Source organism: Charadrius vociferus, unplaced genomic scaffold (genome assembly GCF_000708025.1).
Source record: "Charadrius vociferus isolate BGI_N301 unplaced genomic scaffold, ASM70802v2 scaffold111, whole genome shotgun sequence".
Taxonomy (NCBI): domain Eukaryota; kingdom Metazoa; phylum Chordata; class Aves; order Charadriiformes; family Charadriidae; genus Charadrius; species Charadrius vociferus.
In genome coordinates this window covers 2,571,350-2,643,438 of record NW_009647046.1, presented here as the reverse complement: position 1 = coordinate 2,643,438, position 72,089 = coordinate 2,571,350, and the positions used below count along the sequence as shown (strand labels likewise).

The window sequence follows — 72,089 nt, the reverse complement described above, 5'->3', positions numbered from 1 at the left end:
ATAACCTGTAATTTTTTTGTCGATTGTTAAAATTTTGTATTTAAACAAACCAATTAAAAAAAAAAATATCAGGCCTAAGATGCAGGCATTTTAGCTTAGGTCAGGTTAGGTTAGACTAGTTTTGATTTGATTTGCTTTTCAATAGTTAAGTTGAAAAGCTTGACACAGAATTCTGAAGGTTTACATTGAGATTCCCTCTGTGATCTCCATTGTGTGGACTTCTGACAGCTGGAAATGGGTGCCTTAGCCACAGGAAATGTATTCCTCAGCTTAATATTAATGAGTAGCTTCAAATAACTGGGCAAAACAGATGTAGTGCTAGTAGAGAAATTTTACAGTATTAAGTTAGGCTAATTTCCATGGACCTCATTCATGAAGTTTGCATGTGGGACTGGAAATACTGATGAAATTAGAATTGCATAGGGCACGCTGTACCTGGTTCCTTGACCTTGAGTTCAAATTTGACCTTGGAACTTCCAGCTATTACAGCATATATCACATCATCTTCTTTTCCTACATTATTGATTGTCAGTGAATGCTTGTTTCCTTCTGCCTTGATGACATATTTCTCACTTTCAGTAATTTCTGTGCCAGCTCGCTGCCACTTCACCTTGACGCCGGCTTTTTCTGTCTCTGCTTCAAACACAGCTGTGCTTCCGGCTGTCACCTCTGTTGTCTTCGGCTTCTTGGTAAATGCAGAAACTAAAAAAAGAGAGAGGGCTCACTAAAATCTGTTTTGCAGTTGTGGCATATCTGGTGTAGTCAGCTGTTGTGGCTGCAACAGCTGTCTCCTTTCTCTCCCCTCTGCCCATGCAAGATATAAATTACACTTTCCACAGAGAAGTTGTGGAATTGTCCATGTGTTTATCGAGCTCTGTCTCTGACTGAGATGTCATATCTTCTCCATATTGTCATGCAACAAAATGGAATGGATAGCAAACTCATCTCAGTGTCCATCTTCCTCTTTCTTCCCCCATAATGAGCTCTGATTTTTCATAAGTGAATGTTTTGATTGATGATGAGATGGCCTGATATTCTTACATATCAAGCTCACTACATTAATTTGCCATGTAGTTTTATTTAGAAATATTAATTCTGTCCCAACAGTTGCTTAACACAGTAGTTAAACAGGATCAGGATCTATTCCTCCAACAAAACTGTGGTTTGTGCAGTAACCTGTGTCCTAATATACCAGAATGAATTAATGCTGCTTCTTCAGTGCTGCTGTTATGACTGATCAAGGCTTTAGTGGAAAGGTATGCACGTTCTTACAATGATCCTTGTAATTTTATGCCAGCTAAGATAATATCAATTGTTTGCATTCAAATGTTTAGTTCAGCATTAAAAGTTAAAGTACTTGCCTATGTAGCACTCTATAACACCTAGTTTTCTAATTATTTTTACAAGGTGGATCAAAAATATTTCATCTGTGTGTCAAGAAGCACTTATGATGCTTATAATGAGAGCTGATGAAATTATTAATATATGGGGTGAACAAGCATAAACCAAATGATATTTTAGTTCACATGTGATCAAAGTAGCACAACAAATAGGAATTTGGAAAGCAAGCAACGTACTGTGATTTTGGTCCATAAGTATCCTAATATCTCTCAAGATTAGATTTTAATACGGTAACTTATTTTATTAATTTCTGTACCCTGATTTACTAATTTAGATTTCTTCAACTTTATTTTGAATCGTTTTTCATTTTATGCTCATGTTTTAGTCTTAATGAAATCTGTTATCTTTTTGCTAACTGCCATGAGCTATGTTCATGTATAAAAATACCGGTAATTAACATTCTGATTCATACAGTGAATGTTTTTTGTACATCATTATGTAATTTTTTCATTGACTTACCCCTTCATAACCATGCATTTATAAAATGTTAGTGATTTCGTCACACTTAATTATATCTGTCACCTCTGTGGCAAATTGTCTGTGGCTTCTCTACTTGTGCAGCAACAACTCTTCCAAACACCACAACAATGGTTATAATTAGCTTTAAACTTTTGATTCTGCTTTATAAAGATGAAGGGAACATGGCATGGAAATATTTTAAAAGAAATAGTTTAAGCCCATATTCAAGCAGGTGCTTTAGTTTAGTTTAGTAGTATAAATGGTAAATTACTAGTAATACCATCTGTTCATTGCACAAAATCCCTATTCCTGTAGCATGTCCTCACACTGAGTAAATTAATTAACCTCATCTACAAAGATTTCATCTGATGGTCTTTGGACTTTAGTCATAATAAAATTCACATTTTGCAAAAGATTCAAAGCTGCTTAAACATCAATTAAAGTATCAATTGCAAATACTTTTAGAATTTAGTATGTATCGTATTTTGCTTCTCTTTGTTACATAAAAAACATAAATTACATTTTTCTCTTTCTCCCTGCCGCCTCCCCCCCCCCCGCTTTTATATGTCTGATGAAAGAACAATTTTGGTTTGCACTGAGCCTATAGTAGCCTTGACTGAGCTCCTGTTGTATTCTTCTGCACCTTATGCTTTTTATCCATGTTAAGATATAAAGGTATGAAATTTCCTCTGGGAGTGGAATGTACCTGCATGCTTTCATTTGAGTTTTTTCTAGCCTCAGGACTGCAAGTGGTGTAACTGTCCTTAAACAGAATGTAGTACTGTATAGAATACAGGGCTCTCTACTGCAGCGTGATACTCAAATGCCTATTATCAGTTGCACATCTTTTGGTATAGTATTGTACTTCAGTAAATACCACAGCAGGGTATACTTTGATGCAGTGTATCACAAATAATTGTAAAGAGTTATTGTAGACATCAGGTTTGATGTACAGAATTCAAAAGAAACGTAAAGGCGTCCAGGTTATTGCACAGTGGGGAGCCAGGTCAGTTCTGGAACCCACTCCAGAAATACATACTAGCTGGCTCCCTTCCCTGTGACACTAGAGATAAAGAGGCAAAGAGGCATGTTTTTCGTCTCTGAATGCTATCATCATCACTCTTCTATTTAAGCACAAAAGAATCTATAAATATACTAATTACTTAACAGCAATGTGGTGTATAAAGGTTCCAGCCTACAAATGGCAGGGTTTCAAGACACGCATACTTGGAAGTAACTCTCTGATCTGCTGCATGCTCTGCAAAGTGATTAAGTTTCTTACATTTACTTTAGATGACTCAACAAAAACAGATTGTTGGCCAGAACTACATGCACAGTGAGAAAACTCCACCACCACATAGTATTTCTGACTTTTGGGAAATCTAAATACATATGTAGAAGTTTACAAGTAAGTGTTCTTGTCTTTTTTTTTCCTCTCTCTCCCTTTCCTGCCAAAAGACTCATTTCAATTCTGACTTAAAATGGTTGTGAATACTTCCACTAAAGCATAAAGTGGAAAAGCCCAAAATCTCCCATGTGAGTAAAAGCCTGCAAGAACAGTTGTTGAGAACACACTTTTTCACAGGTAAAGGAGACTCTAAGAGTCATTTTCCTGCACTTGAGATTCAGAGTCAGTGGGTGACTGTGTCCAAAGTAGTGTCTCTCTGTATCCATCTGTATTCCCTTTCATCTTTCACTGTTCATATTTGTGAAGGAAAAGTAGCAATGTATAGCTGGAGATTTCACAGCAAATTACTTTGTTGCAGAAGAGAGATTGCTGAACCAACATATGAAAAGAATGCCATCATTTTTAGTTCTGAGGGGAAAAACTAACCTATTTGAACTAACCTATTTTTCCTCTTAACAGAAGGAAGAGAAGAGAGAGATCAGGTATTCCCAGTCTCCTTCATTGTGGCTGCTACTTTAAGTAACATGTAGATCCAAATTCACCAGCAGGTTTTTCTTCTCATGCAGTTATGCCAATCTAATCCAGCTATTTCCTCATTAGAAGTGTTCCTAAACACCACCATTCAGAACTTCTTGTCTGTCCTGAGAACTTCACTTTTGCCTGCTTTCATGAGAAACGCATTCCCCATTTGGCAATCTCTCTCACTTCAACATTTGGGTTCTACCCAGGTACACCCCTCTGAGTTCCATATATCCATCCCATACTCAAAACACTCTTGGATACAACCACCACCATCAGGCTGTGGAAAACCCAAGAACTGTGACACCTCTTGTGATGTTGTGGAATGTCTTAGAGGTCTTGTGCCTGTCAGGCACTGACAGATCTCAGGCACTATTGCATGTTTATCCAGACTCCAGTCAAACATGGACTTAGAAGCCATTGGGCTGGGGCAGCTGATGACCAAGTAGCCCATGTCCTCTGCTGTCCACTTTGTTAACTCTCTGCTTCCCAGTAAATTCTAACCCACCCTGCACAAAGGGAGAGAAAGGTGACATTAGTACTAACATACTATAGCAACTCTGGAGAGAGGGCAGAGACGCATGTGAGTTACCAGTGTTGATGATGACAGGAATTATTTCAATAGTAGGAGAGCGATAGGTGCTGTCTCTGTGTGTGTGCGCATGTGTGTTTTGTGGGGATGGAACTGGAATTTCTGTGGGGAGTTTAGATGGGGAGAGAAGAGGGAAGTGGGGCTAATGAAAGAAAATGAGGCTAGACCCACTTTGAACTAACCTATTTTTCAGCACTTCACTTCTCACATCCCAGACCTTCCTAATGACTTCTAACTTCCATAATGTGAAGAACTTAATATAACTTCTGAGTTATAACAGCAAACAGTTAACCAGCAAATTTCTACCCCAGGCAGAAGAGGAAGCAGGTTGCGTGTGGTCTGCAATAGTGCTGCAGAAAACTTTTTGGTGGCTAATGCTGGTGCTAGCCAAACTTGCATGCAGCACCTATTCTTTAAAAGTCTTGTAACACCTGAATACGTACACATCAGCCATACAGTAATGTATGTTACATGAGTTACAGCTTCATTAATTAGTAATAAAAAGCTCTATTTGGAGGTTCATGATCGGATTGCATGTTGATAATAATTTATTAATAAGTCTTTCAATCAGAGACTGAAGAAATACAAAATACATTTGATTTTGGCCAAATTAAACTGGAATGAAATAATCTAAGTTTCAAACCTAATTTCCTTCACTTTTCACCTAAGTAAAATAATAAAACTAGTGTTCTGCCTTCCTACTGCTGCCATTTATTGTCTTCATACTAGCACCTTCACGCTTCCTCCCTTACTTTCTGACCTGCTTTGAACCAATCTCCTTCTAACATCCACCATCAACATAATTTACTGTTCTGCTTCAAAACTTTTTCATACTCTCCTATGCAAAACCCTAAAAAACAGCTAAGCTGCTACCCAGGTCACTATCTATTTTTTTAATCATTGTTTCTTTTGTGCTCTTGTTCATGTTCTGCTTCATTCATTATTTTTGATATGTACACAGAGAAGAGGGAGATAAGCTCTTAAGGAGAATGTGTGTTAGATAATGCTTTCAAATATATTTCTGCCTTTCTGAAATAAAAACTGTTAAAGGCATAAATGTCTTAGGAGAATCTAATGTATCTGGTTGAATGCACATGCTACAAGCTCCAGCAGAAATCTGTGATGGGTGTAAGTAGAAAAAATAGTCACAGGTTTTTTGCAACAAAGCCGAGTTATCTTACTGCACATTCTGTGTAGTTGGTATTAAAATATGTATCTGGACAATGGGTTGAATTAATATTAGAAAAGCAGAATTAGCTTTTGGAACTCCTTAATTTGTTAAGGCTGCATGTTAAAAATTTATCTTTGCTTTAGTACTTACACTTGGCACCTGGCTTTCCTTTTATAACATTTGCTCTTCCATTGAGTTAAAAGCCAAACTGTGGATAAGCAGACTTCAGCAGCAGAGCTTGTAAATTCCTTGCTGAGGAACTATATAAAGATGCTACGCATTCCTCGGTCAGGACCTAAGTGGCTTCTTGCAATTACAAGCTTAATCGTTCTGTGATCCAAAAGCTATTGAACTACTCAATCTTATCATTCCTTGCCTACTTCAGCAGCTGAGATTGTAAATTCCTGTAACATGAGCAAGAGGCAAGGAATAGTTTCACTAAGCAGAGTCACTTCTCTCTCTATGCTTCCACCATACTTTCTGTAAAATGGGGGTAATAATGTTTAGCTTGCTTTGAATCTTGACTTACAAAAGCAGAAAATACATCTATATGAATTATTATTTTTTTTATTACTGTAGTGCACAGAAGTTCATTATCATGGAGGAGTACTTTACTGTGCTAGGTGCTTGCAAATGTAGAATAATGAGTTTATATTCAAACCAAAATTCTACAATCTACTCTTCATTATGCAACATTGATTATTACTATTCATGCCAAAAGCCTCTGTGTACTTACAAGCCAGGTTATTTATAAACCCTTGATAAAATTTCCTAATCTGAACTGCAAAATCTAGACTCCTCAATCTATAAAATACACGAATAAGAATTGACGGATTTTCAGAGAAGTTAATACCAGACTTCTCCTTTTCTAGATATAGTAATGCACACGTTTCCCATTAAGTCCCATTTATCTACTAAATTTGGTGTTTAAAAGGTCAGCTGTTTCCTCTTAATGTCACAAAATATTGTTAGGGAAATGGCTGGGGTTTTTTTAACCTTTCTGAATTTTCATAACAAAAGAAGTGATCAAAGCTTTCCAAAAAGTGAGCCTTTGAACACAGATTAACTATGAAATGTTTAAATCAAAGGGAGGAGAACATAAAGTTTCTGCAACAGAACCCTGCAAAAAGTGATGCTTTTCAATGTTTGGTTGTTTGCTTTGACACTAAATTGCTACAGGTCTTCTAAATCCTGCAGCTCTCAGGGAATGTATGGATTTTCTAGAAAGCTATGACAGTTCTATTGGTATTCTGCAAATAAATAGGGCAGTGCCCTATCCTGAAGTATTTTAGTTGGATGGTTTAAAGTAAAAGAATGTCTGTTGGAAAATCTACTTCAGTGTTTTAGGTTTCGTGGGGTTTTTGTTTGTTTGTTGTGTTTGTTTTATAACAAGTTAAAAGATTTGTTAAAACAGCAGATATAGGCAGAATATCTCTGATCATTCTCTGACATGAAGCATTTTCCTTTCTGTGAATTGCTAGATGATTATTCAACCCTTCTGAGATTATGCTCAACATTATCCCATCTTGAAATGGATCGAACTACATAAACAACATGAAATAGAAAGCCAAAGGGATTAATGTCTCTTGGGAGAATGAGAAGATCCCCTCTAGAAGTCACGGGGCATGTGACTGGTTCTGTCTCAGTCAGAGTACTCAGTCAGTACAAGAGCTTTTCCTCCCCCTGCTGTGATAATCAGAGTGTTTGGGCTGGTTTGTCCATAAGAATTGTGTAGGACTAGTGATGTTAGACACCTGTTAGATTTCTCTGGAGAAATAAGCTGGAACAGAATTTCTCTTCACCATTAGCTAGCAGAGGTGGGCATCTTCACAAACAGAGAAGTTGCCTCTCGTCTACAGAGACTGAAAATGTTAATTTAAAGGCAGCTAAACCATTAGAAATCAAAAGTCACAATGCCTAGGTGATCACTGTTAAATACTGCCTACTCTGTCATATTTCTTTTTGCCACCAGTGTCAACCACAAGCATTAGACATTTCAATAAATCTAAAAAATCATGTGACTTTAAAGACAGAATATGATTATGAAAGTCCTGTTTTGGGGGTGATTGGTGAACCTTTACAGCTTATATTTTCAAGGTTTTCTCAACAATTACAAAGTCTGATATATACTTTTTTATACATGATTCTACTTCCATCTGATTTCAGAAACTTCAGGTTTAAGAACATCAAATGATATTATAGTTGTGAGAAAATTGAAGGATTGGTGACACCACTGTTGCTTTAGAGTTATAATACAGGGGGAACCTGAATCTTGTTGGAGTTAGTCATGCTTTAGTGCTTTGCAGTTCTTAATGGGAGATATGGGCTGGATTTTGCTCTGCCTCTAGCAGTGCCTGATTCCAAATATTTTGGCCAAAAGAAAAGTTCTTCTTGACAAGTTCTTCTTTTGTTGCGGTGATCACAGGAGACTTTCCCATTGACCAGCCTAACAGGAGACTGATGCCTGTTCAGTCCTTTGCGAAGCACACAGACCTACATTAATAAGTATCAACAACTATTATTGACTAACTCTGGAAACTGCATGTGTTTAAAAAAAGCATGCACCTTGTACTGTACATTCAGGTAGTATTGATTCTGGGTATACACTGGCATCAATGGAGTGAGAGCTCTAGAAGTGAAGAATCCCAGGTTTAGTACATTTTTCTCCAGCCCTGTGTATTTTATATGTGCACACTTTTAAAATAATCATAACTTCAGCTTTGACAACTTTTTTTCCAAACTTACTTGTGGACTCATAGTGCTCCTGAGACATCTTCCTCTACCTACACACAGGTGTTGAAGATAAACTCTCCCTACCTCTGCATCCCGGGTTCCCTTCCTCCTTCTCAGACAGATTCGTTGCACCTTACACCCCATGCTAGGCCTCCCCTTCTTTCCTATTTGGGCAGCCTATGAGTAATTCCTTATTTCTCAATTTTAAATTAGAATTTTCATAAATTTGAAATATTTTCCTGGTGTTCTTCTAGTGGGGCAGGACTTGCGTGGGGCTCTGTGACCTTGGCTTTCTGGAAATGGCTAGTAATCTTCTGGCTCAAGGGGAAAGGATGGAGGGGAGTGAGTGAAAAGAAATACTCATACATTCTTTACATTACAATGTTTTCTTTTTTTCCTAGAGCTCTACTATCACTGGCTGAAAGAACTAGAAAGAGTAAGCTCTGAATCAGGTGCCATTTGCTTCATTTTCACAGAGATTTCACTAACAAGAAATACTATCAAAGTTTGCCACTTACATAAAAACAAAACCAAACCAGGAGAGTTTTGTTAGTGCCTAACTGCCCAAGAGAGACACTACAAGTGTTTTTTCAGAGTCCTAAAGGTGACTGGGAAAGGAAATGAGAAATGAAAAGAATCTGAGAATTAAATGTATTTCACCTCTATTCTTTTCTCATCCAAAGTCTCTTGAGAAAATTCTGTGGCTGCGGGTTGCCAAACTGGTTACTGATTTCTCTGCAAGATCACTCAACATCTCTTATATTTATAACTTAATAAAATACGTTCTCTTTTTCCCCCTCTTTTTTTTTTTCCACTAAGGCATCTCATTTCTCCAGCATGCAAAAGCTACTCACATTTTTCTCTATCAAGCTGTTCTTAGGTTTTGTCTGTCAGTTATGATCCTTACCTGTTTTCTTTACAGGCTCTGGCATCTTCACTTTGTTTCTGATGAAGCTCCCAGTTGTATCTAGAAAGCAGGGTCTGAGCTAAGCAGGCATGAGACTTCAGGGCTTTTGAGACCCCCTAAAGAAACACTCGGTGGAAGCCCCCATCCTGCTCCTCCCCCTTGATCCCCCACTGTTGTCAACTACGGCACCTTATCAACAGCAGGACACACTTGACAGGCTACATCAGCTGGGATAAATATAGCCAAGTTCCAGGAGCCAGAGAGCTCAAACCATCCAAGACTGGCTACCACTGATCTGTTGGTACAAACCATAGCACAATCTGATGTTGCACATGCGTACAGTACATTTTCTAGCTTCATGAATGTATTGCATTAAGAATTCTGACACTGCCATGTTTATAGCACATTCAGCAAACTAGATCTGATAGCTACATCTCCTGTATGCTGGTTCTGTACTTATTCTAAGTATGTCTCTGCTTGCATTCTTGCTACCTATTTCAGTCTTTGTTACTCTTATAATTTGGTCAGAACTGAACAGCCCCTCAGAGAGCTTTGTTCTTGTTTCATTTTTTTTCTCTTCTACCGAAGACTGTGTTTGTACAACTAAATGTGAACCTTCAGGAAAAAACTTTCTTATACAGAGACACTTATACATTACTGACATCCACTGTCACAACTAGAAAGAATGACACTACTTAAATACTTTCAGTCCTCCCTCCCCATCCACCCATTTGATCCACAGCATACATTTCTTGAAAAGTGGCAAGTCTTTTTTTTTTTTCTTTTAAGCACCATTAAAAAAATAGTTCTAAGGTTCTATTTGATACCTCCAGAAGTTTTAATTTTGCTTAATCATATAGAAAAGATCTGGGGGAAACCTCACTAGAAAATTACTCTGGTACTGTCATTTCATGCACCAGTAATTGCTGCTTATTTATTCATACATTTAGTATATGTCAAAATAGTAACTGTGGACAATCATCCCTTTATTGACTTGGTGGTGTATCCATTTCCTGTCACTTTTATCTGTCTCATTTTGAGTTTTGAGCTTTATCAGAGAAACTCTGTATGCCAAGCATTTAGCACGTTTTAGCTAGCACTAGTACTGAAAAATTAATTTTAAAAAAATGTGGGTTTCAGTTTTTCCAGTTCTACTAGCCTGTAAAAACCTCAGTTTAAAGGATTTCTGCTTTTGGCAGGGAGCTCAGAATAGACGAGTGTGCACAAAACCATCAGTCACTGTACTTTGTGTCTGTCTTTCACATCAAACTCCCTGGGTAGACTGATAGGACAAATGCAAACATGTAAGAATGACTGCTGCTACTTCTCCTGATTTTGGGCCAATACTTCCTCTCCTTCCCCTGAAGGAATTTTTTACATATGAGTGATGATGGGCAAGATGTGACCTGCGTACATTGTCCATTGCCTCTGTTTCTAGTGGAGCACAAGTTTTTGACCTACTATCTTGTGCCTGAGGCATTTCACTGGGAGTCAGGAAATTTTTCCTTTGGCTTGAACTCTTTCAGAGAGCTTGGGTCCCACAGTATGAAAAATCTGTCACTCAACTAGTGAAGATCATTATTCCTTTCTTAAATGTTTCTGATAAAGAGCTGCCATGAACTCCCTCTTCTCTCCAGAGCTGATCCCCAACACACTGTTGGAACTGCCTCCAGATCCTTTCTGGGAAGAGAGTTGTCCCCCTGCAACCTTAGACAACAGAGGCCACAGAAGGCAGAGCTACCATGACTGATACGGAGAACGAAAAAAATCTCTGCAGATATCCAGACGTGGACTGTGATAAGAGCCATGCTTCTTTTGAACTTAGTTGTCTCTCTAGTATGTGTCCTTGAAGTAAAGTTTACAAAGAAAATTAGCTGAGTGGAAGTCACTTCTTCAGTATTTAGAACATGAGCCTGTCGTAATTGCCGTCAGAATACACTACTCTTCCTCAGGAATCATTTTGCATAGAGAATTTAGTTTTGCTTCTTCATCCTTTCTCCCTCACCTATTAGCAAATAATTATTTTTACTGAAAGCCTACATGCTATTTTTGGGGTACTTGGTTTGATAAAATACATAGTGTGCTGACATGTTAAATTAGAATTGGATTCAAAAGATTGTTCGGTTCTTAAGTTTTTTTACAGTTAGCACCATAGGCCTTTATTACCATTAATTAAATAGTTTAAGTGGAAATAAACCCATTTGTGTGTGTCTAAAGGAAAAATACACTTAGATACAAACTCTTTAACATGCAGGCATGTAGTATTTATCATATACTCCAAGCCTGTATTTGTTCTCTGTGAGTCTCCAGTGGGAGGTGCTTCAAAGCAAGAACTGAGAACCATGGTATAGTTAAATATGGGATAATGTATATCTAACACAGAACTTATTCTGAATGCTAATAGATATTGGCTCAAGTACGTCTTAAATATTACTTCTAAGTGTTTGGAACTCTTAATATTATTGATTTACCTACATACTCTTTTCTCTCTCAAATGGCATTAACTCCTTGGACTCAATATTTCCAGCTGAGGTGATTCCACTGTTGAAATGCACATTATAAAAATAAGAATTCTGTTATCAATTCGGAATTTTCCAAATTTTAATTTTAATATCCTCTTGTTCTGGGAGAACAGTAATTGCCATTCAGTGTCTGAACGTTGGTTGTTTTCTATGCTTTTGTCACAGCACCTCCAATTTTTTAGGACAGAAAGTATAACTGTGTAAATCTACATTAAAACACTTTTAAACTTGATTTTACATATGGTTTATTTGCTGATTTCTTATTGTCAGGTATTTGTAAAATTGTCAGGCATGTGTCTGACAATGACATGTCTGTAAGAGGTCTCTTCCATCACTTTGACGGCGATGGAAGGGTCCTGCTTCTGCCAGGACAAATGGGGAGTTCATCCTGCTATCACATGGCTAGCAGAATAATGGCGTTTGTATGGTTCTCTGGAAATTTATGGGATGATCTAAGCCGAGTTGCCATTCAAAGGAGATACAGTCACTCATTAGATTGAATTCTAAGGGTGTGTTGTTTGAGGGTAGTATCCCAGTAACTGTCTATGAGCCATTATTTCCCTGGGAACATGAAAGAAGTTTATGTTAATCTAAAAACTTGAATATGCTAGGGCAATAGGTCTCTCAAAATATATCATAAGATGATGAAGCATTCGCACTGTGTATTAGAAAGGAAAGCTAGACAATATACTCTGAATTTCTTTATTAATGTAGGCTGTACAGCCTGCAGGAGTTCATCTCAACGATGTTTGCTGGGATCAAGTAAACAAGTTTATTCTGTTTTGCACTGTTACCTGCTTATTTATCACAGGTCCTTAGAAACTATTTTAGACTCGAAGAATTATGGACTCTCATAAGTGCCTGGGAACCTTTTCCCAATGCATTTCATGTTTCCCAACCTTTATATGTGCTTTTTTTCTCTGTTTAAATGAATATTCCTTATTTAATGTGGTTGTAGCATTTTCCTTTTCATGAATGGATTTTCCACCTATGACAACACCTGACATCTTATTTTCTTTGGATCTCTTTCCTCAGGATTTCATTTTATCTATTCCATATCTTTCTCACTGTAGATTTGCGTCTTTCTGTAAAGGTTTAGTGGTATGGTTTTAATTCAGCAAGCTACCGAAGGACATGAATAACTTCAAAAGTGGACTTAATTCTAACTACTTGTGTGCTCAAAATCAGGCATATTTTATTCAAGTACTGTGGTGAGTCAGTCCCTTAGCTGGTTATTCTTCATAGACACTTTCCAGGATTCAGAATCAAGTTTAATCTGGGGAGGGCATGAGTTACTTCTTCCCCGTAATGAAATAGAGAATGATTTAATCTGAGGTAGTGAAATGATCGTATTCCAATTACAACTTTGTAGCTTTTGTGATTTTAAAATGTTATTTAAAATAGTGTCTGCATGTTTAAGGCAGAGCACAATGAATGTTTTCTCTGCTATTACACCTCTGGTTACCAGGTGGCAGCATTGTCGTAACAGTAAACTTTTTTCTAGCATTTTCTACGTTTTATTTATTTATTTATTTATGTGGCCATTTTTAATAACAAAACTGCTATGCAAATGGCATGTATGACAGCAATGGCTACACTGGCCCAAAACAGATGTGCAGTGGATTGTGGTAACTACTTACCAGTGCACCACAACACTAGGCAATTTTTTAGAAAGTGTGTAAAGTTTCATCCTGTATTCAAATGAAACTGATGTACAACCATAGCAAAGCAACACGTAATAAATGTCTTGGGGGCTTTGCTAAAAAGGTGAATGAAAGGGAAAAGGGTGTCCTTCCTTGTCAGAAGAATTATCTTGCAAGTCTGCGCCTCAGACAGTGACTTTCATCACGTAGTTCAAAATCAAGTTCAAAAATTACAGTAATAGGTGGCCTGCAGTGACAGGCCGTGTGATGTATCTTCCTGATTTTGGGTAGCTGCAGCATGGCTTGTGCAGAGAAACCCGAGGATTTATTATTTATAGACAAAGTTAGCAGCACCTCCTTCTAAAAAGACTATCCAACTTCCTATTAAAAGGCTATGTTTTTAGATGGTTATGACTTTGCCCAAAAGTAGCTATCCAGGTGGAAAATCTATATATTACTTTTCTACTTTGGGCTTTTTTTGCTTTTAGTTTCTGTCATGCCATTTGATTTCTTGTCTCTGTCTCTGTTTATTTCTCTCTCTGCCTCTTAGTTTTGTTTTGTGAAAATATCAACTCCTCCATGATTCAGCGGTTTCTGAGGACAAGGTAGTATAACTAACTCTCGGTTCCAGGGGCTGCAGGTTTACTGGTGTGAATGGTGGGACAGCTAAGGTGGCTCAGTGCAGAGCACAGGTCCAGCAGCAGTCATTCACTGAAGTGCTGCACCCATGAAACCAGGCAGACTGTTTTCTTTGTGCTTTTGAAACACAGAGCTCTGGGGTGTACGCTGCAAAGGCACTTGGCCTCACTGACAGAGCTTGAGTTTACAAGGGCTTACGAGATCTGGGTAACACTGGTCCTACTTATTTGAGCTTCCTTCTGCAAAACCATTTTGTATCCCTACACTTTACGCCCCATATTTGGGATCTTTCTGGATATTTGACAGTTAACTTGCTTTCATTTCAGGCACGTGCTTTCAACAGGCTTCATGATAACCAAGCTGAGTTGCTCCATATTCTAGACTATTGAAAAAAATGCAGTCTACATATGCTCAGTGAGAACTTTCTAGATTTTATCCTCTGAAGAAGTTTTGACTGTGTCAGTTTGGTCCAGGGGTCAGTAGAATTTTCTATGTGTTTGTTTCTGGGCTACTGTGGGGCTTGGACTGAATCCACACACTTGAACTAAGAGCAAACAGCATGTATGTCCTGTGTCCCAAATAGCATCTCCCTCAGGTGCATACAAAATGGAGGGGAGAGCTGTGGGGGGCAAAGAATTGGACCTTCAGAGAGAGAAGGGAAAACATCAAGTAGAGTGGAACAAGGAAATAAAAATACGTGATTGAAGGGTATGGGTGGGGAGAAGAAAAGGAGGCTAGGGTCGTGGGAAGGAGTTGAAGTAGATCCTGAAAGGACAAGAATATTGAATGGGGAGCTGGGTTACAAACGGGAGGGAGGGAAGAGAACTGGGAGTCAGTAGGTGATAAGACTGAAACTGTGAGAGGATGTGGGATGGGAAAAGTATAAATGGTTGAACAAATATATTGGAACTGAGAATCATTCGCATAAAGAGAGGCTGACTGGAGGTACATGTCAGAAAAGTTGATCTGAGAGGAAGAAAGCTGAAACCTGACATTGAGAATAAAGCAACTGGGATCTACTAAATATGGAGGCGTCTGGTGGCTGAGTCTAGAGATGGAGAAAAGCTGAACAAAGAGCTGGGAGTGGATAGCTGGGACTGGATGAGAAAAGAACACAGTACAGAGTGTTAGCGGGTGGGAAAAAGTGGAAGAGGGAATGTCTAAAGAATTCTAGAATTATTTTTCTAAAAGCAAACACTCAAAACTCAGAAAATTAGTAAGTTAAATCTAAGAGAAACCCACACTGATTTGTATATTCAAATGCCCAGCTCAGCACCCAAACATTCTTTGTTTTGCATAAGGCAGAGGCATCAGAGCATTCTGCGCAAAGGTGTCAGTGGTCAAAGGGCTTCTCATATGAAGAGCACTGCTGCTCTGCTGCTGGAGAGTTAAAACAAAAGCTCAGAGGGAGCCCTTAAAGCACAGAAACTGCATTCCTTCCTACCACAAAGCCGCTTCCCCAATCCTTTGCATAACCTTGGTCTCCCCAACACCTCCTCCCACCCTTCCTTCTCCTCCACCACCTCCTGCTAAACCTTATCTGCTCTACCACATCCTCATTCTCCTCCTGTCCATAGACTGCTCTGCTCATTCTCACGTACTGCTTTGACTCCCCAATGGTAAAAAGTAACACTGTGGGGAACTGAAGGCATGAAGAAGAGGGATGTGGCTGTATGAGTGGAGAGAATGGAAAGAAACAGAGAATGGAAAGAAAGTTGCCCTGAGAAACCTGTTCTAACTGGCCAGCTTTGAGTAGGAGGTTGGATGAGGTGACCTCCAGAGGTCCCTTCCAATCTAAATACTCTGTCATCCTGTGAGGTGTTGTGAGAGAAATAAATGGGGCTAAAGCAGACACAGATGAGTTATGAGTGAGAAAAAATCTGCAGCCTACTGCTGTTTTCATGTTCCTTGGAAGAAGTTCACATTCCCCATCTCTTGGAATAGGACTCTGATGATTTGGATTATATACAGACCTCCCTAATACCACAGCTCAAATGAACCAACGGAATTGCAACATGCAAATTTGTTAGAGAGGAAAGGTGAAATTTGGTGACATTTTAGCTGTGTTACAGTTGCTTCAAAAAACAAAGCTCTTTGTCTACTTGCCTGTATTATGGTATTAGGGGATTCATTACAGTAGCTTTGTTTATTACAAGCTTTACACTTTTAGTGTTTTACATATACAGGTATGCAAAATTGCGTGAATCTGGTTTGAGTATTGCTTAGAATAAGAAATGGTGGTGAGACAGCAAGTTAACACACAAAGTAAATTAAAAATAAATGCAAATTCTTGGAATTGGTACCCACAGAGTGCTGTAGTCTGTGTCATATCATAGTCTTTTCTACCAGTAATCCATGCATTTTAAATACACAAGAGGGGCATGCCCATAGAGAAGATACTGTTCTGGGCTTTGTCAAAGAAAAAATACTTATTGTATTGTCATCAGTGATAAAGTCTCTGCTATGAATATACAATGTGCAGTTAGAGTATAAGCAAAATTAGAACAATAGAGTAAATAAACTGAATTGAACTGTCATGTGGTATATGTACTTGTTATGAAGTTGGCACTATAGTTTGAATTATTCAAGCTTGATGATTATGAAGTGACTTTTGTTGTGCAGAAATTTGAATGGAGAAAAGAAAACAGAAAGAAATGGAAGAAAGAAAAGATTAAGGGATACAAATAGAAAAAGTAAACTGAGGCAGAAGGTTTACCGAGGTAAAAAAAACTTGGCAAAGTACAGAGCCTAAGCCCTGTTCTAATCGAAAATGAAGACAATATAAGACTCTGGCAGTGTATGGATCTCAAAATGAGGTTATGGAGATAAAATTTAATGAAAGAGGAGACAAAACCCCAGTAAATATATTAGGATATGTATATGTGCATTTTTCAGGAAGTTTGGGGGATTCAATAAATGTGGATTGTCAGGCAAAACCAAATGATAGCACCTTTAACTGTATGCAGTTCTGTCTGATGTAGGTGAGTAGCAGCTCAGATCTAGAAATGACTAAAACTTTCTTTGACTAGGTAGAATTAAAAAATATATGCTATGTCCGTAAATATCTATTATAAGAAGATTATCCCTCAGTACAGCCAGTGCAATTTTTCAATCTTCTACACCTCTGATATATGGCTGGAGGGAGTCTAAAACATTGTAGGAAGTTCAGTATATTGGATTTAGCTTAACAATAGTTTTCTGAATAATATATTTCCACAAGAACTGATTAGGAACAGCTAATAAAGGTGGTTGATTTTTTAAAGCAGGCTGCAAAGGTCGTATGTAAGTTGACTATCCAGCTGTAGTATGAATGCTTGCTTTGAAAAAGGATTGATGATCTCTAACAGCAGTGGGCCACAAAATGTTCCAATAAACTTGTGCTAATCATGGGTCATCTCTCCAGATAATGACCTGACCTACCTTTTCCCAGCACTTCTGCCTGTCTGGTACTTGGCCACTTTCAGAGAAAATAGAATGCTTGCTTCTCTGTAATTTTCCTGAACCAGTGATTTTGTCACATTAATTTTGGTATTTTTCTCTAAAACAGCCAAAGACCTTCTGCTTGCATGTGCAACTGAATGGCGATAATTCAGCTTGATTAGACAGCCTACTATCCAGACCAGTTTGATTGGAGGAGATACAAACGGTACTGTGGCGGACAAGCATCATCATTTGGCCTCCTTCACAGCTGCAACACATGATTATTCAGACTCTTTATGCCACAGATGAAAAACCTAACCAGAAACAGATGGGGAGTGAATATTTTTAGAAACAGTATTTCAAAGCATTAACAAGAGGAAGAGAAAAAGATTTCAACTTTGGAGATAAAGAAATTTTTAAACCTGCTTATTAAAGTATATTCAAGAGTATTTTTTAAAATGTTTTAATTATAAATAATAATGTCTCCAGAAATATTTTCCTCAGATTCTTCCATTTCCATGTTACTTCTGGCCAAAACCAACGTAAAATGCAAATTCTTCAATTCAAGTACAAGTAACTGCTCTAAAATAATATTTCATAGTAATGCACAGTGCTCAAATCTCTCATTTAAAGGTTCTTGTTGGTGTTGTTTGAATGTTTATTTTAATTTTGTATTATTTCTCCAGTGTCTAATTGTTTTCTATGCAAGACTTGCTAGGAAAATGGAAAACTAGGTCTCTGAGATGTAAGAAGGCTTTTTGACAAGCTTGAAATTGCTTTTGTGATATCCTAAACATCTCCACAGTTAGCTCACCAGTTAGCTATTTTCTGTCATCATAGTTTTCCTGCAAGAGGAAATGATCCTTCTCCTCCAAATTATAGTGTCAGAGAACGATCAGATCTGCTTTTCAAGCTGTGTTTGCAATAAAGATATTTTTATGAATCCTCTAGTTTTCTTGAATATCAAGTCTACAAGTCTGATGAGGGCAAATATCTTTTATCTCTTTCTAGTAGCAAGTCAGTGGTGGAGAGTCATCATCAGTACCAAGCAGAAAAGTCCTGAGTTTCTAGCTCAGCATTGAAGAAACCCTAATTATGTCAGTATTGAATGTTGTTCTAGTCTTCTGAAAGCTACCTTCAGGGTCTTCAGCTTCCACCCTGCAATTGCAATATGGATGCAGATGGAGTTTATATGAGTCTAATTTAATAAGTACCACATTGTGTCCCATAGGAAGTAAATTCTTACACTACGATTTTAGAAAAAAATTCTCTTCTTAAATTGTTTTATAGCTTTGACATATCCTAACCCTAATTGAATAAAAAGTGTTTGACCAGGAGTATATACATGATCCTTAAAGAACAGTAACTAAAAGTTGGGTTGCAAGATTAGTTATAAGACTCTAAGATAATTTCTTTTTATTATTCTTGTCTTGGATAAAGTTCTGAAGCCCTCCCCTGCTTTTAACTCTCAGTTGATTTCTGACATTGACTGATGTATTTATCATGTTCATGAACTGGGAAGAAGAATTGAGAAATACTACATTGTGATTTTTTTTGAAGCAGAAGCTTATTTCTGTTTAGCTCCACGGAGACACTGTAGCCCAGTGATGTCACCAGACTTTTCACTTCCACCGTGAGATTATTAGTTTAGATACAACTGACTACATTTACATATAATTTTGAGAATTCAAGTCTGTAAGAAGCTCATTGTTTTCAACTATTTCTGGTTTCAGTGAGGAGCAATCTCTGGAAAGCTTCAAGTTAGTTAGTTAGGATACTTAGTTATGAATCCAAAATGTCATATTTGGCATGTTCTACTGCATTTTAATATTGTTAAACAAAACCCTTCTCTTCATTACAGACCTGTCTCATTTCAATTCATCTATTTTGGAAGAGTTGTGATAATATTTCCTGATTTCTGAGTGCTTGAACACAGCTGAGATATGTTAAATAATGTTAAAAGTTAAAATGGTAATTTTCTTAGTGTTAGTTGACTTGGGTTTTCTTTTCTGTGTTTAGATGTACTGGGTAACTTTACCACTGCTTCTCAGGTGTTGAATTATCTTTTGTTTTGCATTTTGAGTGCAATCTATACAATGCAGTTGTTTTTAGTTACTATTAATTTTTTTACAGTAGGGACTAAAGTCCACAGTTAAACGCTTGAAAACCTTTTATACTAGAATTCTGCAAAGACATGATTAAATGCAACTTATTTCCCAGAAAGGTTCATAAGCTAAAATCAAGATCTGACTGTGGCAGTAAGCCAGCAAGAGGAAAGAACAGGAGCAGGAAAATGAGTGAAACCACAGAATAACATGGTTAATTGTTATGTTCTAAACTGGATAGAGCTATAAATGCCATTCTTGGTATCAGTGAATAGAAATCATTCATCTGGCGGGGCTTTATTTGCACAGGAAAAAGTAATGATGTGTGTATATAGCTTTTTTTAAAATTTACTTCAGCACTGTAGTCTCCTTCACAGTAATATATCTCACCTATTATCTTTGTTACTTAGTTTGACAGCATTGATGATCTTTCTAAGTAAATTAAAAAGTAATGACAGATGGATGAGGCCCTATAACTCAGTGTGCGTTTTGTTCAGATGAGCTGTATCGGCATAATTGAATGCACATGAGATTTGTTTGTGAAGTAATCATTTATTATGCAAACACCAGAACTTCATTATATCAAATTTTATTAAATATGTACATGTTATTACTATTTAAAAGAACAGGTATCATTCCAAGATCTGCAAACTTCTCTCTTGCTTTGAGAGCTGCGGCAGAGCCTGTATTAATGCTAGTTTGAAAGCTGTAAGCTAATGCAGTGTCACTGCAAATGACACAGCACCACCTTTGAAGGCAAAACTTCATCAGCTGTATTCTTTAGTTACAATACAATCAAAAAAAATCTTTCCTTACAATAATATATTTGTACATTGTTTAAATTTCCCAACTCTGTCCAACTGGTAGGATGGAAGCAAAGTATTCTGTCACATCTAGGACTCTCAGATGCTGAAGAAGGGAATTCGTACCAGAAACATCTGACGGTAAAGGCCCTTTAAAGGCAGAGAAGGGGGCACAGGAAGCAAAGAGAAAGATGCGTCCATCATCTCCTCTGCTGGTATCCAGCCAGGAGGTCTTAATATTTTTCTTGCTCAGGGTCCCATGGCCTCAGTGAGGATAATGCTTCCTATCGGTGACCCCCCTTCCCATCACCTCTCCACTAAACTGGTAGGTCAGCTTCTTCTTGACTTTCTTGACCTCCCCTGTCTTGCCATAGTTTCTCAAAGCCCGTGCCATCTTCTGGTAGGTCATTTTCTTGCGATTGCCTTTCTGGATGCCCCAGCGATGTGCCAATGCTTCTTTGTGTTTGGAGGAGAACTGGAAAGTACCTTTTTCCTTGTCCACCCACCAGATGCTGTCCTTCATGTCTCCACTGCGAAGAAGGTCCAGAAGGAACTGATACAGACGTATCTTTTTCTTGCTGCCTGTGTGAGAGTCAGAGAAGAAAGGCAGTGGAGCGTTAGGATTAGCATGTAGTTCCTAGGGAAATAGCAGAACGTATATAATTCATATAACTGTTTCGGCTAGTTTGTCAGTCATGTAACTTCTTCAGTTTGCAACATTTATAACAATAGACAGTGTTACAATGTGAGGACATAATGTGGATTGATGTACCAAGAAGAAAAGAATAAGGAATTCTGAAGGCCCAAGCCTTGTTTTGAAATTAGATTGCTAATTTGAAGCTAACTGAAAAACATTGCTAACTTGAAACCAATCTGAAGCTAATTTCGGTAGGTAATACAGAACCTGACTTTCAGGTACTGAGCAAACAGAGCTAAATATTTTTAAAAAACAGTTCCTTGACCTTCTTGCCTTGGTTTTCCCATATGTTAATGGAAATGGGAGTAGAAATGGCAAAAGCCATTTCCATTAAGGAAATGTGAATAGGCAAGGCAGAAGGATGAAGTGAGAGTATGTAAAGAAATGAGATTTGAGATACAGACACAGTTATGGTGATAAAAGATTCAGAGGACAGGAGAGTGCAAGAAGTCAGGGAAAGTGAATCTTTGGCAGTGGGATAAAATACTAGCACAGCAGTTCTACAGTTTTATTCATTATCATCATGGTACTGTAACAGCTGCTCAGTACATAGCTTGATGTCTTCACTGACCTGTTTCTCCATGCATAATTCCAGGCCCAGGGTCCACACCATCAGTCTCCCCATCTGATACCTCCAGTGGGGGGCTCTGCCTCTCTATGTCTTCCTCATCAGAACTGGGCTGCGGTGGAGAGGAGTACTGTAGGCACATCCGGGGCAAATAGGACACCTTTGGAAGAAAAGAGTAGTAGAGGGAGGAGGTAGTTATAGAGAGTGGGGCATCAAGATAAAAATAGGAAATGTCATGGAGACAGTTACAGAGAAAAGGGGTGGGGAGAAAGTAAGAGGTATATGAGTTTATTTAGGGTAATACTGACTTAGTTGTTGACATTTATAATAAATACTGTGCAATTAAGAAACAATTCCAGCTAACAGGCAACACTTCCACATGTACAAAGCTGCATCTTTGCAAGATGGAAAGAGAAATAAGGTTGTGAAAGTCAGAACTTTCCCATATGTTATATTTTATGCAAGTGATATTGCCCCTCTTCTCCCACATCTCCCCAAAGCTATCATTCTTCCTAATGAATTTCTGATCCCTGTTGTCCATCCCCTGTGTAAAACTGCTTTTGAGAACAAGTCTTTTTTCTAACATAGACCTTCTGGAACTACTCTTTTAAATTTGAAAGAGCTGAACAGTTCTGCTCTAGCATGGTTGGTTTGACTGGCTTTGGCTCTGTTGTCCTCTTTGTTTCTCAGGCATAGTACCTTCCGACAGCACCGAATGCCTACAGGACTGCATTCAGCTCTTGGAGAAGGGGTTACATGGGGCTGCCAGCTTCCTGTCCTGAATTTCCCCTGTGAGGAGGGGAACAGCCTTAGCACTAAGATAAAGGATACATCATATTGGCTCACATTCTCTTTTCCTAAGTGGCTATCTGAAAATTCCCCATTAATGGGGATTTCTCATCTGCAAAGCTAGCAAGCCAGTTTTTGTGCTAAATTTTGTTGCCCTTATATAGAGGTCTTGTCAGGAGCAGCATGGAATATACCTCAGCTCTGTAAATTCTCAGTTGCCATCTGGTTTGTTAGGTATCATGACCAGTTGCCATGAATTATTGCAGCTTCTTGTTTAAGAATGAGAAACAGATCAGACTGAGAGGCAGGGAGTAAGAACCCAATTCCTACATTAAAAGAAAAACAACCAATATCTCCCAAACTCAGCAGAATGTGGTTTTCATGAAATGGGCCAGATTGATGGTCCTGGAAGGTGAACTCCTTTTGAATTGCTCTTCCTTCCCTCCACCAAGAAAGGACATCTTGAGCCTGATTCCCTTCCCAGGGCACCTTAGGCACTGAAGCGGAGAGCATGTGTTCACTTCATGTGTCACACCACCCACCCCGTGTTGGGCTTTGCCGAGTGGTGCTTTTCAGATGAGTTTTGCACCAGCTTAAAATGTCCCAACGACGAGTGTGCAAAGGGCTGGTTTTGGGGTGCAGCAGCTGGCGGTTAATGAGTTGGCAGATTGGCTGGAGGCGATCTGGCAGGAAGGCCAGGATTGGGTAAGAGTATGTGTAAGCTTCCTGTCAGATCCCCAAGAGCGAAACTTCAGCCCTCACCACAGAGTCACCTTTAGCTTTTTACAGTTAAGAAAGCTGTGGCCTCAGGGGTAGGAAGGAAGGGAGAGACTTCGCCATGGGGGAAGGGGAATGAGAAGGTGGGACAATGTCTTATGGGGGAGGGAAACAGAGATTGGTGCCCCTGTAAAGAAAAAGGCTGTGGAAACCTGGAGTACGTTGGGGGATGAAGTAGAAGTAAGGAAACTGCTTCTCTAGGGCTGGAGGGCTACGGTGGGAGAGGGCTCTGGAGAAGGGAGGGGGAACAGTGTCTCACAAGCAACGGGACTTGCAGAGACCAACCTGGGGAGTTGAGCAAGCTTCCCCCACGCTGTCCCCGCTTTCCCTATCATCTGCTGTATTTTTGCTTACACTTACTTTACGCCTGAAACTCAGTGTAGGTCAACACATACAGTGTCCCATAATTATGTTACACAGAGTCGCAGAGGACCTGCTAGTGTGTTTGAAACAACCAGGTTGCTAATAGAGTTCTGGAGAGAGAAGGCTCAAGAAACTGCTAGCTACTTTCCATGTTCTGATGTTGTCTCAGGGTCTGTGGCATCCATTTGTGATTTTCCTCTTTCTAAAGCTCTTCACAGTTTCCCAACCTTTTCTTTCATTCTCCCTTCAGAATGACTATTCTTTTCTTAATTTATTATTTGGTGAGACCACCTGTTGGCAGGCTAACAGAACTTTTTAAAGAAATCTTGCCCAAGACCAGCCTGAGCCTCAAATTTGATTTCACAAAATAATGTGATATCAACAGAAAATTAGAGAAATATCTTTGCATGTTCTTCCTTTATTTGCAAACTGTAACGCTATATTGCACGACATGGATGGGTGCAGTTAGTAACTGGCAAATTCAGCGGAGGATTAAAGCTTGTTTCCTGCTTCTGTTTCTTTGAAAATACCTTGAATAATAGTATGTGTTGCCTAGGACTGTGGCTGAAACACATCAGAGTGAACCTCAGAGCACGCTGAGTACCACTCGCATGAGCTACTGTAGTTTTAATTAAAAAGCCAAAGATGCCCAGCTGCTAAGGAAGAGGAGGGCAGTAGTGAATTCTGCCTACTAATATCTTCTGCAGCTTGTTATGGGGTGGGGCAGAGAGAGCACAGTGCTCTTTATCAAAAGTTGCAATAAACTTAATTCTCTGCCTTTTGTCCTGAAATGAAAGTTGATAACTGAGTAGAAAGAAGTGGGATAAGCAGGAACACCCTCTCTTGTGTTTCAGTGGTACTTCCAAAGACATCCATAATGGGGCTCATTTTTATTTTTTTCCTTTGGTTGGAGGTAACAGTTGGTCATTATGTTTTAGCAGTTGCAGTGAGCAACTGAAACGACTTGAAGCTTCCCACAGACTGCTGTCCCATTAAGCATTTTTTTTTATTTGTAAGTTTCTGTTCCTAATTCTTTGTTTAAATCTACGTCTTATATTCTATTCCTGATTTTTTTCTGAGTAGTAGGTGAGAAGTTTGATGGCTTTCAGTCAGTCAGTTTCCTGTTGACAGTGTTAACTTATTCACTCAATTTTTTTCCTGCTTTGTTTTTGATTAATACTGTATTTGTACACAATTCCAGTTTGCTTTGAACAAAGAAGCCCAAAACGTCAATGCCATGCATGCAGTTTCTCTCACAAAACTTCAGCAATGGCATCATTATATGCAGTACTGTAATCACCAAACACTCTTCTCTGACCTTAGTCCTACTCTGTCTTGTATTCAGCACATTGTAAGTAGCTTGCCTGCCTTGGGAAACTCCTTAGCACAAGATCACCCAGCTTTCGTATTGCTCCCAGTAATGACTTTGGGCATATTCTTGTAGGATCAGGACTTAAAAGTGATCACCACACCTATGTTGCTTAGTGTCTTTGCGGTACCATGGAACCTCTTATAATTTCAGCTTTAGTGAGAACTTACTGGCACTTTGGTGACTATCTTTACTGTACAATGGAGTATCTTTTTCTACAGGGAGATGACTGGCTTCATGTAAAATCTGAGCACAGACAAGACTGTGTTTTGGCTCTTGGCTTATTTGCTTTCAGATAAAAAGACAAGTAGGTTGTCCTCAGCCTGTTTCACTGTGGTAAAATTGCCAATGACTTATTTTTGTTAGCATTTCTTGTACAGGTCATGTAAAATTGTCAGGGTTGCTTGGAAATATTTAAAACTGTCCTACTACTTTGAGGTTCAGAATACTTCCCAGTAGTCACGGATAGCCTTGCTATGACAATGCATGGCTTCTCAGGTCCAGTTCCTCTGCAGGATTTCAAACCAGTTGATTTTCATTCCAAATTTAACAAAATTTTGAAATTTTAAAAGCCTCCACTAAATCAAATTATCTTTTTAGGCACAGTTTGAGGAACATGACTCCAGATAAAAAGAATGCTTAAACCACACTGGCCTGAGAATGAAGTTTTATATCAAGTGCTTCTGCAGTAAAAGCTTGTGTAATTTGTTTCAGCAATCTCTTTCATATAAAACTATGCATTCCTTGATGCATTATTTTCCCTACCCTTAACTATCATTCTAAATTCTGAGTAAGGGTTTATGACCATACCTGATGGTTGAGTCCGATGTGCGTGGTTGGGATTGCAGAATCCAAAACATGCATTTGTTCAATCTCCATGTGCCTGTACAGCTGCTGCAGCTGGGGAGGCTGTACGCTCTGCAGTTCCGTGAAGTGATTGTCTCCAAAGGTCTCAAACTCACTGTGCATGTGGTGTGGATGATATTCCCAGTAATGATCTAAAGAAAATAAAAACAGATTGTCTGTCATTACAAGATTAAGAAACATGGCATTTACCTGTCCTTCTTTGGTTCCTACTACTGTCACTGTCCTTTCCACTCTCCCCACATCATCCCTGTTGACCTGTCTGTCTCTTGTGACAATCTATATAGGTCCCTGTCAAGTTTCTTTTCCTAGTCTCATAAATGCCTGTGGCTGGCAAGTAATACTTAGGCCACTTTAGTTAGGAGAATACTCTTAGATGGAGAGATGGATTTCAATGATAATTTTGCACAAGGTGCAAAAGACACTAATGCTACCACATTTCCCAAGAAGAGACCATAACAATCTTACACTTTCATTCAGGCAGCAAATTCTACTGATTTACATGTTGTCATATTCTCATTACACTCTTCCTCATGGCATAGAAATGAGGAGATAGAGAAAAATTACAGATCATTCTGCAATTATCCTCAGACTTTATTTTAAACTGCTAGCAAAATCTCAGGAATGCTGCAGAAAAGGCACGGTGCTTTCCTAGGTATTTCTTGTAATAATGCGTTGGTATGTCACACGTTTTTCAGTACCATTACTAGACAATAAAAAGACAAACCGTTGTGGCAGTCTTGTGTACACTGTTTACAGTGAGGCTTAATTCTGATGCAGACCCTTTCTCAGCCTTTTTTATCTCTTTAGTAAGTTTCTGTGATAATTTATATTTTTCAAAAAACCATAAAAAGTACTCAGATAATCACTATACTGTTTCCTGATTTATTTACTTTTGAAATTAAATTCCATATAATTCTCATTTTTAGATGTCTGATTTTTTAATAAAAGCCTCCGTAAGTTTTAGAATTTCATATCTGCTGCTCAGAATTTAAAATCTGCTAGAGGAAATGTGAAGCATCGCAAATTCTATTTCTTTCTTACATACAGTAGCTGCATGCATAACTATGCACATATTTGTGTGCACTCTGTTTTTAAAATCAAAGTTAACATCATGTCCTCTGCTCTAATTGAGCTAATCTTCCTTAGTTTAACTTTTCCTGCAACATTTTATTCATGGTCGTAATTTCTTTATGATATTTAGCGCAACAGTTCTAATTTATATCTTACAGTTGCAAGTTTTCTTCCCTTGTATTATTATAAATAATTTCTGTCCTACTCTTCATGTGTTTTCAGGTTGCTATAATGTACCCTTACAAGGTACTCCTAATTACCACTTAACCCAGCTGCATGTATTTAGCACTCAGTCTTTCAACATAAATCACTATATTCACCCCCCTAATCATACTTGTGCACTTCTCCAAGCTCCCTCCCAGCAGTTGACATCCTTCCGATAAAGTGATGGACAGAACTGAACATTTTGTTCCAAGTGTAGTTGTACTGAATTTATAGAGGAGCAATTGTCTCATTCTGAAATATGATGTTATTGCCTATGACATTATCTGAATACTAATGTGCTGTGAATATTTTTTCCTAAATATCAGTTTTATTCTTTCACTCAGCTTCTGTCTCATCCTTCCCCACTTATGTTTCAAACAATTAGGTCTAATCTCATTGAGGATTTTAAATCTGGGATAGTGACTTTGAACGTGGCTTCCTTTAGAGCAAACCCAGTGATTTGTTTGTACCAAATAGAGTTGTACCTGAGAAGTTACTTTTAGCTGCTGTTATGGCTCAGGTCTGTAGAAATTTATCTGGGGGCTCCATCAGACCATTTACCACACCAGTGCTTACTTTTTTTGTCCTTCCTGCTTTTCTGATTCATGGATAAACTACATCACTGCATGTGAAAGGGAAGAAAAGGTGCTTATAAAAGCACCCAGGGAGCTGCTGCATTACTTTGTAATTTCTTTGCTTTGTTGTATAGTGCTTTTTGTGGGCTATGTATAGATTTTATAGCCTAAAGTTGTAATTATAATGCGCAGCAGCACGTCTTCGTGTTGCAGTGTTAGGGGAAAAGTTTTTCTCTGGTAAAAAAGTGGTTTTTATGGGTGCAAAGTAACCAGGTACTTCTACATTTACATCTGCCCCAACCCAGGAGTGTAGAGTGTGTGAGAGTTTGAATCCACAGGTCATCTAAGGCTGTGTCCAGGTAGGAGGCTTTGGGCACTTTCAATCTGAAACTTTTTTGTTTACTTGTAAGTCTGAGCCACACTAACTCATGCTTTCTCTGGACTAAATTACTGCAGATTTCTCTAAGTGGAGCTAATAATTGAGGGCCCATATACCCGTAATCTGTGCTCTTGTTCCTTAGAATGATCTGACTCTGCTCCTTGTGCAGAAGATCCTCTGTCAGATGGCAATCTCAAAAGACCCCTTGCCTTTGATAATCTACTACAGCATATGAGATCAATGAATAATTGTGAGTATGTCAAAGCCCAGGCAAAACTCTGAGGCTGTCAGTTGCGGGTCTTCAGCTGTGGAATGCCTTACTAGTAGTAACTATGGTGATTAAGAGAGAAGAAAATACATTTCCACCATGCACAGCCACGAGTATCTGTGCATGCCCCAAGCAGTCTACTTTTGATTCTTCTTAAATATTTTTTATCAGCAGTCACGTTTTTATAATGCAAGATACCTCTTAGTTTTTTGGAGCCTATGACAAGGTTCCTGCTGCCTCCAGAAGTGTTCTTTTAAACTCTTTCTTGGCAAAAAAATTAACCTATGGAACACTATTTCTGCATATTCATGTTAATCACTATGTAACATTTAGCTTAGTTGTTACTGAATTATTTTCTTATGGAATTAGGTGCTGCTGTAAAAATACTATAGTAGAATAGTACTAATAGCACAGCATTTAGGGACTTAGTATGTTACAAAATAAATCTATGTCAGAAATTACTTCAACACAAACTTATGTCCAAATATTCAAGTTGTGACAGGAGGAAAAGTCCTTATTTCTTTCTAAATTACCTATAATGTCACAGTGACGCTTAGGAAAAACAATATTGTTTTACTTGCATTAAAAGAGAGATTCTGTCTCCACAAGCCCCTCTGCAGTTAACCATTCTGGCTAAGTTATTGCACATGAAAATATTAAAAAATTCTAAATGTCTGTGTCTGCAGATTAGAGTTATCAGCAGCTATTTACTTCTATGTTCTTTGTTAGTGTTACGTCAGTAACGCATAGCAATTCTGTTGTTTTCTTAAAAATGTAAAGGTGGAAGGAAGAAAAAAGAAATAAGAGAAAAATTCTAGAAATGGAAAGTGTCTATTCTTTGGGTAAAGGAAAATGTCATTAAAAGCCAAGCTATAGCTACACAATGGAGTCATTATGAGAAATTTCATGTGAAGTGAAAGAGGATGTGAAAAAAATTCTCTCTTATAGAGACATGGAGATCATGTTTGTTTTGGTGTTTTATGTAGTGAAAGGTTAGAGGAAGGACAATAATGAATTTTGAACTCCCTCCCATGACAGAGAGGATGTTAGCCTGTTGGGAAGCAATAGTGGACTTAAAGGTTTTGTGTTAATATTCACCAGAGAAGTAGATTCTCACTCTGCAAGTCAGAAAACATTTCTGAACTTTCTCAGTCATCTTCTGACCAATATAAATTGCTTTGCTCCTGTTTTAATAGATGAATAATGTTAGAACCAGCAGTTAGAATATGAAATAGGCTTAAGGAAAGTATTTATTATAAAGTGGAGTAACAGACTAAATCTGCATTACACAGTGCAAAACCAGTGCAGAAATTCATGAGCCAGCGTTTGAACCGGAAACGTGACAGCTCTGTCAGCACAGCACTCTGCCCGCTCTAAGGAGATGACTGTGTTGACATGGCTGTACTTATGAGGTCCGAGCTAGTGTCTCTGAGTGGTGCTGCTCTGTGCTGTACAGGTTTTCCAACTCATTTTGAACTAGGAGAGGGTTTCTTACACAGTGTCACATTGCACAGTTCCCACTAAGCTTTGCTCATCTGAAAAAGCAATTCAAGAAAAAGCCCATAGAGGAAATGAGAAAAATATTGAAGGACACTGGAAAACGAATGTCTTGACTCCCTACAGAATCGATCTCTGTTGAGTGAAATGCTGTGCTCCTAAGCAGTACAGCAGCCTTGTCTATAATGACAGTAGGATCTCATTAGCTCTCACTTTACAAAAGTCATGATTTTAATAATGCCAAATGTTCGAAAATCTATGAGTCAGGCCCCAGCAAATCATGAGAATGGCTTTGAAGCAAGGGGATTTTTTAACAAAGTTTGGAGTTCTTTCTATTTGCCATATAGCATTTGAGACTAAGGTTCACATGTTTGGACTTTCCTCAACTTCTATGTGGGTTAAAATCCTAACAGAATTCTTAAACAGTTTCCTAAATGATCATATGATGAAAATGAAATCTCAAATCATGAAGGCTAGAAACAAAGTGAACAAGGGTCAGCATTCAGCTTTATACAAAAAGTGATTTTTACTAAACCAATAATGTTTAGTAATAACTTAAAGACAAAGCTCCAGTGGCATTTTGTAATTACTAATATTGCATTAGTGTTACAAAATATGCTGTATTACATTTACAAACTTACTAGCATACAAGCTCAGGGTGGGGTAATGGACTAATACATGATCACTTGAAGTAGCTTCTGTCCTGCATGACTGTGTCTCTCTGTTGATTACAATATTTACAAAATAGTTAAGCTACGGTATACAAAATAAATGCATGTTGTGATGAACATATGGATATTCTTCTGGTGTGTTTTTGCTTCTTGAATTTAGTGTCCGCTTATTGGCAATGATCTCCTACATATTAAATTAGTGACAAACTATTATGTGCACTTTACTACTTGCTCACGTACCCATAAAGTAAGGGTTGCCTTCAGCATTATGTTCTAGAAAAGTGACAGTAATGCACGTACCACAGATCTACAGATTAAGCTATTGCCATTTCCCTTTCATGGAACTTATTTGCTAGCAATGAGAGAGAGGTAGTCTGACACTTGAGAGAGACTTTCTTTCTCTTTAGCAGTCCCTTATCAGCAAAGTCAGAAGTATTATTCTGTCTTGTGGTATCTATTTACTTTGTCTGGTAGCTTTTCTTTGAGGTCCATAGTGTTATCAAGTAGACCTGCAAAATTGTTTTTTATATATTGCCAAACATCTCACTGTACCTCACATTGAACACCTCTCTTAAAATTCTGCTTACTTATTTCTTCTTTTTTCTTACCTAATCATGTTCTGAGCTCTTTCACTTCACTGCTATCACTGCAGCACCTTATTTATGTGTTTTCCCTGTCATTTTTCCATCATTATGCTTTTATCCACATTGTTCTGAACACTTAGTACATATTTCTTAAAGTAGTTAGTGACGTCTCTTTCCTGCTCTTCTGCATAGCTCTTCTCAAGACCCACTAGTTTTGTCATGTTAACAAAACAAAAGCTAAAGTTGGGTTAGTAAATGTTTATAGGAATGAAGCAAAATGTGTTAATTTGTGTTTTTCACTCCCCTTTGTATTCTTTGGTTGTTCATTGCTCTTTTGGACTCTGAGCAATTCAGGAAAGCATAGGGCATATTAGATATTTAGACAGAACCAACTACATTACAGGTGCTTTCATAAAAAAAAAAAAAAAAGATTGAAATGTGCAGGCTGGGATTAAGTTTCGTCTTCCATAACCACTGACTGTAGGAGTTAAAGCATTGAAAAAAAAATTTTGGTGTCTTTAGGACAAGTGCAACACAGGTTTAGGAAGAGACAAATTTCTGTTCAAAGCGGGTGTTTAGGTACTGTTAGGCCATAACCCATACAGGTGACTTCGGAGTTTTTGTTGTGTTCATTATGATGAGTAAAAAATGTTAATGATCTGAGCAGTGTAGCCTAGGAACAGCCTTCCAACAGAAAAGTGGGCAGTAAACCAGATGGGATGATAAGATTATGAAAGATAAAGGGATGTTGTTGCTTGAGGTAGCCCAGATTTAATGACAGAAAAGTTATTTCCCAGTGCATTTTCCTACATGTCTTCTTTTGTATTTATTGTTTAATTGCCACAATTGCCTTTTGAGATAATAAATGTTATCCTCATTTTATGGGTGTGTAAACAGGTACAGGTTATAATGTAAAAACCCTGAATTTCCACGTGGAATTTGCTGGGTTTGATTAATATGACTTGACAGATGCCATGAGATAACTTATAAAAACTGAATTAATTCTTTGTCTCCAGGTGTTAAGAATAATATAGGTGTTTCTTGAATGCAATGTAGAAAACAAATTTAGGTAGGACTCTTTCTGTTAAACACCCAGAACAATCCTATTCTGTAACTTGCTGTCCCTTAAGGTAGCTTCTGTTGCCACAGATAAAAGAGTGCTATGTGAAGTTGTTAGATGTCTTAAATTAAGCAGTGATGGGTCCAGTTGCTATATCAGTGGGAGTCTTTTAGGGAAACTCCAGGATCTGAAGGGACTGCCACGAGTGATACAGTAGAACGGTGCTTTTCCTTCCTGAGTCAATATTGACTCTGATATTTCCAGGGTGGTGTTGCTGGACCATTGTATTTCATGGGAGACAAAATTCACAAAGCAAGACTCTCCCCTCTGCATTGATTTAGAATCCAGTGCCCAGGCGACATGAAAATATAAAGACACCAAAGCTTTGAAATCACATACATGAATCGAAGCAATAAATAATCATACAGTAGTTTATATTGAGTTAGCTTTACAGACAAACAGCTACAAGGAAGTACTTGGGTGTTCTGGAGGAACAGTGAGAGTTAAAGCTAGGTGTGGCACCATGCAAAAGAGATCAAAAGAAAGAGAGAAATATATGGAGTTAAAAAAGGCCAAATACCAAAGAAACATAATTAAAATGAAGGCACAAATAAAGTATTTAGGACCTAAGTCAAACAGAAATTGGAGATGGGAACACAAGAAGAGAAATATAGTACTGCAAATTGATATCCTCAAAGAATTCCAAAACAAGCAGAGTGCTTTTGGTCTGCAGAGGAAAGTAAAAACACAGTGAAGATAATGAAGGGTAGAGATCATGAGATCCCACCTTCCTGGCAATACATTGAATGTCCTGGAAGCTCCTTGCATCATTCAGTGCTTTCTAAAATTCTCTTTCAGAGAAACTGTGTTGCAGTTGCTGGGTTGGAACAGTGCTATTAAGCAGAATAAAATATTGTTGGTTTCTGATTTGAAAGTATGTGTCTATACATTATAGATCACAGCAACACGTTTGTTCTTTTCCTGAATGTCCTAAATCTCTTCCCTGTGGTATCCCACGAGACTTTATGCTCCAATGAGATATATTTTAACTTACCACCGTGACTCTCTCCATCACTGTTGAGATATTGGTAATAGTCATGGGGCTGTCGGTAGAGGTCTGACTCATAGGGTACCATATCTTCAGAGGGCTGTAGAGATAAGAGGAATTTTTAGAAGTGTAAGCTTACACAAATCTCTTCGAAATTATTCATATAGTTAGCGAAGGGGAGATGCCAACACATTTTTTATTGCCTCGGGAAAGAAGGGGGAGGCAGGCTTTAAATTCTTATTGAATCAGTTGGAATAAAATGCTTAACACCAAACACTGGTTTGCAAAACAAAAAAAAAAATTAATCCATCACCTTAGACCCAGTCTGTGTAGCAGAACTTGTCCTGTGGTATTACACAAATTCTTGATAATCTGCCCTCCAATCTTTGGCAGATACTACTTAGAGAGCTATCTTGGACATCAGGCCCAAGCCAAGATGCTATCACACTAGCACAGCAGGAAAACTTTTTCTTTGGTAGTGACAGACAATTATTATTATTATTACTCGTTACACAAAAGAGAAAGCAGAAATTTGTCTTGCCTAAGCATGTTATTCTGAGTGTTTCTAGGAGGTCTCACTAAATGGTGGCAGTTTGTAGGAGGGTAATGACATTGACAGAGGGCATAAATACATTTTCTTTCTCAGTTTTTGTCCAAAACGAACTGTAAATGCTTACTGGTTCAAATCAGCTGCACAAGGCTGTTAGGTATGCACACAGAAGACTTTAAAAGTCCAAATATGGGGCAGATATTGAGTTGTGACCTATTGGATGCTTAGCTGTGTAATTAAAGTCCTCTCTATCTTCTTAAAACAAGGTGACATAGGGCAAGTTTCCCACTTGTCTTCCTCCCCTCTCCTAGTAATCCAATGTTAATACTGTTTAATATCTTACGTTGTTTTAATAAAAGTGGTCTGTTTGTTATTAGTTGTGCATAATTCTGTTGCTTTGTTTAACATTTGGTTTTGTCTTTTTCCAGAAAGAAGAGTTAGAGCAGGGCAATGTCCTTCACAGGGCTTTGCTAAACTTTTTTCCAGTTAAGTTTGTTACAGTATTTTCTTTCAGTTAGAAAAAATTCTTATGGTGTCATCAGAAATGTAGAACTCAAACATCTTCTTGCCGTTTGTTCTGAAACGAAATTATTTCTAGGAGGTACTAATAGAAACATTTTTCATCTGTTAATGTTGTTAACTAACTTTACAGAAAAGGACAAATATGTAAAACATGGTAACTTACATGACGAACATATTTTTTATGTTCACATGTTAATGTGTTCATGTGCCTATCTGTATGTCCCAAATCCTTATCTCCCTCCATAAATCTGTCTCATTTTTGGAACACCAGCATTTTGTAAGCTTAGGCTGAGGTGACAGCATGCTAGAAATGTAGGCAAGCGTCTCTTTTTCTTCCTCCTTTAGACTGCTTGAGAACATGAAACCTAAGGCAGCAGCTGCCATTAAAATCCAGATGGAAGTGGTAGATAAGCAGCTGGCGAAAGGAAAAGATTTTTTTTGATGAATACTACATCAAAGTTACCATTGCTTTTTATCTTTACTCTTTAATTCTTCTAGTTAACTCCCTCGGTTCATTCTGTTGGAATTTGGGGTTTTAAAGATTGTCCTTTTTCTAGGGATGTGATTTCTATGGTGATATTGGAGAAATTAGATCAAGAAAAAGAGGGACTTATTCCCAGATGTTAGAGCACAAAGTAATAGCAAATACTTTTAGAAATTACTTTGGACCTTGTTAGATCCTTAGTAGCACCTGCGTGCTGTATTAGCATATCATATTAAAATGGACGGGTAAGATTGCCTAAAATGTCATGACTTCCAGAGTACACACTAACTGGGCATCACATCCATGGAATATCTAAAGCCTCAGGAGAAAATCTATTGTCTGGATGTCAGCTCGCAATATAATCTGTGGTGGTACATACATGTGGGGAAATCTTGAGAAAATGGTAACGCACAATAAAGACAATCCGAGGGAAAGACTAAGCAAAAGGAGAAAATCATCATTTAATTGTAGTCACATTAGGGATACAAGTGAAGGGATTCATTTCTGGACTCCAGAGGATGTAGGTGTAGTCTCCCTTTCCAAATCAATATGATTCCAATAGAATTGCTCCCCATCTACACAGAGATTTAATCGGATGTATAAACTGTTTTCCAGATTTCAGAGGGGTGGTCAAAGGACACAGTACAGCATGAATTCTCTCTAATATTTCTGATTTTCCCCTCCATATTTTCTTTGTGTTCTGTCTAACCATGACTGGCTATATGTATTCACCCATTCCTATTCCTTAGACCCGTGGTGTACTCTGATCTCTGACAAGAAAAATTAATGAGACTGTGTTTTGCTTTCTTTAGGATAAAGTTCTCAATGGAATTTCTACTTTTCATTATCTTTGCAAATTAATTCACCCACCCCTCCATTTCACAGAATCACAGAATGGTCAGGGTTGGAAGGGACCTCTGGAGATCATCTAGTCCAAACCCCTGCCAGAGCAGGGTTACCTACAGCAGGTTGCACAGGATGGTGTCCAGGCGGGTTTTGAATGTCTCCAGTGTGGGAGACTCCACAACCTCTCTGGGCAGCCTGTTCCAGTGGTCTGCTATTTCCTTTTCATAAATATATATTTCCTTTTCATAAATATATGCTTCCTGTTAAATCATGTGGACCTGAAGAATGTATGAAGTTTTTGCCTTCATATTCAAAATTGTTAATTTGTCATAACTCAAAGGAAAGCATTCATATTCTGTGAAAGGAGACACCTCAACATCCAAATGGAAAATGCACATCATCCTAGTTGGGAGAAATGGAGGTTAAAAAAGTCATATAAAGAAAAATCTTTGTTTCCTTTCAGCTAAAATACTAGAAACTGACAGAAATTATAAAAATTTTCAATATCTCAATGCATAGAAGCTGTAGTTCTGATAAATATTTAGACAAAAATAAACAAATTTCCGAAGAAGTCACTGTCCTGTCAATCTAGGCTTAATTTGCTATGTATAAAATTTCCACGCAACAAGAAAAGCTCTATCACTCATATCTTTACAGAAGCATAGGTTGGAAGGAAGGCCAAACCTCAATTCAAAAGTAGATGAACAATACAAATTTTAGACATGGGACAGAATGTTTGACTTTTCCTAGTTGTGTTCTTCCTTTGTTATCTCTTCTTCCCTAAGATTTTTCAAACTCCCTCATTTCAGTTCAATATACTGTAACAGGCAAGAATGTCTCACAGTCTGAGAGCTGAGAATGAATTATTTCTACCATTCAAAAGCTTGTTTTACAAGTTCAGATGTGTATTCAATGATCAGACCTAAAGGAAGGTGTGTTAAATAGACTCTTAAAAAAGTGATTCCCTGAGTTTTTACAGATCTGGCTGACTACAGAGTGAGTTGCAGATACTCAACATCTGAAAAACAGTCTGCTTTTACATAGATCATTGGGTTTTTACAAACTCTGTTTTGAAACTCTGGGACTTAAAATCTCTTTATTATGGATTGTGGGAAATTTTTTCCTTGAAATTGTTTTCTGCTCAGTGATCCATTTGATGAAATATTTATGTGTATATCCTTGTTAACTCATGCAACCTGGACCAATCCATCCCCACAAAGGACTTCAATTGGCAGCACTTTCCATGTTGGTGTCTGATCTTCAAGGGTACAGTAACTAATATTGGAAGATGTATATTAGATATTTAAAAGTTTATGTATGGTAAACTTAATAAGATGGTGGTCAAAGGAGACAGTACAATATGGATTTTCTCTTATTATCTTCATCCTATGGGAAGGTGGGATATTTTCCTCTATTCATTAGAGAAACTATTTCCAAGAACCTGGTTTTAATCTCTCTCTGTTTTTTTTTTTTTTAAAAAAAGTTTTATTAGAAGCTTTTTCTCTAGTTAGAGAAAGGAGATTTCACCATGTGCTGCTGTTGCCTCTTGCACCAGTCTTCACCCACTTGCCTTGTCCTTCTCTGGAACCTCCCCACCCACACACCCATTTCATCATCTTACTTACTAATAGCACTTCCATGACACTGAACTGTTTGTTTCCCCTGACAAAAAAGCAAAGAATGGCTTATGTTACAATTTAACTGATGTCAATGGCCATTTGTTCTATAAATTGTTTTCATATAAAAGAGCGACAGAAAGCTTTGTTAGCAACTCATAGCTGTGGTCTGAAGTTGATATCTCCTTTCCTACATGCCATAAGGTGCAGTACAGTATCTAAAACCATATTCCAACCTCGAGCAAGAGGTCAACAAACAATACTTTATCTGTCACTGACTTTGATAAGTGGAGAGTTGCCTTCATCTTCCTTCTTTTCCCTGAAAGTCAAGGGAAAAGCCACAAAACCGCTTGGAGAAAGCTTGGTTGGCATTGGTTAAGAGAGATACAGGGGACTCAATTGAATAGGAATCTGAAATTTCTTGTTATTTACCATGACTTGGTCAGATGATTCCAGGTGATTGTAAATTCACTAAATGCTGATCTTGTTTTGTTATCCTGACATAACTATTCACTGGCATGTGATTCAGAAATACCCCACAGTGTTTCCAATGATGTGCTGCTGAGACAACTTTTAAGGCCAAAATTAACCATATTTCCTTGGAAAAAAAAAATACACTATAACTATTTTAGAAAAGATGAGTAAAACTATTTACTCTGAGGGTGGTGAGACACTGGAACAGGTTGCCCAGAGAATCTGTGGATGCCCCATCCCTGGAAGTGATCAAGGCCAGGCTGGATGGGTCTTTGAGTAACCTGGTCTAGTGGAAGGTGTCCCTGCCCGTGGCAGGGGGGGTGGAACTAAAAGATCTTTAACGTCCCTTCCAACCTAAACCGTTCTGTGATAACTCACTGGGCCAGCCTCATTGGACCATGCTGGCAACGCAGTTATGTGGAACAGAGTGGTTCTGTGGGGCATTTTCACTCTCATACAAATATACTTCCATTCAAAGCTGTGATTTCTACAGGTGGCTACTTAGGGACCCACAAATAACTGGGTCCCTCTTTAGGCAAAGGTGTTTGACTCAGTAATTTTTCACCCCATAGCACAAATAGATTCTATCATGCACTGGAAGACATGGGGCTCAGTTTGCAGAACTTTTCCATACAAAATTCCTAGTCATCAGAGAAAAATGCTGTACTCCTAAACCATTTGAGCAGCGTTTTCCAAATGAAGGGTAAGAGTTTCCTAGCGTAGTCAAGAGGAAGGCAGTTACTGACCCACCCTCAACTGAAAGGGGAGGGGCGGAGGAGGGAAGTATTGCTTTACAGAAACCCCTGTCTACAAACAGGCTCATGTCTTCTCTCTGAAAAAGTCCCAGGAGGCACAGACTTTTGTAACGATGCCATGTGGGGCTCTAACTGGCAGTGCTCAAAGTGCACTTAAAACAATTTTGAAAGTACAAACCAGAAAATTATTAATTTGTGGACATTTTAATCACAAAAATAAAAACAAAATTGCTCTATCAAGTGCTCCTGTAAGACATAATTGTGTTTTCACTGCTTGTTGTATCATTCATCTGAGCAGAGTTCAGCCAGAATGTTAACTGCAACACAAATAGAATATGGGCCAGACTGTGTTAGGTTTTCACTCCATTTATTCAACGTATGCACTGGAATTCAACGCTGAAAAAAAGAGTCCAGAAAATGAGTGGACAAAAAATTAACAATTGATTTTTTTTTTTTTAATGGAAATACTAGTTTCTGGGGTAGTTTAGGGCAAGGTTTGGGCTTCTTTTAGATTTTTTTTTAAAGACCAACAAGTAACATATTGAGAAATCTCTGTGTAATTTTTTCATTTTCTCAGTTTCTTTTCAGATTTCTGTCCTGACAGATTTACTGTAGATCCACTGGACAACTCGCTATATTTAAGAAAAAGACAAAGAAAAAAGATTTTTAGGTTCTTCTCACCCTTTGGGTAGATAGGGGATTTCAGGGACACTGATGATGAGCTGCTAGAATAAAGGGTCTCCCGAAAAGAAGACATATTTTTTCAGTCAATGTGGATACCAAACATGAAAGGAATTCAAAGGGCCATCTTTCTGGGTGGAGGATAAGGAAATGTGTGTTTAGCCTTTGTTAGATGGGACAATATAAAAGGAAAACTTGATACAAGTTTTGTTGAAAGGGCTCATGGATTTGCATTATCTCTTTCTGTTTTCTGAACGCATATAGCAATAACCATAAGTCATCTACCACATAAAAAGCCAAGTAAAACACCTTATCTGACATGTCTTCAGCTTCTACAAACTTAATAAAATCTAGTTAGGGCCTCTTTTACCCATTCTGCTTAGAGGTTTCCCATTAAGGTTTGTTTCTGAACAACAGGTTAGTGACATTATGTTCTTCATAAATAATAATTTCCGAAGTCACCATACAATAAATTACAGCAGCGTAACAATGCTTCAGAGTTAAAGGATAGAAACAGCCTCATAAGCATACAGAAAGATTTGTATCTTCGAGAAAACATTGAAAGATCCAATTAAGGGCTGTGGGTTTTTTCCTTCATTCACCAACTGCTTTTTCATAGCAAGTGAATTCAAGAGAATTCAGTTCAAGAGAAACTGAAGTTAGGAACTAAAATACCACCATTGCAAAGAGCACAGAGTCCTAAAATCTGCAGTACATAAAATCAGTATTCAGCAACTCTTCTCTCACAGATTGGTAGACATTTAAATACATAAACTATGTCAGAGACTCCAAATTATGAAGAATTACAACCTGAAGAAAGACTCGGCCTTATATGACAAAGCCGGCACTGAAGAAAAAAATTTACTGACTTGCTATGCACATACTGTACAAAAATACCATACATTTAATCTGTGAAAACAAATGGAGATCAAAATCAGATACAAGTTTAGGGAGGAAATGTTGATTTCCCATTCATTGCAATGTTGTCACTAGCTTTATATATTGACCTAAGCCCAACTTCCTGGCATTACAAGTACAGACCAAAACAGAGATATTCTCAAATAACAAAACCTGGTTTACTTTTGCTACTGAGCCCAATGATCCATATTAGGAATAAACCCCATATACTCACAGGGGGAATGAGGGGAAATCCTTCCATTTTGCAAGCTTGCAACATTCAGCCAACTTCTGAGTGAATTTTTCTTAATTCAGTTTTCAAACATCCAGAATAACTGACTTGAAAAAATCACATAAAACAAAAAAAAAAAGAAAAAAAAAGGAAAAAAAAAGAAAAAAAGAAAGAAAAAACGAGATCCTCAGACTCCGTGGAGTCCCTTTGCAGTGATGGATCTCAGGATAGGAGAAGGACCCTAACAAGTTTTCATAGTTTGCCCTAATAGGTTCTGAGGTGAACTTCTTCCCGAGTTGTATGTGAAGTTCCTGATTTTATCAAATGTCTGTAGAAGGGAGATAGCCCTTGGGTCTATCAGTGCGCTGTGACATCACAGCTTTTAGCCAGTTTGCATAAATCTCATTTTAGGGAGCTGCGGCGCTGTAACAGGAAGTCTGCCCTGAGCCAGATCAGCCATGGGCAGGTGCTTACTGTATAATCAGCAACGCAGAGCCTGGGCCTGCTACCAATAAACAAGCGTATGGGTGCAGTGCTCTGTGGAAGACTATGTGCTTCCCACTGTAGATGAACCATAACGATGGTGCTGCTCTCTGGTTTAATGATGTATCATAGAGACGCAGTCCTGACAACTTCTGTGAGGACAGTGCAGTGGCATAGACTTGCTGTAATAATAGTCCTGTGTTGGAATTAGGTGGCGATACTTCGCAGAAAGGAAAAAAATAGTATGCAATTTCAAATATACAATCTACAAATATACAATAACACTGAAGTTAAGCCCATGAGACTTTCTTCATAAACTTTGCAATAGAGCAAAATGATTCAGTGAAAGATACTTAGGCCTCTTATTTGTTTCGTGTGATTTCTTTTCTTTTCTAGCTCCTGCAAGGAGAAAGCGAGTGGGGAAAAGTCATACATGTTCCATGCAATGACGACTGCTCTCAGGTCCTGAGTGCCTTTAGCAGTGAGTGGAGAACAAGATTTGTAGACTTGTATCTAAACAGTGCTGAAATGTCTTGTAGAGATTTTGCTTCAGCTTGTATCACAGGGTGTTCTCCCCTCTCTTTATCCCGCTGTTTTACTTGCATTTGGCTGAAGTGAACAAATGACCATCGTACTGAGGTTCAGGCAGGGGCAGGGGTGAGTGGGCCACGGGGCAGGGTGTACAGGGTGGGGCTTTGCTACAAGGGGAGAACACTCCTGTTCTGCAAAATGCCTTCTTGCTTTGCAGTTAGTTACTAATGTCTTGGAAAAGTGAAGTTTCTTTGTCTGCGTTGTTCCCTTTCAATCTATGCCCATGTGCCACAGGTTCTGCTTTTGAAAGTAGCCTGTTCACCACTCACCTGGGTCTATGTGTGAGGGGGAATTTCAGCCACTACAGACTTCCTCCCTTGTACACTGGTAAAACCAGAGGCCACTCACAAGTTCCTCTCATTCCCCACCCTAAGGAACTCAACAAGTAAACCATATTAGCAGTGGGATAAGATCAAGAACATGATGGGAGATTAACTCTTGAAGCCTCAAACTGAATTTCACCAGCATCAGTTGATACATAAGCATTTCATTCTTATTTTATTAGTACCATGAATTCTTAACTCTAACCTAGAAATAAGCAAGCTGCTAAACAGTCCACTTCTGTCTCTGAGATGGTTCTCAAGTTTCCCCTTGGATACCAGCCTGGAAGTGATCAGAACCACCTGGGGGAAAAGGAAAGAATCAAAGTACAGCCCTGACGATAAAATACAGTACAAACAGAGGAGAAGGGAGTGAACAATAGCATATACAAATCTTAAAGTGGGTAATTGGATAATAGGTGATAAAAGTAATTGTGGAAATTGTGTGTCTATTAAAAAGGCTATTCAGAACAAAGAAGATATGCTATCTGATTCATCGTACACTGAAAGATAGCTTAAGCAGCTACTGGAAGGTTTAAAAATGTAGTGTTTTACACAGAGAGGCTTCTATTAAAGTGGAATATAACGATATTTCATATGCTGGAGGATATTTCTGTGCTGTCTCTTAGCACAGGAAATTACCTAATAAGGGTAGATATTTTGCACCAGCCTTACTGCACTCAGGGAAAGCCAGATTACCAACATTATCAACCATGTTTAACATAGGAGTAATCATAAGCACACCAAGGTTATCAATATAAATAATGAAATTTATTCTCTGTATGGTGAATTAGAGCCAATTAATATGCCATAAAGCTTGAGGACCAGGAGAAAGTCCAGAAGTTGAATAAGCTTCCGAGGAAGCAAAGTATCTCTATAGATGGAAATGCCAAAAGTGAAATAAAATGCTTGTTTACACTATCATATTTGTATAGGAACACGACTAGTAACACTCCTGCTAAAATTCAACATAGATTACTTTCTCACTGTTACATATAACTGGTGTTTTATTCTATGTTTGTAAACACAGAATCTTCTCACTCCTAAAAGAAGGCCTACTAGAGACGGTACTTTTGGCCCAGTACCTTATTGGATGACTTAGATGCATAACACAGATGAAGTTACCAAACAATTTTGTAGTAGAGAACGAATTTCCAGAGTCATATGGTGTGAACTGCTATTCACAGAGTGTAATCTGAACTTCAAAAAGGCTTTTGAAGTAGTGTAGGGATCCTTCTCCATGATGGGAATTTGGAGAACTACAGAAAAACCTGCTGAGTTGAAAGATTAAGTTTCTGAAAACATTTACCATTCAGATTAATCTGAGAGATTTTTCCCTCTAAGCATCACCTCACCATGTGCAGTTTTTTGAAACAGTTCTTCCCCTACCTCTACCCATTTATTCTTCAAGCTATTTCTAACCACAAGCTACCAAAGCAAAAGGGTTTCAACTCGAAGCCACATCACAGAGAGGTCCCGTTACCTCAAACCTTGTTTGGTGCTTGGAAGGTAATTTTTCTCCCTACTAAAACCGCATACAACATCAGTCATCCTGAAGTCTTTTAATCAGAAACAAGTGTTTACATAGATTCTGTGACTGAGTTTTCTTGTAACATTAAGACAAGATCTCTGAGAAAGGGATTTCCTTGCATGTTCCATATTCTTCCCAGAGCTATGTTTTCCATTGAACTTGTTTTATCTAGAGGTAATATGGCTTGTGGGTCTTGCATACCATCCTTTAACATTGAATATCCATTCAGATGATACTGGTGTGTGTGTGTGTGTGTGTGTGTGTGTGGTGTCTGCCCTCTTCTCTTAAAAGAGCCTATTGGTCTCTCTGACTGTGGAACCTGTGGGGTCTGGACCTCTAGAGCACAATCCTCTGCATTTAACTCTTCATTACATGTACTGCTACTGAGTTAAAGATATTAGTTGAAGTATCGTTGCTGCATTTTTCCATAATGGGAGAACAAGAGCCAGAAAATGGCTGCTGCAAGTTACTGTCTGAGAAGAATTTGTTACCACTTTTTCTCATGTGGGTCTTCACCTTAGGATCCTTAACAGTCTGAATGTACACTCCGCTGAAATATGTGCTCCTCTTTCCCCTGTGATAGGTTGTCACTCACTGATGTTCCTTTGTGATACCCACAGGTTTATTACCATGGCTACATTTGAACAAAGACTTTTCCTCGCTATGTGGGCATCCCCTCCTAGAGTTGATGCAGTTCCTAGTGGCAAAGAAGTGCTTTTGACAGTCCAGCTTTCGTGACTTCCTGAGTTTTATGTAACAGCATGTACAAGGGCCTTTGCCAGTGGGAAATGTGATAAAAAGTCATTAAAATATCACAGTCTTAACTAACTTCGCTACACTGGAAAAAATTTTCAAGCATAAACCACACTAAATCCATATCAGAATGAAGATAACCATTTTCACTGTGAGGAAGAGGAGTAATTTGAGTTAGTACTAATCCAGAAAGTCTCATGGACTTTTTAAGAACTATTATGATATGCGATCACTTACAGAAATAAAAAGCACCTCATTTCTCATTTTATTAGTAACTATTAAACTGTCCATAAAGCAGAATTCAGCAAAGGAAAAAATCTCCCTTTACCAATTTATATGGCTTCAAGATCTGTTCATATTTCAGCTACATTCTATTATTTACTGTATTTGGAAAAGCTTGTTTTGGCTTTAAGGCGTGTTCAAATAGCTATAAGAATTGATGTCAGTTTTTAATGGTCTTCTGTATTCTGCAGGCAACAGATTTTCAATTTTCACATTCCTTCTCATTTATAGTCATCCAGTCTCTCAAAGCTGTTATACCATTTCAAGCAATTTATACGGAAAAGTGCTCTAATAACATCTTGTAGTCTACACCCAGTCTACATAGTCCATACAGTCTGTAGCTCCAGTAAGATGCAAGCGGTATTGCCGAATATCTCTTCATAGAGTTGTACCTTGCAGCTACCATCCAGTTGAGGTTTCCCCTCCCAAAATCAGATACTTTAATAATCAAAATTAAACTATAAGGATGAGGTGCATCTGAGATATGGTTCAATAACAGTGTATCTGTAGAGAAAAAAATTGTTGTTGCTGAACACTCAACAACCACCCTGTATTTCCTTTGGGAGCTGTCACTCAGACTGGCTCTACTCCGATGCCATGGACTGAATTCCTATTTTCAGCTGGAGTCCTGCACCACATCTTCAGTTTCATCTGAAAAGAATCCAGTTTATGCGTTCTAATATGTGGTACAAATTGAAGTACAGTAAGTGAGGAGGATCGGGAGATTAATTTTAGAAGTGCACTTATGATGTGAACTAAATTACTGATCTACACCCACCATTAGGGAGAATTCTTTTCCTGTGCTCGTAGTGACCTCCACCAAGCTGTGTCAGAAATACCTCTGCTCTATGGAGTTTGATTTGGATATTTAGGCAGCAGTTCTTTCTTGAGAGTGCAACAGTATCTAGGAAGAAGTCTTGCTCTCCTAATGGAAATAATACTTTCCAGACATGCATCTTATTAGGATTATATCTCTTAGTAATCTCAGAATTCTAAAGAAAAAAACACTATTGACAAATAAACATATCTTTAGGTAGCCGGTGGGTTTACAACTGTGCTTCCTGTTCTCTGCCACCCCTTTCACAAAGATTTTGTGTCTGGAACTTTGTGTAAACAGAGGAACTGAAGTACTAGAAGCCAGTGATCTTTATACATCCTCACAGTAGACATTTGGCTGTATAAGAGGTGAAGCAGGCATGCAAGCCTCATGTCACAAGCCTCATGTCACCTGTCTAGGACAGGTGTGTATGACTTGTGTATGACACACTCCATAGTATATTATCTGTAGAAACATTTTTCTTACAGAAGTAGTTACTGATAAGAAAAATTGTGTTTGAATTCGTTGCATTTCATTCTTTTGTAACCTTAGACCATCTTTACTATATAAGTCACAGGCAGTTAGATTCTTTAGTGTTCATTTTTGCTTTCTGGCCTTTCTGGTGCCTTGAAATCTGCAGGGTTTGGTAAAAAGCTGAAATCTTTCACTAATCAGCTGGTAGAAAAAATTAACGGTCTAGAGATAAGTAGTTCCACCTTAAGCTGTTCAGTTTTTTAGAAGCACAGTTTGCTTGCTGCTTTGACAAATGCTACATCAGCCATGTAAAGACTGCAGGCCATTGAAGGAGTTGATAATTTTTTGCTTGGTTGCAGCTGTTTTGCTCTGTATTTTGGTACTATATTTTTTGTGAAGTTGTTCTGTTAACAATATATGGGTAGGTACTTCATTTCCTCCCTCGTGTTGTTCTCACAATTGTAGTTATTGGTATTCTAATTTTGCAGTCTTTTTTTAAATACAAGCAATTTTCTGTACCTACAGTCCAGTATTTGACTGTACTGGATGGTATTTAACTCTTCTTCTTCTTGTGCCAGAAGTAATACATCAAACATAAAACAAGTAGATTATTGTATTATATTATACATTAAACAAAGAAAGACTAGGGAGGATCATTTGTGTGAAGGATCTTAAAAGGACTTCTAAATTTGATTTTGATGTGGTAATTGAAAGGAATATAGTAGAGAAATATAAAAGAGAGCATTTGCACAGTATTATTTTGATCCCCCCTTACACTGGAGAAAGGAGAGAAAGGGAAAAGAGAGTCTGAAGCCAGGAAGGCCAGAGAGAAGGAGGCTGCCATAGTTGAGGACATTGGTGAGTGAGAGTTTAGGCAATGAAAGGAAAGTAAAAAAAATTGATCTTACAGGTGTCCTGCAAGAGGAAGCTAGCTTCACATCCTTGATAAAGCCAGCTTGTGTAGATTGGCTTAGTGTCAGAGACAACACCCACGTGATAGTGAGAGTAAGAAGAATAGCTTTGCTAAAAGAAGGAGGTAGAAGGGAAGGAAAACAGAGAGGTTTTGTTTTGATCATTTATATTAGTGGCAGCAGTGAAATATTTTAACGAATGTTACAGAAGAATAAGCTAAAAGGTATATATGTATCTCAGAAAATTAGAAAAATGAAACTATCTTCCTATTTTAGGAGGAGAGACCTCCATAGATCTGACCCAATTAACAATGTGGAGACCCTAAGGTCTCACGACTAAGATTTCACTGCAGTGACAGAGGGGTGCAGAGGAGCAGCATGCTTTGGATGCCAAGTGCTTGTTTTTTTTTTTAGTTTGTAGGACTGGATCAATTCACAGTAATTCCCAGAAGGAGTTAAACATTTTCTGGGGTTAAAGTGAATCAGAATCTGTACACCGTGTGCTGGAAATTCCCTAAATGATTTCAGTGGTCATTAAGAAAAGGGAAATGGTTCTTTTCTGAGTAGGAGATGGCAGGAGACAGAGGAGTAGACACCAAAACAGAGCCACGGCTGAGTATTTATAACTTAGCTGACTCTGTCCCCAGATTGCGGGATTCCTGCCAGCTGAGAAGGGGACAGACTTTCCCAATGGCTTTGTCTGTTCAGGAGGGTCTTGTTAGTAACCATTGTGACCCATTGTGAATGATAACACAACAGGCTGAGATAGGTACAGTTCTATTAGGAATGCTACATGCAGTTATGTACAGCATAGGCAAATATAGGTAAAGCTGCTAATAAAATGTGCTCTGATGATAAACAGAGCTTCAACTCTTCTGCAGTCATCTTATTCCCCCACTCCTATGCCTCTGGGCTTACTCAGGTTGAGGTCAGACCTCACCTTAACTGTTTATTTAAAATTTAATTCAAGTACTGGATTGTGTATCTTAAACAGTGACTAAATAAACATAGTTTACAGTTGCAGCATGCTATTACCAATGTTGTTGTTTTCGTTTAATTCAGTAATACAGAAATAAAATTTAGGTTAACTAGTATAAGTACTATGTTTAGACCTATATTTTCCAGTCATGATTCCAGACTTTTCAACTCATGGTTTGTAGGCCTCTGCAAGTCCATGGAATATTTCTGAGAGATCTGAGAAAAATAACAAAAGGTAACCCTGTTATCAGTGGGCTTGAACTAACCATGTAAATTGCATGTATGTTTGCACCTACATGGATGCATTTTAGAGATCTGCAAGTAAAAGAGTTTTTGAACTCTGTGACCTAGAGAAACCTCCAATTTTATTTTCTTTGTATACCTTTTCTCCCCAGTACTGTTCGCCTCCAGCCAAGATCTTGCCATCATCCCCCAGTCCCTAACTGGCTATAGGACTTCTGCTGTGGTGAGAAGAAATATAACAGGTCTGTCCCAAGTTAGTTTCTCCACCAAGCCAATGGCAAAGTTTGCCTTTGGAGCAGCAGGCAGAGGACAAAGACTTCAGGAGTGCTGGTGCTGCTTATCTCACTATGTCAACCCACAGTGTTTCCTCAGTCCCATTCCTGCTCCTCCCCGTTGTTGCTTCTGCCTACTTTCCTAGTAATCTCTCCTTGATGCTATGGCTAGATGAAGCTTTTTCCCTGTTTTATTCCTGATCATTCATGTAATCATAACCTTCCTGGACAGCACCCTACTCACCCATCCACCCTGTCTCTCATGTTAAAGATGTCTGAGGTGCTGCAGAAGATTCCTCTACAAATGAAGATTTCTCAATACTGTGTTTTGCTTCACAGCTATTGTTCTGGTCATGATATCATTTTGTATGCTCAGTGCAGATTACTGTCAGCCTAGAATAACCCAGCATTACTGACCGCCCTGCCTCGGTTTAACCTTCCAGAGGCCATCACTCCGATATGCATTGTGCAGAAGTTCTTTACTAGTTATTCATGGGAATGCAGTTCCACTTCTAGTTTATGCTACAGAACTGCATACATTTAGTGCAAAATTCTGCTTGGTACTGAATATTTTTGAATATGCAGAGCTCTCTGAGTGTTTTGGAATGAAAATTATGGTGATGGCTACAGAATTTAAAGCAAATCCGGTCTGCAATTAAACACAAACCCACAACAGTAGCTGCTGGACTGAGCTCACCATGTAGTTTCCAAACAAGCTGACAGCAGTAGGAATCGTGGTTTATAAAAAGCTGCCAGCAGTGCTGAGCTGGTGAAGAGAAAGAGGAAGCTACAACGGGAAAGAGAAAAAAAGCACAACCAAAGGCAACTTCACTTCTCTGCCTTTACTGTTTTTAAATAGATTTGGCTCTAAGTTGCTGTTGAGGGTGCTGTGAATAGCGATAACCTCACAAACTGAGAGCCCCACAATATTTATCCCTTTCTGAACACCACCTACAAATCACGTCCCAATTCTAAGGGACTTCTTTATTTTTTTGTGCATACATCTGAGAATCTGTGTATGTATGTAAGTATGAATATACACCATGTTACCAAAACTATTGCTCAATAGCATGCCAGTAACTAGAAGTTTACTTGAACAGCTTTTGCCATTTTACTTCTCCTTTGCACGATATGCTGGGCTGTTCTCCTGAGATTGTTTCCTGATGTTCCCATCCACTTCAGGCTGTGGATTTCACTTGGTTATTCTTCTTGTCCTATGAAAAGTGAAAGACTGCTTCTCATCCTCACACCACCAGTAGCAGAAAACCATCTAAGTGCTACTGACTGCATCATCTTATACTGAGTATTAGGGCTATGAGAAGGTGTTCTTGAAGAGCTTACTTTTGGGCACTGGGGCACAGACTGACTTCTTTCACTGTGGGAAGGAAGTCTAGCTGATCAGAGGTTCTCTACCCAGAAGGCAAGCCTCCTGTGAGGTTCTATCTTGGGTCTTATTACAAGTGCTAAGCCAGGTGATGCAGGATATCCTGCATCAAAGGGAGAGTGTAACTGGTAAGCTAAACCCAGAAAGCAGAGGAATAATGTGAGAAAGGCTGATGATTAAAATTAGTTGGATTAGAGTCTCCTTTATTTTGTATCATTCTGGGATCACAGTTTTGATTCCATGTATTTCAGTTGAGATGGGATTAACTTTTTGTAAAGCTAGTCAGAAGACTTCAGGAAGAAGAAAACATAGCAGAGCAAAAGACCTTAGGAGCTCTGAAGGTTAATGACATTTTATGTTGCACTGTATAGTTAGGTCTCTGAAAGAAGGACCTGGCAGAGTCTCTCTGCATGTTCATTGCTCTGAATGTGAACACAAAGAATCAAAATGAAAACCATACAAAGATGTCATAATCTGTATCAGTAGCTGTGCTAGTCCTAGGAAGAGGGCTGCCATTGGCATGCCCTAGAATTGGGCATGATCCTTGAGGATAAACTGAGGATGTGTTGAATCTGCAATCAACCTATATTGTTGCAGTATGGGTCACAACACTAGCCAACTCTCCTCTGTAAGCGTGAGGCAAAAGGCAATGACAGAACACGTGAATCCCATGACTTCCCAGCAGCTAGAATGCTGAGCGTAGTTGCAAAGGGTTATTTAAGCACCCAAACTTTATAATAATTATTTCATTCCCTTTATCATTGACATTTTTGGCACCAAACCTATTTGTACATTTGCTTGTAGTGCCTGAGATACCGGTATATACCAAGGTGTTTTCAGCTCTGGTGATAGAGCCCTTTATATTTAGCAAACAGCTATGAGTTGGTAGTGGGATCTGCAGTGCTCTTTTCTTTTTCTTGCTGAAACACTAACATCAAACCTTCAAAAGAGTCAATGCTAAAATTACTTCCTTTCACAAGTTACTTCTTGACAATGAAAGGATGGCCTAATGGATATGAATTCTTCCTCAGAATTTCCTTCAGAGAGCATTCCCCATTTCTTTCCATTCCCATTTTGCATGAGGTCAGAAGAGATCAGGTTTTTCTTTATGGTCTGTACGTGTAGGCTTGGAGAGAGATACTGTGTAGCCCCCTTTCCATCCAACAAATACACTTAGTTCTATTGCAATGTTCACAAGCCTGGAATCACTCCCAGCTGCCTTTCTGCTATCACGGAAAGAAAGTTTCCTAAATATTTTTCAGTTTATTCTCCCAATTTCATAAATTTCATAAATTTCATCTCTGCTAATCCTGTCAGTTAATATTGAAATCAAATACAATGTGGTATTTGATATGACAGTCTCCTTCTTATGAAGTCAGCTGCAGCATTTTTTATTTGCATACGATTTAATTACATTTTCATTCCAGGTCTTCCATTCTGTGTATTGTGGGCAAAAGCACATGAATTCTGTATGACTGCAATGGTGGAAGATATTATAGAACTTAGAATAATGCTGCAATGTTAAGAAATAAGGAAGAGGAGTATTGCTGCTTTAGGAATGAGGCTTCAGGATGATGGGTAAAGTGAATAAACAGCACAGTCGCATTACTGAAGGATGCAGAGCAGTATTTTAGATGCCCATATAATGTCACATACCTCGCCCAGGCATCAGTTTGAAGATCTCTGCACAATAATGTATTATTCAGGATAGACGTGCTTTGTGACAGTTTATAGCACACCAAAAAAAATCTCCCCCAGAAAATTTGTCTCAATCCTAGGACAATTTTCTCACGACTCCTGTCAGCCAGCAGGACCTTCCTCTTATTTTAGCATTTCAGCACACTCCACTGAGGCTAAAACTGTTTTCTCAGCCTGTCTGAGATGTATTGCATTTGCATTACATTAGTCAGTGACCCGACTGACAGATTAGTGTTAGATTTGGGGGAGACCTCTTCTAGAATCTGTAGCGAGGACTCCAGTGGTCCTTTTCCTAGCAGTCAGAAATTGCTAATTTGTCATTAGGGAATCCACTTGGAATCATTATGAACAAGCCATCTGAAGCAGTTTTAAAGTGATTATGCACTTCTGCAGTTTCTGGTTCTTCTGTTTTTGTGCGCATGGATCCCCAAGCCACTTTCTTCCTTCATATTTATTATATGCCTTTTGCCAATGAGATGTTGGATTTGTTGTGGAACATATGAATATTAGGACAAGGTACTGCTTTTCTTTATTTTTCTTCCAGCTGTATAAGGATAAAGGGCACACAACTTGTTCAGTACAAATTACTGGACAAAAAATTTAAGGCCTCTCATACATACACGTGTACCACAAGTATGATCTACGTTCACCAGCCTTGCACAGGTGAGGAATTTTCTTTCTTTCTTACAACAGAACCTCTCCTTCTCTGGATATTGATAAATCCATAGATGACTTATCTCTAGATTTTGTGTATATATTTCAGGGGAGCATGTTTATTGTATTTGACTGGACTGGAAATGCAAGGAATTTCCGCAAAGTATTTCTTTAGTCATTTTCCCCCTGGGTCCAGTTCCTTCAAATAATCTATAAAACTGTTCATGAAACAATCAGAAAACATACCTTGGAACAGTTAGTTGCTGAGCTTTGCTACTTCTTTCATATTTTGCAGTGACTTTGGTTGTATCTGTCTCCAGCATATGCTTATGCTAATATATAGAAGCTTTTATATAGTTGGAAGTCAAAGAGAGTTCACCCAAGCTAGGAAGTTTTGTGGGTTTTTTTACTAATTTCTTATTAGAGTGTTGAGAGCATATTACTTTTCTCCCAGTTTGATTAGGAAAGGAACCTGAAGAGCAAGAGTGAAAACAAGATGAAGAAAAGGACTTTTCTTTTTAAAAGTAGTAGTATCTTTTTACAGGCCTCTTACATAAGAACAGAAGCTCTTGTTCTTCTTCCATATTCTGTACCATTTTATCCAAATTAAGAAACTTGTAGGTTTGATATACACACACGGTCTTGGTCCTGAGCAGAGAAAAGAGGTTACCTAGAAAATGAGAACTGGGCCCTGAATTCCTAACTACTTCTTTTTGAATTGTCATCCAGACCAGCCCTGCAACTTCTCACAAGTATGTTCTTTTATGCAGTGATATGAATTTGTTAAATTCTGTGAAATTCTGTGACTGCCACTTTTCCTCTTTAACAGACTTAAGATTTATCTAACTGACAGCTCCAACTCAAGCTTGTATTCACGCCCGTACCACCTGACCATCTGAAGTGAAGACACCAATGTTACGTGAAAGTACAAGACTGCAGATTAGCAGTGTCTGGAGTGGACTCTGCTGATGATTATCTCTATGGGAAAGAACAAGGTTCCAGATTGCCCAACATTACATATGCATGATTTCCCTAGAACTCCCACATCCCGCACTTTTCTAGTGCTGTCCACATTGGTGTTGATCAGTCTGTGTTTATCAAACCTTGAAGAAGAGCGGAGTAGGATTGGTTTTAGTTAGCTTATTCACGGGCTTCTGCTGGAGCACAAACCATGGACACAGTGCATCATCTATTACCATAATGCAATTTAGTGGCTCTTTCTGTAAAAGCCTGCTGTTATTTCACGTACGTTCTTGCTGCTGATAATCAGCGGATAAACAACTTTCATAACAACACTGCAACCCCCCCACCCCCACCTAGCAGTCTGACAGTTGACTTGATGGTTAGCCACGGACTTGTAGCAGTCTTGGGTAGCCAGTTTCCAGATAGCAGCTTGCCTTTCTGGTCACTATGAGCTCTGTCAATCATGGTATGTGGTTCCAAAGGACTGGGCAGGTTTATCACACAGGCCTGTGAAGGTCTGCTTCCTCATGCAGAAGTTTTGGAGATGCTGTTGTGCATCAGTAACTGCAATGTTGTGTGATTTGATCCTCTGTGTTAGTTCAGTTCCAGAAAACACTGTTGGACATTTTGGGAAAGTTCATATCATCATGTCATACAAAATGATGGACGCTGATAAATCCATAGGTAACATATCCCTAGGTTTTGTCTTTTTTTTACCACCGTCCATGCTCATTTTACCACCTTCCACATCTTTTAACATTGCATTTCTCTCAAGTTCCGAGACATGTCTGCACCACTATATACTACTTCTCCAGTTTGTAACACCTCAGTTGAGGTTATAAGGAATTGTTCCACAAGAACCATGCTAGCTCTATATTGCTGCAAACTGAGCTGCATGCCAGACCGTCAAAGATGTATATGATTGGGGACTGCAGTCATTCTGCTTTTAAAGCCAGGAAGGAAAAACAAATCAGTTATCTTTTAATGCACCATAGACTGATTCTCAGAAAGGTTTTGCTCAGTGGTATGGTAGGGAAACTGGGCTGTGCCTTTTCTTATTCTAGTGCTTTATATGCAAAACCCTGTGCAGATACTGCTAAGCAGACTTGATAAGGTTTTCAGAAAAGAATGTGAGTAAAGAAATTGACCCTTGAAGGTAGAGCCACTGAGCCAGATCAGGAAGATATCTAATGGCATGTCCTCATTTCTTGCATCCTCCAGCAGCACCAATGTCTTCATCCTATGAACTGGGAACTCAGGAACTTGAGCTCAGGGAGCTTCAGATTAAATCAGTGGGTGAAAAGAGGAGAAAGTGAAACAAATGCAGTGTGGTGAGAGGAACTCAAGCTCTTTCGTATTCACTTCTCTGTGAAAACTCAGGGCAGACCCATGACAAGAATTCAGAAAGCAAAGGGACATTCATCCATATTGAATATTTATGTAAAACACAGTCTAAGGTTATGGGGGACCAGGTAAGAGTAAGAGGGTGTGAATGTCCAGGAAGCAGAAAATGATGTGCAAATATTTGGGAGTATTTTAAACAATGTAGCATGTGGTTCAAGTAGATTGTTAAAAACAGAGGTGTTGGCATACAGATAATGGAATATAAAAGTATTCTCTAGTATGTATGTTAAATGCATTCAGCACAATGTAAACATTTGACAGTCAGTTGGGTTGAACATACGATCACTTTGAGGCATGAGACTTACAATAAGATCAAGGAGTAACAGAGCTATTTGGTTTCAATAGTAGTCTCTGTTCCTCTCTGGGCTGGCTTCAAATGTCAGGAGTGACCACACATACCTCCCCAGGAGGGTCCCACCAATCCTTCCTTTTACCACTGCTCTTTTCAGTCTTAAGAGAGATTTTCTAGGCTCTTATTTTCTCATTGTCTCCTTTTCATTTTGTGTAGGCCTTGTTTCCAAAAAGTAGACCTGGGCTGCTTTTAGGCACGGCACTGAAGACAACAGCAATGAATTAAGGCTTTAATCATGAAACTATCCAGAGCAGGCTGGGGAGCTTGGATCTGAACTGAAACAGGTTAAAAAAATCATGTTAGTTTGCCAAAAACATCTAGTGCTGTGATAGATAACTTAAAGTATAGAGAGAAGCCTAATATTTAAGTTGGTGATCTTAGTACATGGTAAAATGCACGCTGCCTTGTCTATGCAAGGTTTCTCAAGCATATTTATTAGCATATGTTAGCTAACAGGTGTTACCCTCAAATTTCTAGACAATCTAGGGGCCAATGTGAGTCTGGAGCTCAAAGCACAGTATGAATTTAACTGCTTTTTTTGTTGGTTTGGGTTTTTTTTGGGGAGGGATGGGGGGTGGAGGGTGGGGGTTCTTGCAAGCAAGTGCTTTACATATTCATTTCAGTTTTGAGAGTGTCCTGCTCATGGAAGCACCTTCTGCAATCCTGATTATATTGTAGTTATTTGTAAATAGCTATGAAGAATGTCTCATATTGATATGAAAATTTTAATAATAATAACAGGATAAAGTTGTAACAGGATAGATTTATTCTGCATTCTTTATCCTACATCAGAGGATTTTTTTTTTGTCAATTTGTTTTCCCTCACTTTCCTGTCTTTTATCAAAAAGTTCCCTTCTTTTATGAACAAACTGTACTTAGTGTATCCAACTCTCCAATGGTTTGAATGTTTATTGGTCAAAAGTCTGTGTAAAGGTAGTTCTGTGTTTCAGTTCAAACCTTCCTGTCCAGCTACTGTTACTGACTTGTGTTTTTTTTTAAAGTCTTGTGATACTTCATGTTTTTCATATTAAAAAAGAAAGTATTTCTTGCTCTTATTGCAAAGAATGGGATATATCTCACAGAATAAAAATTAAGTGAACAGAAAAAATCTTTTCCAAAAGTTGTATAATTTTTTTAACTAATCTCATGATCTGTTGTGGCCTGGCTCTTGATTTTTCACTGTTTGGCGTTCTGGGCATTCCCCACCCTCTTCTCAATGCACGAGCAGGTAGCCCAACACCACCAGAGTTAGAGTTCCAACTCTGGAAAGATTCGGGATTTTTCTATAAGGATGAGATGGTGATTCATTCTGAGCTCTCACAAGACAATCATGCAGCTGCCCCTGTTTCAAAATCAGCACCCCCGCCAGCTTGTCTCCATCAGCCTTGAGAAAACAGGAAGCACAACGGCCACCACAGGAAGTGGTGCGCTCTTACACCCACCCCAAAAACTTAGCTGCCGAACCTATTGCAAAATGTTAACAGAACACTGCAGGGTACACAGAGAAAGAGATGAGAAATATGCTGACCTTTGGGTGCCCGTGCAATTCCTGGCTTCAGTTTCTCAGGCCTGTAGCCTAACTCAGTCACCACCATGTCCTGTGTTTCTCAGTCATTGCAGCTTAAATCCCCTGTAGTAGAATGCTCTTACCCAGAATGTGAAGAATTTTTCTTAATCATTTTGTTTCATCCCCCAAATTTGTACAGAAATGCAATAAGAAGCTTCTTGTCTGGAGGGCTGACAGACCGAAAGATAGAAATAGAGAAGGTGGAGAGGACTGTGTTTTGTTCATCATGATTAACTATGTACTCATTTCCTTGGCAACATGGAAGAAATGGTTGTTTTTAGAGTGGAGATTTATTTGTGTATCTTGTGATTTGGATGTTTTTCATATTAAACAAGGAAAAATACTTCTCACTCTCATGACTGCAGAGAAAGGACTGTACCGTAACATTTCAGAGAACAGATGTGCCTTCTGCATATAAAAGGAGGAGCACGAGGAACTGCCTTAAGTAGGAAACACCATTCCTTGGGGGTGTTGTGGGGCATGGAATAGAACTAGGAATGGATGGAAGAGAAGAACAGGATGTTCCACAACAAGCAAAAGAGACAAGAGAGATACAACATGCAAAAAGACTTGAAATTTGAGAAGGTTTTTTTGTTGTGTTTGGGTACTAAAATAATCTTGAAACTTTGTTCTGCAAAATTAAGGGGGGGAAAATGCAAGTTTATGTGCTGGATGATGGCCAAGTAAAATTTTAGTAGAGGCTTTTAAGTTAAAAAAGCAAGATTTGTGAATTAGAGAAGCTGCTGCAAAAGAAGTGCAATAATAAGGCAGGAGAGGATCAGGAATGGAAAATGATGCTAGCTATTGAGACATAGATCTAGGCGTTATTTTTCTGCTAGGTGTTTCATTTGTCCAATAATTGCAGATGTAAGAATCTGGTCCTGGAAACCAAACTATTTGTAAATTCTTGTTAAATTCTCTGAATTGTTTTGTCAACAGTTGAAGCTTTTGAAAGCTGGAATTTTTTCTTGTTTCAAAATTTAACACATTTTGAAATGAAAAAGTATGTAATTTTGGTTTGTCTGGATGTAGATTACAGCCAAATATTTTATTCAGCAGAGTGGATAAATGCTTTATCTCTTTGTATCTCAGCACCAGCTCCTAAGCGTCGTATTTCTCTGTCACAGTTCAATCGATCTTACTCTATGGCAAACGGAAATGCAATTCTACCAAAAATAAATTTCATATTTTACCTGCTGCTGTTACTATGGGGAGTCTTCTATCCAGATTCCTGTTCTCCAAAATGCTTTAGAATGGAATTTATAACACTTTCAGCACAACTTACTTTTGAAAATACTTACTCTGAGATGAGAACTTCATAATACTTCCTTTTGAAGTAACTCATTCTATACAGATCGTTTCTGTTTTGCACAGTCATTCAGCAGGCAACTTCAGTTTGTCTTTTAACTCCCCTCATTACGTTAACTCGCTTCATAGCACACACTTCGGAATTTTTCTAAAGCTCATAACTGTGGTTCTTTTTCTGCCATAAAATACTTTTCATTTCAAGTGTGCACTGCGATTAGCAACATGACTGGTTCCAATATTAACACATCCATATTCTTTTGATTTTGATCTAACTTCTCTCTTCCTGCTGGTTATTCTGTTTGTTGGCAATTTCCAAAGTTGTAAAAATATTAATAAAATCATGAAGTTTACTGGACAGAATAGTGCTGTAGCGTTCATGCCTTTTCCCCTGAAAACTACCATACAGTTATCCTTTTCTCTTGGTGGCAGACTAAGCTAAATATATGGCTGATCCTGTTTGTTTCTAGTAAAATGTCCCAGTTCACACACTTTTCGCAGCTTTTCCATGAATGGCTTAATGAATATTTATTTTTTTTGTGGACAAACCATCATATCCTTAAACTCCAAGATATGTGTTAGCACTCTGCATCCACACAAAAAAAAGTCACTATCTCACTTAAATTTGAGGTCTGCATTGAATTATGTCCCTTTGGTAATATTGTACATGTACTTAAGATTGAACTTCTGGGACTCCATCTCCTGGACATGTAAATGTGAAAAATAGCCTGTCCTGAGCAAAGAAGAGATCCTTATCGTGCCTGTTACTGTGAAAATCCATCCTGGAAACCAAACATTCAGAAACAAACTATTTCACCAGTTCTTCCTCATTTATTTTACTCAACTTTGACTACAATTCACAATTTGCTTCCAGATGTTTTCCAGAAGTCTGATGATTCGTCTCAACCTGTTTCTAGCTTAACATTTATTGAGACAGATTTTTTCCTTATGACCTATCCAAAGTGAGAATTTGAGTTCTGAGAGGACAAATCACACATTATCATTAATTTTCATTGCACTAAACCACAGAGCAAATGAAGATGATCATGGAAAACAGGGGGTTTCAGTCCTCTTTGACTTTGTGTGCTTATTAGATTAGATCATGCTCTCTGAAATTTGTACTTTATTAGTGGTCTAATATGCAGAATGAAAATAATCTAATGTGTGAAGCAAGAAATAGAAGGAAAGGGTTGCATTTCATGCAAATGAACTCAGAAAGTGTTCAGGAGTAGTGACCTTTAAGTGCTTAGGAAGCTGAGAGATTCTTGTAGTCAGAAAGACTTTCCATGCCTCTCAGTGAGAAAGCATTGATTGGTTGGATTTGACATAGCCCTTTGCAAGTCAAGTAGGTACAAAATTGCTCTTAAAGCTAGAAAAAACCACCCTCTGTGAACAAAGGTATAACTCGTATTAAACTGTATCATGTGAGTGCAGATTTGAAAATGGAAAATGGAAAGCAGTCTTTAAGATGCGGACATTATCACTGTTTTGAAGAACAAATTCTGTCCTACAGGAGGCTGTTAGTTATGTTTGATTACATTTCAATCAATTATTTCTTACTTTTTTTTCAGACAGAACTTTTTCAAAACAGCAAGCTGCTGGTATCCCTCTTGCCTATGACTCTGCCTGGGCAGTCTCTGAGCTGGCTCCTCTAGTTTTCTTTTCAACTGTTGTTACCAAGATTATAGAAGGCCTCAGGTAAGGACCATAAATGTGTAGCTTGATAGGCCTTCACTGAAAGCAAGAGGAAGCATCATTTCTCCAGTAGCCATTCTATAACACATATTTCTTACTTCAAAACCATCTGGTTTGTGTTTGTTGGGTTTTTTTAATTTGAAAATTATTCTGCACACTTCACATTGTCCCTTCACTGGTTCTCTTAAATTCACTGGCAAGGTAATCACTCCAGTTGTTCTGTATCTATGCTATATTTTCTGAAGTCAGCAGCTTCTTTTAACACCTCATAACCTAATTTTGCTAAGCTAGAACTCTTTAGAACTAATTTTGTGAGATATGGTTTAGTTTTATTTGGTTATTTTGTTTTTTGGTTGCTTGTATTAATTGACAAAACTGACAAACCAAAAGAGAATTGGAATGACGGAGAAAGAGAGAAATGAAAGGAAGGCTGAAAGCTCAAAACAGTTTCATCACTTTCAGACTGACATATATTTTAGTCCATCAATTTCTCAATTCAACTTTAGGTCAAAACATATTTTTAATTGCATTAATTGAAACATAATTTTGTTTAATGATGTCTCTGTTTACAGTTTCTTCAGTGTGAAATGGGAACAGTTTGTTCTTCTCTTACACACTTAAGACTTGATTTTCATAGGTCCCGATCTCTCTTGATTTCAACTACAGTTGTTGGAACATTTAGACTACTAGATATTTTACCAATAAACAATCTAATCCTCTTCAGAGCTGCATATGGTCTATAAAGTATTTTATAGGATCAGTAATACTTTTGAAGCTAAACCAGTGCAGAAAAATACTTTTAGATTTTCTTGATTTAATCAGAGCTTAAGGCAAAAAGCATCATTAGCTTTATTTATTGCTTAAAGCAAATGTTTTAGCTTTGCTTTAATAAAATCAGTATCTATAATATGCAAATTGTGCATTTTGAATGACAGAGGGTTTCTACATGCCAATTCCATTGTGGTTCCACCAAATTTTCTTAGAGGAAGTAATTCCTTATCTCAGGATTATGTGATAGAGCTAGAGCTATGTTCAGGATAGAGAAGACTTCAGAGAAAGAGCAGATTTTTGTTTCCCTTCTCTGTGAAATTTTTTAGCAGTTTTAGCCTTACTTAACATTATGCTTGTCCCAGGTTTCAATTATGCAGATGCTCACAGTACTTTTTCCTTTTGAGCAGACAGCTTGAGTTTGAATCAGATGACAGAATGGTTGGACAAGGTCATCCAAGGATAACGCGTGTTCTGCTCTGGACATTGCAAAGGGAGAGACTGCAGCTGCCATAGACCTGCCTGGTAAATCCACGCTTACTTATTCTATAGCCCTCAGGAATGTAAGAACTTTCCTTACTGCATAGAACTTCAGAAGATCAGGTAGAAGATTTTCCTTAAGATGGGTTAAACACCACTTTGAGGAGATCAGCTCAGATCTTCTCTGGTTTTTCAATGCTTCCTGTCTTATTTTTAATGATTGTTTTCCGCTAAAGAGTCAAAGATTGATTTTGGTGCAGCATCTTCCAGAATCATTAGTTTCAGTCTCTAGCCTTCAAAACCATCAGTCTTGGTCTCTATGATTATGTGCAATGAAGCTGGGCTTCATTTAGAATTTGCGTTTCCCGGGAAGAAAAATAATTAAGGCTTGCATAAAGGGGGAAAAAAAAGAATTTTTTTTTTTAAAAAAAAAAAGCAACCAGAACATTTCTACTCTGCATTTTTTCCAGTTGGTGATAAGCTTGACTGTATCTGTCCCCCACCCATGCAAACATTGAGCTTTGTTTCTGTAGGTTACAAATGGCATGATTTTGCATTTCTGCCTGCCTGCTGGTCTGGGCGAAGTAAAGCAGTGGGGCTTTGCGGAGTGGGACAGCTGGGTGAAATGCTTCTTGCTCTTTTGATTCTTTCTTTCTCTTTCAAAGTGAGTTGCGCTAGTCCTTGTGGGAAGGAAGGAGAAGATGGTGGTTTTGCACAAACATTCTCAGTGACTGTTCTTTTCTTTGGCAATCTTGGAATTTCCCCGAAGGCTTTTGTTTCTTGCAGCTCCTCCAATATATTTTTTTCTTCAGTTTCTTTCCTAAGTCTCTGAGCCCCAACCAAACTTGGTTGCTCTCTTTCAGCAATATAGTGGAAAACTGGCCTTTCACCCGTTCAGACCCTTTGGAATGCCAGGGCTGTAATAAACTACAAAAAGATGTGGAGGTATGGCTGCTGCTTGCCTCTGGTAGATGGATTTTATCAGAAAAGGTAGTGCAGATTTGTATCACTTAGCCACACCAAGGTTATACAAAGAGCAGCCAAGCCCCATGAGCGTAACAGTCGGTCTGCTCTTAACCTCAACCTTTATCTCTCACAGCCAGCTTCCTTCCCACACCACAAGCACCACATGTTATTTTACACTGAAGCAACACTCAGCAACTGAGGTCTATCTGCCTAAAGAATTGAACGGGAAAATGAGGATGACATGAACGCAAGATGGGTGGGCAGCATGAGGACTAACAATTATGGAACAGTGCTCTTACAAACCAGTGCCGATCTACTACATACCACAGTGTGTGAGCTTTGGAGTGGTCAGGATGGGGTTTTCATCAGTCATTTCTTTTTGTCTGAAGCTATTATCTTCACCTCTATGTGATGAAAAGTGAATTTGACCAACAACTGCTGAATGAAATGAGAGAAAGCTGAAGGAATCAGAGGGTAATAGCACCTGCTTCAGTCTGCCGGAAGGCACCCATGACTAAAACCAGTGCCCTCCCCATGCCCCAGGGGAATATATTCATTGTACCCGGAGGTTGGTGGCAGCTCCCATAAGGTTCCATCACTAAAAGGTCACATCACCCCACATCTGATTTGAAATTTGTTGAACCTCACAAATAAGTGGGGAAACTGGTTGTACTCTTCTATGCATTTCTGGTAAATCATCTCTACAGGAGGGGAAGAGTGGCACTTACTCGAGTTTACAAGGAGTGAGGCCTTCTAAAGCCTTTGGCAGGAGATAAATCCATGAGCATATGTGCCTGGAGAACAAAAAGAAAGCAAAGGAAAATCTAAAGCTGAAGGGTAAAAGTCTGTCTGAGTAAGAATGTGTTGGGTTGGTATTTACTATTTAATTACTAACAACCAGGACATATTTGGTTGTTGAGGGTTTCATGATCAATATGCTGCAGAAATCAGAGTAGTATTTGTTACTCTCCATCTCCCTGATCTGCAACATAAAATGATAAGCCGTTTATAAACATGAGATGGGGTAAGCAAAAAAAACCAAACCAGAGACAGCTGCACAGACCAGCAGCTGTGACACACACAGGAAATTTGGATGGAAAGAACCATTAGTGCATTGAGACCATCTCCTTGCCTGTTAGCAGGCCCAGCCCCCTTTTAGCAGACTTTGAAAAAGCAGCTCCTTTGTGACAGATGTGGGTGACTTTAAGATTTTGTGCTTCTTAAATAGTGTCTCAGGGAAAAAGCCTCTTCAGATATCCGTCTCTGCCTCACCTTTTCTAATTTGAACTTGTGTCCATCCTGCAACAGAAATAGGCCTATCCTCTGTATTTGAAAGACCTGTCAAACTCCCATTTTGCTTTGTATTAACCAAATAATTACTGTTCCTTTGTTGTTCTGCAGCAGGTTCAATTCCATGACAAACCCCATCCTAGGATAGGTATATGATGACCAGGAACAGTTATTTTGCAGCCAATTTGTTGAATGATGTAGGTGTGTCTTAAATGTTACAGGAAATAAATAGCAGGCAAGATTGTACGTGCCTCTTGGCCAAAATGCACATCTCCCATCAAGCCTCAAATATTACAGTTTTGCTTTGCAGACCATCTGCTTATCCTCTCAGTCTCTTAGGAACGGAGAGTATTAAACTGTTGATAAACACAGGTTCGAATTTTAGAGACTTTGTGGTAAGTCTGACTGATAATCTGACCAATTTCAAATTAATTCTGAGGAAAAAATCCAAAGTAAATGTTCCATATGTAACTGGATAAATTTCATGGCCGTTCAGTGTCCAAGAATCCAAAAATTCAAACCTTTTATTTTATCCTATTCCAAACTACTAAAGATACTCAATTTAAGTTTTTGAAGAGCCACGTCTGGAAAGGTACTAATTGCATTGGCAAAATAAGAGGTCTGAAGTCTTGTCTGGCTCTTAAGCCCAGTCTATCATCTTCCCTATCTTGCCAAACACAGAGAACCATGTGTTTTCTGTCAAAGTCCCACAGCAAACCATGTGGAAAACAAAGAGCTATAAATAACTCCTCCCCAACATGAAAGGTGACTAATCTTCTGCTTCCAATAATATCGCACTCCAACAGCCCAAAATTTTCCTTTGCCTTTACCTGTCTTTGTATTAAAGCCACATTGCTGCTCTTTTCCTGACCACCTATCTCTTGAGATCTCATCCTACTACATTTGATGTTCTCTTTCAATCCTCAAATACTTGCAAAAATGTCACTTTAATTACCTGTAACCTCCAAATTACTTTTGTGGACAGGTAGATTTCATAAAAGAAAATGGAATGGCAAATGCTAACATAGGAGAGTATGACCCACTGTTTGGGGTCTGGCTTGTAATATAAGATATCGGGTTAATTTTCTAGCTCCTTGACTCATTAGCTAGCCACTTGCACTCTTATGCCTTTATTTTCCCTGTCGGTCATGGGGGGGGTACCTGTTTGGTTCCTTGTTTGAAGTGAAATACTGTGTCCAAAGAAGAGTAAAATGTTTTGAGATGTGTTGATTAAAAAAAAAAAAAAAAGGCAATATAAGTACTAAATGCTACTTCCACAAAGAAAATTTAGCTGAAACAGTGCTACAGAGCTTAAAATCCATACAGGCATGGGAAAAAAAATACAGGGAAGGATTTCCTCCCGCTGTCACTGCTGTCACTCACCCTTTATCAGTTATGGGGCATAAATCACCCATAACTGGGTGATTATCACCCATAGCTGGGTGATTATGCCCCATAATCACCCATAAATCATCATGGTCTTGAATCTGCCCTACATTTAATGGAAATATGGTGCCAAAAGTGGTGTTGTCTTTACTAACCGTATGCCTATTATTTAAAAGGGCAGTTCAACAGCCTATGACATTATAGCACAGCTCTATAAACCTTCATATAATAGTGGTACAACAGGATCTTTTCTCAGTAGAATTGGGATGGATATGTTTGAAACTATGAGACACATAAAACACATGATAGGGAAGTTTATGCAGAGTTTAAAGGTCTGTTTTTAACTAACCACTTAGTAATGACTATGTAAGTATTTTTAATTTTGTACTGTGTTTTAGTGTGCTATGAGCCAAACAATGATAGTTGAACTGAGCAAGGGAGATGATTTCATTTGTTGTTAAAAAAGGAATTTTTTCACATGACCTAAGTCACATAGTTGTTGTTTTTTATCTTCTTTTGTCTCCAATAATTTCTTCTATAGGTTCTGTCATTCACTTGTTTCATTTGATTTCAAGTTAGGTTAGAAAACTTTTCTTGCACATGTATCTTTTCACCCAAACATTGTTCTCACCTACTGCTAAAGTAATAATAGCAACAATAACAATTTTATAAGGTGTTGAAAATCAATTATTTGTGTTGGCTACAGTATTTTGTAATTCCAGAGTAGCTTGTTATTTTGAAGTTATTACGTATTTTGATAATCTTAGGGTAAGTCATAGTTAGTGGGGAAGACTGTCAGTAAATGAAGAACTGAAATCTTTATTGCTTTTCCATATTTTCTTTTTGAGTACAGCTTTGTCTGTTTCTTAGCTGGTTGTAAAATAAGAATTTGGAAGAGAACAGCAGAGGAATAGTATTCCAGTGAAAGAAATTACAACTTTCTTTTCATTTGTGAATTAAATTATTTCTTTTCATTTGTGAATTTTCCTAGATTTTTCTAACAGATGTCACAGTTTTATATTGAAGAGATCTATAGGTATCTTTTCCCAATAAATTTGTTTAGACAGTCAAAGTCTGGAAGTTTCCCCTGCATACTTTAGCACATCTCTATGGAGTCTATGCATTAGTCTGAAGTAGGAAAGTGAAATCTCACTGCGCTACGAAAATATGGCTTTGAAAAGCATTTATTGGCACATAAAAATTTTAAATGTTTATGACTTTATACATAGACATTTTGATAGTTTTGAATTTTTTTGGATGGCTTGATAATAATCTCTTCCTTTCCTTGTGTTTTGCCAGGCCTGTCAGAGTTCCTCTTTGACATAACTTACCCTTGTTCACTGTATATATTTAATATTTCATTTCTCTGTAACTTCTTGACTCTGGGCATCAATGTCTCCCTGACTATAACCATGCCTCTCCCTGCCTCTTTCTTCCCTTTTCTGTGTCCTTCTTGTGTCTTTCTATGTTGTCTAATGCTTGCCAAGTTGTTCTATTCCATGCATCCCTTTCCAGGTACCGCATCATTTTCTTTCCTCAACATTCTGGTTTGTTAGGAATCCAGTTACAGTGCTGAAAAGGCAAATCATAGTTCAGCTCCATCCACAGACTTAGGAATAAAGCCTGTTGTAACTAAGCACCCTAACAAAATATTTTTGCAGTGCAAATAAGTCCTCTGGGTGGGAGGCCAACTTTTCAAATGTGCAGTGTATCATTTGAAAAATTCCCTTGGGGCTCTGACTCTGTAGGCAAATCTCTTAGAACCTAGTTCCAAATGGCTTTTCATCGTGAACTGTCCAGACAGTGTCTGCTCAGCAAGACTGTCTTTTAGCAGGCCAGAATGAAATCTTGGTTGCATCTGTATGTGTATTTCATCCTAGCCTGAATGAGGAGAACTCAGCCTGCTTCACCCAAAGTGCCAGTGCAGGAGGAGCTAGGACAAAAATCAGTGACTCCATTTTGACACAGGCAGGAAACAATGAGAGGGAGGGGGCCTTGTTTCTACAGCATAAATAACATTTTTCTGACTCCCATATCATGATTCAGCAGCTCTGATGTCAATTTACAGTAACAAAGGAGATGGGAGACGGTCTGTGTGGGAAGGAGTGTTGACAAAAGCATCTTGTACAACTTCCTCTGGGCTCCTCAGCTGTGTTATCAGGGGTGGGCAGCTGTGTAGGACAAGCCCAGCATTAGGGGAGCAAAGCCCCAGACTGCTGAGAAGAGGTCTGTGGCAATAACAAGAAACAAGGGTGGTAGATAAGCTTTCAAACTCAGCATCTGTGATCTTTGTGGGGCCACTGTCTCTGCCAACCAGCAGATGCATTTACTCAGTGTAAGTAAGTGCCCGTGCTGGAAAAAACTCACCATGCGCTGTTCAAAGCATACCCCATTTCTGATACAGTAAAATTTGTGAAGCTCAAAGATATAAGATGAACCTAAAAATGTCATGGTTGGTTAAAATATTTTTAGATCCTTGCAATATTAATTTGGTGTTCTCTTTTTTTGCATTCAGATTTTTGAATTCTGTCAGTTTCATGTTTTCAATTTTTTAAACCTGCCTGAGAAAAAACTTCTGAAAGAAAGAGAAACTGAGATTACACAGGACCTCTCAGTATGCTGAGAGGTTTGGCTTCTGAGAACACAAAACAAAAGATAAAATCCAAAACACTTACTGTGAAGTTGCAGGGGAAAATAGGATTTGGCAGTACTGTATCTCACAACTTTTCTCAGCTATCTTTTCTCTATCACTACTGTATCTGATACTGTCCGTATCCAGCTACACTAAGATCAGTTTTCTAGACCTCATCTTTGAGATGCTATGCCTGCATCCCAATTTTCTCCTCCTAAGACTTATTTGAGTTGGTCTCTACACAACATTTCTTGCCCCAGGCTGCTTGTTTCCTTTTTCTAATCATTCCTCTTGATGTCTCTCCTAAATTTACTTCTACTGGCACCTTTTCATCATTGATACCAAGAAAACACTGCCATGTACTGGATTGCTCATCTTGGATGTTGCGTGTGAATTGTTCTCTTTAACCAAAAGTTTGAGTTTCACACATATCTGGTAACAGTGAATGCTAGTTGAGCTTCAGTGGCAATTCTTTTTGCTATTCTTGTTCTGAATTCTCCTCCATAATAATGTCTGCCATGGAGTTTCAGTGTTGCCTGTGGCACTCCCACTATTGCTCCACTCACGGGCTTCTTTGCCAACCAGAAAAGAAAAAAAAAAAGGGCTTCCCCCACCTACTTTGAAGTACCTCAGATGAACTTTGCTATCAATTGCACTTTTTTTAGTGCCAGCATTATACAACTTCTGTCACCTTAGACAAACAGAAATGGAAAAACCCTGATCTCATAGTTTTTTTCCGTCTTTGAGAACGTATTCCATAATGCAGCATGTCAGATTTAAACATAGCAGGAGATGTTCTCCTTGGTGTTCTTACAGAACTGTTTGTACCAACCTACTGAGTAGTTTTGTATTTTACCCAAGTGGAGACTGCATATATTCATCAAGAGTCTAGAAGGAGACTGTAAACCACTGACCTCTACACTGTTGTGACCTCTTCATTAGAAGAAAACTGGACTAGGCTGTAATACCTGGACTTAGAATTCAAGTGGCAAATACCAATAATGGATCCTCGTGCATTTAAGAAGTTGGAGAGTTTGATTTTTGTCTCTGCTGGCTTGAAATTGTTCTGAATCACAGTATTACTGCTTTGGAGATCCTTTTGCACTCCATGAACCCCATCATTACAAGAACCTGATATTTAACCCTTTCTGTACACCTTAGAGTGCCTTAGAGTGTAAACACTAATCTTACAACTCTGCCAAATGATAACTACTCCACTTACAGGGTACGTAGCACTGTACAGTTGAGCTTGCACCACTCAGGGTGAGCGACAGCACAGGTCTCACTGCTCACAGTAGCTGAGAGTGTGAATCTTGGCACTAGCGTTCAGCATATGGACCTCACTAGGGAGGCATGTAGATCTCACTCTGTGCAGAGAATGAAGGCGTGAATGTTGGTTATAAAGTATTTGTATGCCTGCAACAGTGCTATTGAAACATCCATACTGAACTGCAGCCTGTCCTCTGTCAACCGAAGGGCAGGAACCATTGTTTGGGCTGTACCCTGGAGACAGGAAGAAGACTGTGTTAGGTTGTAGAAATCTGGGTTTTCATTATTGACCACTGAAGAACATAAGAAAACCTTCTTTCATGCTCAGAACCCAGCATTAATTATATTTAGATATAAGATAACGATCGTGTATCAAACACATAACACATACTGATAGCCAGCTTGGCAGGGTAATATTGTGGCCCCATTATTTAAGTCTGAAACCTCAGCAAAGAACAAACCCATGCTGGTCTTCTGCTAGGGATCTAGATTCTGCTAGACCTTCTAGCACTATTCGTTCCTCATGGTCGCGTAGATTTCCCTTCCTTTTCTCGCTTACATTTATTAAGACTAGGTAGAGCACCTTTTCAGGATGAACCTCAGTTCTAACTTCCGTAAATCCTCCATGGCTCCTCTGCCACATTTCACTCATCTGCCCTAACCTGCTCTCTGGCTATATCTTTCTCAGTCCAGGCCCGCCTTTTGTCTTTTTTTCTCTCCAGCATGACACTGAAATCTGCCCAGATTAAACAGCCCTCACCAGGCAGTCCATTTATTCCTTACAAACACTAGTAAAAGTGCAGTGGGTCAGACTGAGCTCCCAGCTGAAAGTTATGCATCTGGGCATGGAGGCAGGCATAAAGGAGTCACCGGGGCTAGCGGACAAACTTGTGGTGCACACAGAGTTAATATGCTGACAGAAACACTGAGGTTTACATCTGTAAAACCAAATATAAAAATAATATGATGAGTAAGACTAAAATTCCCTGTTCTGAGCTTCCATGGGGTGAGCTCCCCTCCCCCCCGATTCAGGGCTCAGCAGTCACTTCTCCTTTTCTGCTGTGCCTTGCAGAAACGTGTCCTGGGATGAGTCAGAGCAGGACTTCCAGGCAGTAGTGTTACTGCCTTTGGCTCCCACCAAACAGCAGGCAAAAATGCCTACTGCTGGGGCCTTGCAGCTCCTTTCATACACTTAGAGGGCTCTCCCTCTGATTCACTTGTTACCCCTTGATACTGTTTTTTTCTGAATCGTAGGATCATGGAAAACATTCGGTTGGAAAGGACTTCTGGAGGTCACTTAGTCCAGTCTCCTGCTCAAAGCTTCACAATTAGATCAGGTTGCTCAAGGTCATGGCTGGCTGAATGTCTGAAAATCTCCAAGGGATGCCACAGCAACCTTGGACACCTCTTCCAGTGCCTGACTTTTACTGAGAAGAACTTTTTTAAATCTGCGTGCCCTATCCACATTAATGCTTTGTCCCTGTTTCTCTGCTTGCCCGTGTCCCATCTGTCAGTGTTTAATATCCAGTCTTACACATGTGGGCCCTCCAGAGATATTTTTATGTGCCCTCTCCAAAGATTTTGCTCTGGTACCTTCTCTTTGCAGTTAGTCCACTCTCAGGGCACCATTCATGTCCCACCGTTTTTCAAAAGCGAACTTCTGACTGTAAAACAAGAAAAAATATGTTTAAGAACATCCTGAAGACAGAGTGCAGATAGTACTATCAGGTGTGAGGAAGTGTGACTTTACTAAGCCACTCTGATCACTTTATTAGCAACTTTTATGGTGGAAATTCAGCTGCCAAAACGTCTTCCTAGGAAAGCACACCCCCGCGCGGTGGCTAGGGAGCCAGACTCCTCTGGAAGGTCCCCTCCTGCAACCAAAGCAGATGCTTGCCAAGCTTTCATGAGACACTCTGGGCCTAACACCCACTGAGGCTGTGCCTGGCTAGAGGAAAGTCTCCCACAGTGCCGGAGTGACCGGGGGAAGGTTTAGCACCATCCCCGGGCTTGGGGTGTTCCCGTCCTGCCAGCACACCACCTCATCTTCATGGGGAGAGGTGACCAGCGGTACAGCCGTACCAGCCTCATTCCCCAACCCTGACTGCACACAAAGCCCAGGTACCGCGCTCAGCTGTGAACTGCGATGACAAAACAAGTCATTTCCAATCTCTCACTGCAAGGTGCCACGTAACTCCCCGCGGCGTTTGGGTATTTTACAAAGGCCGCTCGTGTAGTATGACCCTTGGGTTTAACTGCTTCTATCCAGTAGCTGTGCGAAAGATCAGATCTAATCTACCAGGTTACATCTCCTTCCCCGCCCTGACGCTGGGAAAATTCCCGATTTCCCCACCGAAAGAGGCTTTAGCGCAACCCCCGGCAGGGAAAGGGGAAGTTGGTCGGGGCCGCCGGTGCGGTTTTGCAGGCAGGCAGCACCTCCCGGCGGTGTCTCTGCAGAAACACAGCTCTCCCAGCAGCGCCGCTCTGCCCAGCACGGCGTCAACCTGCTCCCGACCTCCAGAAACCTCAAGAACCGATTATGCGTGTGAGAATTGATTTGTCATTTTTCTTTTTACATTTACTCCATCTTTTTTTGTTGTTGTTGTTTCCGCTGAATGCTCTAAACAGATTGGTGACCCAGCCAATAATGTTCTACTTTATCAAAGCAGGACTTTAAAAAAATAATCATAACAATAAAAAAACCCTAAAGTACTGCTTTGAAAATCAATCTGTTTGCAGCATTTGTCATTAATTGACTAGTAGTTTTGAGTGACTGAATTTTTCAGTAGACAAATTATTTGCCCAGAATGTGTGCCAAGCTCCACTTGGTTTTTGTGCAGAACATGCCAGGGGACTGTGCACGAGGTGTACCCCACGCCTCTGTCTTCATGGGTACTAGTGGGCTCTTGTGGGTTTACATTTTTTTTCTGGAAAGCTGCTTCAGTTCCATCATTGCCCCACTCTGGCCCGAAAGACACAAGAGACCACAGAGATTGTAACAAGGATAAGCACTGGAGACACCCAAATAAAGATGTAAGAGAGGCAAGAACATCACTTATAAGTGAAAGAACTGGATATATGGTGGCTGGTTTTGTTACTCTGCCTTTAGAAGTGACCCATTTTTCAGGGTGTGTGTGTGTTTGTGGGTTTTTTTGTTTTGTTTTGTTTTCTCCTCAGCTGAGGAAATCATTTAGTAAAGAATACAGAAACCTAAAAGTCACTTTCAGAGAAAACAGGCTGCAGGGGCTCTGTGGCTCGAGGGAGGCCGGAGAAGGTCTCTGCTCCAGTCAGCTAGTCTCTGCTGTGACAAAATACCAGCTTTTGGACCCAGCCTGCTGGACTCTGATTTCACCGTACTGATCTCTAGCCTATCACTGAAAATGCACTGCAGTTAGGAATTCAGCCACCAACTGTGAAAAAGCTCCACTTGATGCATGCTGTAGTAGCACCTGCCACTTGATGACATGAGCTACTGACTGCACATTTCGTCCAGAATTCTTCCTGTGCTGGCTTATGGCGGGATGTCATAAAAACTGAAATTCTTGCAGTGAAATCCTACATCACTGAAGTCAAAAGCAAACTCTCACTCATTTCTCTGAGACCATGATACCAGTACTGACTGCAATAGTCCAAAATTCCCCATGTGGCCTGGTTTATCTGAGGAGCTGCCTGTTGGAACTCTGATATTCACAGGTATGATCCCTCAGGAGAGGGAACCGTGCCACGGGAGCAAGGCTCAGGAAGGCTGACGATAGTTATTCAGGCAGCAGGAAAGCAGCTGTGGAACACCAGAACCAAAAATCTTACAACTTGAGAACAAAATGCAAAATACTTTTTCTTTAGAAAATCACTTTCAGAATTCAGCTTCCTATATAAACCTTCTGCTTGCAAGTGAGAAAGATATGACTTTTCTTAAACTGTATTTGCATGTGGGATTGTGTTCCCGTTACACGAACGCAGAAAGAGCGGCTAAACCACTGCAGGCACTGTGGCTGACTTAATTCCTAACTCCTGCTCCAGGGCATGACATTGGTATGATGTAATGAGGCTGGGGCGGAACTGTAGAAAGAAGCGTCAGCATCAGCAGTGTCTCCTTGGGGAATGAGATTCATTCCGAAAACTGGAGTGAGAAAAAAGTTCTGTGTCTCAGGGAAAATGGTAAGAGATGGAAATAAATGGTACATCAGTACATTTTGGAAGGTGTCTGTATTAGCTCCAAACTAGCTCAGCTTGTATAAAAGTAAATCTTTGTTCTCCTCTGACCTAGTTTCTGCACATCTAAGAACCGTGGATATTCTTCACCACTAATGGTCAAGACACCAGTGCCTATGGAGCTCTGGGGTTACGTGTCATCGAGAAGGTTGTACTGAGTCGGTGAAGAGGCAAATATGTTTAAAAGTCATTTTTTTTGTCTTTTAAAAACATTTGGAGGCTAAATCCTAGAGGATGCTGCCA

At 38.9% G+C, this 72,089-nt stretch overlaps 2 protein-coding genes across 3 annotated transcripts in view; both read right to left on the bottom strand.

Annotated features, from left to right (window-relative positions):
• MYBPC3 (myosin binding protein C, cardiac) overlaps positions 1 to 9,343 on the bottom strand; it is a 62,713-nt gene extending 53,370 nt beyond the window's left edge. The window contains exons 1-2 of the mRNA XM_009895646.1: positions 9,191 to 9,343; positions 436 to 702 (exon numbers count right to left, since the gene is read on the bottom strand). Of these exons, the coding sequence (XP_009893948.1) occupies positions 436 to 702; positions 9,191 to 9,215 (292 nt within the window). The 5' untranslated portion in view covers positions 9,216 to 9,343. The remainder of the gene's footprint in view (positions 1 to 435; positions 703 to 9,190) is intronic.
• A 10,712-nt stretch (positions 9,344 to 20,055) lies between these two features.
• Positions 20,056 to 40,521, bottom strand: SPI1 (Spi-1 proto-oncogene). 2 transcript variants are annotated; one of them, XM_009895643.1, is made up of 6 exons: positions 40,170 to 40,214; positions 39,907 to 39,909; positions 33,116 to 33,209; positions 25,696 to 25,883; positions 21,591 to 21,747; positions 20,056 to 20,904 (listed from the first exon to the last, which is right to left on the bottom strand). In XM_009895643.1, exons 1-6 carry the CDS (start codon positions 40,212 to 40,214, stop codon positions 20,588 to 20,590), a joined length of 804 nt encoding a protein of 267 aa, XP_009893945.1. In that variant the 3' UTR covers positions 20,056 to 20,587. The 2 variants fall into 2 exon arrangements, with proteins under 2 accessions (XP_009893945.1, XP_009893946.1); XM_009895644.1 differs by lacking the exon at positions 39,907 to 39,909 and having other exon boundaries at positions 40,170 to 40,521.
• Between the last annotated feature and the right edge of the window lie 31,568 nt (positions 40,522 to 72,089).

Coding starts and splice junctions, on each gene's coding strand:
- SPI1 (XM_009895643.1), bottom strand. CDS start 40,214: ATGTTGCAAGCTTGCAAAATGGAAGGATTTCCCCTCATTCCCCCT. Junction 25,884..33,115: donor TGATGGAGAGAGTCACGGTG/GTAAGTTAAAAT, acceptor TATTTTCTTTAG/ATCATTACTGGGAATATCAT. Junction 21,748..25,695: donor ACATCGGACTCAACCATCAG/GTATGGTCATAA, acceptor TTTCTTCCAAAG/GTGTCCTATTTGCCCCGGAT.